A 55,334-nucleotide genomic window follows, 5' to 3' on the forward strand; every position below is an offset into this window, starting at 1 on the left:
AGGCCCAAACTGGCCTTGCATCAGTCCACATCCTACTTCCCCTTTGGATGACCATTCGTCAGCAAGTGAAGGTACCTCTGCCCACTAGCAGGGAATATACCTCACCAGAAGGCCACCACCCCTAGGGAGTCAGCTTCCTTGTGGAGCACCGCATTATCAACTTCCTCCAAGACTTCAGGCTACTGAAGGCTAAGAGGGGATATACTAGATATTTTCAGGGACATTATAAGTCAATAGAGGAAATCTGCAATATCACAGCGGTCAACTGATACCTGAACAATATGAGAAAACAAGGAAAGAAAATGCTGCAAACAAATCTAGATGTTACATCAATGAAACCCAACGACAGCATGGCAGAAGAAGTGACAGAAAGGGAGTTCAGAATGTACATAATTAAAATGATCAGGGAAGCAAATGACAAGATGCAAGAGCAAATGCAGGCACTGAATGATCGCACCAATCGACAGTTAAAAGAGCAAATACAGGAAGCAAAAGATCATTTCAATAAAGAGTTAGAGATATTGAAAAAAAACCAAACAGAAATCCTTGAAATGAAGGAAACAATAAACCAAATTAAGAACTCCATAGAAAGCATAACCAATAGGATAAAACACCTGGAAGACAGAACCTCAGATATGGAAGACAAAATATTTAACCTCAAAAACAAAGTGGACCAAACAGAGAAGATGGTAAGAAATCATGAACAGAATATACAAGAACTATGGGATATCATGAAAAGGCCAAATTTAAGAATTATTGGGATTGAGGAAGGCTTAGAGCAACAGACCAAAGGAATGAACAATCTATTCAATGAAATAATATCAGAAAATTTCCCAAATCTGAAGAATGAAATGGAAGATCAAGTACAAGAGGCTTATAGGACTCCAAATATACAAAATTACAACAGATCGACACCAAGGCACATTAATATGAAAATACCTAACATACAAAATAAAGACAGAATTTTAAAGGCCGCAAGAGAGAGGAATCAAATTACATTCAGGGGGAAACCAATACGAATATCAGCAGATTTTTCGATCCAGACCCTAAAAGCTAGAAGGGCCTGGAACAACATTTTTCAAACCCTGAAAGAAAATGGATGCCAACCAAGAATCTTATACCCAGCAAAACTTACCTTCAAATTTGATGATGAAATAAAATCCTTCCATGATAAACAAAAGCTAAAAGAATTTACAAAAAGACAGCCAGTATTACAGAACATTCTCAGCAAAATATTCCACGAGCAAGAGATGAAAAACAAAGAAGCAAATCAGTAATGGGAGGAACTATCCTAAAGGAATTGTCAAATAAAGGAAGAACCAAGTTGTGTCAAAATAAATAAATAAATAAATAAAATGAACCAAATGACCGGGAATACTAATCATATCTCATTAATAACCCTGAATATTAATGGCCTGAACCCATCAATCAAAAGACATAGACTGGCAGATTGGATCAAAAAGAAAGATCCAAAATATGTTGCCTGCAAGAGACTCACCTCATAGAAAGAGATACCCACAGACTAAAGGTCAAAGGATGGGAAAAAACATACCATGCACATGGACTCAGCAAAAAAGCTGGGGTATCCATCCTCATTTCACATAATGTGGACTGACTTCAAGTCAAAGTTACTCAGAAGGGACAAAGAAGGACATTACATATTGCTTAAGGGAACCATAAATCAGCAAGACATAACAATCATAAACATCTATGCCCCAAATAGTGGCTCATCCATGTATGTCAAACAAATCCTTCTCAATTTCAGAAACCAAATAGACCACAACACAATAATACTAGGTGATTTTAACACACCTCTCTTACCACTGGACAGATCTTCCAAACAAAAATTGAACAAAGAAATCATAGATCTCAATAACACAATCAATAATTTAGACTTAACGGACATTTATAGAATATACCATCCAACCAAGAGCGAATACACTTTCTTCTCAGCAATACATGGATCCTTCTCTAAAATAGACCATATATTATGCCACAAAGGTAATGTAAGCAAATACAAGAAGATAGAGACACTACCTTGTATTCTATCAGATCATAATGGATTGAAATTAGAAATAAATGAAAGAGTAAAAAACAGATGCTACTCCAACACCTGGAGATTAAACAATATGCTATTACATGATGAATGGATAACAGAAGATATTAGGAAGGAAATTAAAAAATTCTTAGAGGTAAATGAGAACAAAGACACATCATATCAAAATCTCTGGGACACTATGAAAGCAGTACTTAGAGGAAAATTTATTTCATGGAGCGCATTCAATAAAAGAAGTAAAACTCAACAAATAAACGACCTAACACTACAGCTCAAAGCCCTAGAAAAAGAAGAACAGACCAGCACCAAAAGTAGTAGAAGACAGGAAATAGTTAAACTCAGAGCTGAAATCAACGAAATTGAAACAAAAGAAACAATACAAAAAATTGAAAAATAAATAGTTGGTTCTTTGAAAAAATAAACAAAATTGATAAACCCTTAACCACTCTAACAAAGAGAAGACGAGAGAAAACCCAAATCACTAAAATTCAGAATGAACAAGGAAATATCACAACAGACACGACTGAAATACAAAACATAATTAGAAGCTATTTTGAAAATCTATATTCCATCAAAATAGAAAATTTCGAAGACATCAACAGGTTTCTAGAGACATATGAATTGCCTAAATTGAACGAGGAGGACATACACAATTTAAATAGAACAATTTCAAGTAATGAAGTAGAAGAAGTCATCAAAAGCCTACCAACAAAGAAAAGTCCAGGACCAGATGGGTTCTCAGCCGAGTTCTACAAAACCTTTAAAGAAGAGCTCATTCCAATACTTCTCAAAGTATTCCATGAAATAGAAGAGGAGGGAACCCTCCCAAACTCATTCTATGAAGCCAATATCACCCTGATACCTAAACCAGACAGAGACACATCGAGGAAAGAAAATTTCAGACCGATATCATTAATGAACATTGACGCAAAAATTCTCAATAAAATTTTAGCAAATCGCATACAAAAATATATTAAAAAGATAGTGCACCACGATCAAGTGGGTTTTATCCCAGGGATGCAAGGTTGGTTCAACATCAGGAAATCAATAAATGTAATTCACCATATCAATAGACTTAAAGTCAAGAATCACATGATTAGTTCAATAGATGCAGAAAAAGCATTTGATAAAATACAGCACCCCTTCATGCTCAAAACACTAGAAAAAATAGGGATAGTGGGAACATTCCTTAACATTATAAAGGCCATCTATGCTAAGCCCATGGCTAATATCATTCTAAATGGTGAAAAACTGAAAGCATTCCCCCTAAAAACTGGAACAAGACAGGGATGCCCTCTTTCACCACTTCTATTCAATATCATTCTTGAGACTCTAGCCAGAGCAATTAGACAGACCAAGGAAATTAAAGGAATACAAATAGGAAAAGAAGAACTCAAACTATCTCTATTTGCGGATGATATGATTATATACTTAAAGGAACCAGGAAATTCCACCAGAAAACTTTTAGAACTCATAAGTGAATTCAGTAAAGTAGCAGGTTACAAGATCAATGCTCATAAATCCAATGCATTTTTATACATAAGTGATGAATCCTCAGAAAGAGAAATTAGGAAAACTACCCCATTCATGATAGCATCGAAAAAAATAAAATTCTTGGGAATCAATCTCACAAAAGAGGTGAAAGACCTCTACAATGAGAACTACAGAACACTAAAGAAAGAAATCAAAGAAAACCTTAGAAGATGGAAAGATCTCCCATGTTCTTGGATAGGTCGAATTAATATTGTCAAAATGGCCATACTACCTAAAGTGCTATACAGATTCAATGCACTTCCAATTAAAATCCCAATGATGTACCTTACAGCAATAGAGCAAGCATTCATGAAATTCATCTGGAAGAATAAGAAACCCAGAATAGCTAAAGCAATCCTTCGCAGGAAAAATGAAGCAGGGGGTATCGCAATACCCGAACTTCAACTTTATTACAAAGCAATATTAACAAAGACGGCATGGTATTGGTACCAAAATAGAAAGGTAGATCAATGGTACAGAATAGAGGACACAGACACAAACCCAAATAAATACAACTTTCTAATACTAGACAAAGGTGCCAAAAATATGCAATGGAGAAAAGATAGCCTCTTCAACAAATGGTGCTGGGAGAATTGGAAATCCATATGCAACAGAATGAAACTAAACCCATATCTCTCACCCTGCACAAAACTCAACTCAAAATGGATTAAGGGCCTTGGAATCAGACCAGAGACCCTGCAGATTATAGAAGAAAAAGTCGGTCCCGATCTTCAACATGTCAGCCTAGGACCAGACTTCCTCAACAGGACTCCCATAGCACAAGAAATAAAAGCAAGAATCAATAACTGGGATAGATTCAAACTAAAAAGCTTTCTCTCAGCAAAGGAAACTATCAGCAATGTGAAGAAAGAGCCTACAGAGTGGGAGAATATCTTTGCCAATCATACTTCAGATAGAGCACTAATCTCCAGAATCTATAAAGAACTCAAAAAACTCTACTCCAAGAATACAAATAATCCAGTCGACAAATGGGCTAAGGAAATGAACAGACACTTCACAGAAGAAGATGTACAAGCAATCAACAAACATATGAAAAAATGTTCAACATCTCTAGTAATAAGAGAAATGCAAATCAAAACCACCCTAAGATTCCATCTCACCCCAATTAGAATGGCGATTATCAAAAGTACAAGCAACAAGTGTTGGCGAGGATGTGGGGAGAAAGGTACACTCATACATTGCTGGTGGGGCTGCAAATTAGTGCAGCCACTCTGGAAAGCAGTGTGGAGATTCCTTAGAAAACTTGGAATGCAACCACCATTTGACCCAGCTATCCCACTCCTTGGCCTATACCCAAAGGACTTAAAATCAGCATACTACAGAGATACAGCCACATCAATGTTCATAGCTGCTCAATTCACAATAGCGAGATTGTGGAACCAATCTAGATGTCCTTCAGTTGATGAGTGGATAAAGAAACTGTGGTATATATATACAATGGAATATTACTCTGCCATAAAGAACGATAAAATTATGGCATTTGCAGGCAAATAGATGAAATTGGAGACCATCATGCTAAGTGAGATAAGCCAATCTCAAAAAACTAAAGGATGAATGATCTCGCTGACAAGTGGATGATGACACATAAGGGGGAGGGTGGGGGGAGTTAGTGATAGGGTTAGGGTTAGGGTTAGAGTTAGGGAGGGGGACAAGAATGGAGGAAGAAAGGACTGTTTAGAGGGAAAAGAAGGGTAGGAGGAGTGGGGGGAGGGAAAAAATAATAGAAGGAATCAAACAACATTATCATATGTAAATTTATGATTATACAAATGGTATGCCTTTAACCCATGTACAAACAGACAAACAACATGTATCCCATTTGTTTACAATAAAAAAAATATTTTTATTTTTAATATAAAAAAATAAAAATTAAATTTAAAAAAAGCATCTATTGGATGCCACAAATAAAAACAGTATAAAAAGAAGGCAACTAAAATATCAGAATAATTCCACTTAACCAGTTGAATAAGATTATATAAAACTGCCCTTTAAAATTTTTTTAGTTTTAATTTTTAATTATCTTTATTAATTTTATATACCAAATATAATTTTTTTATTTTTAAGCATTTTTAATTTGTTCTAATTAGTCATACATGACAGAATGCATTTATAAATTTTGATAAATCATACATAAATGGAGTTCAATCTCTCATTTTTCTGATTGTACATATTTAGGATCACATCAGTCATGCAGTCATATATGGACATGAGGTAATAAATTTTGATAAATGCTTAAAAAAAAAAGAAAATCTTCCGCAATTAGAATGGCAATTATCAAGAATATAAGCAACAATGGGTGTTGACAAGGATGTGGGGGAAAAGGTACACTCATACATTGCTGGTGGGATTACAAATTGGTGCAGCTACTCTGGAAAGCAGCATGGAGATTCCTTAGAAAACTTGAAATGGAACCACCATTTGACCCAGCTATCCTACTCCTTGACCTATACTCAAAGGACTTAAAATCAGCATACTACACTGACACAGCCACATCAACGTTTATAGCAGCTCAATTCACAATAGTTAGATTGTGGAACCAACCTAGATGCCCTTCAATATGAATAAAGAAACTGTGGTATATATACACAATGAAATGTTATTCAGCCATAAAGAAGAATAAAATTATGGCATTTGAAGGTAAATGGATGGAGCTGGAGAATATCATGCTAAGTGAGATAAGCCGATTCCAAAAACCAAAGGCTGAATGACTTCTCTGATAAGTGGATGATGATACATACTGGGATGGGGATGATGTAAGGCAAAAATGGAGGAAGATGGATTGTGCAGAGGAAAATGAGGGGTGGGGAGGGGGCAGAGGGAAGGAAAGAGAATAAGACAAGCATCATTACCCTATGTACATATATGATTACACCAACGGTGTGACTCTACTTGGTGTTCAACCAGAGAAATGAAAAGTGTACCCCATTTGTATACAATGAATCAAAAAATAATTTTTTAAAAAAGTGAAAAAAAATGTTTTCATTGAGCTGGTCATGGTGACATATGCCTTATAATTCCAGTGGCTCGGGAGGATGAGGCAGGAGGATGGTTAAGTTCAAAGCCAGTCTCAAAAATTTAGCAAGGCCCAAAGCAACTTAGAAAGACCCTGTCTCAAAATAAAAATGAAAAGGGCTGGGTATGTAACCCAGTGGTTAAGCACCCCTGGGTTCAAACCTCAGTATCAAAAAAAGAAAAAGTAAAAAGTAAAATCTTTTCATTGAAACATGCTATCAAGTTTTTTAAATGAATGCATCTACACATGTGTGCAGATACTACACTTTACACATACAAGATACTTCATGCTGAGACTTGTTTCCTCTGTCAACAGATGGCTATTTTAGTAGAACTGAAAGAAACAATCATTATCTAGGAATAAATGGCTAATATGCAAAATGTTAACACTAATAAACCATTAAATTAGAATGATAAGATTCACATCATCCTAAATTAAAATTCCCAATGTCACTCACTACAAAATATAGCACATGAATTCATTTTCTTCTATTTGTTTTTTACAACTGCTATAACTACAAAGGCAAAAATCATTGTAAGTCAGACTTTTATATGTAAGGTGTTTGCTAAAGCATTCCGAAACCATAAAAGACAAGATTTTTTCTTTCAGTTCTACTAGAACGGCCATCTGGTGGACAGAGGAAACAAGTCTCGGCATGAAGTATCCATTTGGATTATTGAATAGGATAATCAAAAGAGATTAAAGAATGGTTATGAACTCTAACATTACTGTATAATGCATTTAGACAATTGTCCAACATTAGTAGTATTTCCTTAAATAACAAGGGTCTTATCTGACTCTATTAGATTTTATGTCAAATAAAACATCTTCACTGTACTACGGTGCACTTTCTGCACTATCGTAATTTGCAGATACAGGAAGTTATAATGACCTGTTGCCCTGAGATGTTCAACTCAGCCTTAGAAGTCACTAGGAATGTTCTGAAGACTTTCTCACCACTTAAAGGTATATAAGTAGGATATGTGCATATCAGTTACAGGAAGAAATATTTTAATCCAAAATAAAGAAAAATATTCAAGGAGAAGTTAAAAGTCCATGATTGATTGCTTTAGGGGAAAAATGAGTTCTATTTTCCTGGAGTTGTTCCAACATGGTAGATAAGTAGTTGGTAGGGAAGTTATAAAGATAAATTCACAAGTTCGTTGAATTACTGGACATATAAGATCCTATTCAAAGTTTATGATTCTGTGAGAATAGATGCTTACCATAATCATATTTCCTGTCAGAAGTTCTGGATTATATTTTCTTCCTTTTATCATGAAATTTCATCACTGTGTAAATATTCTTTTCAGTCATTTCTGGAGAGTATAGGAACATAATAAAATATGGGAAAGGGGAACTTCCTCCACAATAATTTAAGAAAAAAAATTGATAATTCATACATCCCACACAACATGTAATTAGTAACAAAAAGCATATTGGAGTAGATTTTCTTTTTCACTTACAAGAATTCCTTTGAGAGGTCTTCCTAAGAAAAGTTGGAGTTTCCACCATCTGTGATCTTTTATAGGCTTGAGAAAATGCTGTTGTGATAGTGATGGATGGACAAATAGTTTGTTTTCATGGGACAAAACTATAAGATGTTTTCATTTCAGAGAAACTATCCTACTATCATCAGAAAAAAATAATCAAAATAACAGTGCAGAGGGCTGGTGGTAGCGGCTCGGGGAGGTGCTCGCTCTGTCGGTCTCGCTCTCGCTCGCTCGCTTCCCCCGGCTCCCTTCCGTGCCCCCCCCCCCCCCCCCGGTCGCCTGCGTGCCGGAGTGTGTGGAGGGAGGGGGCGGGCGTGGGGGGGGGGGGGGAGGCGCTCCGGTGCCCGGGAGCCCGCGGAGGGAGGCGGAGCCGGCGAGGGACTCCGGGACGCCATGGACGTCGAGAGGCTGCAGGAGGCGCTGAAAGGATTCAATGGTCTCAATTTAAAGGCTATTTTATTTACAAACTGGAGAAAGTGATGGATGATTTCAGAACTTCAGCTCCTGAACCAAGAGGTCCTCCCAATCCTAATGTGGAATATATTCCCTTTGATGAAATGAAGGAAAGAATTCTGAAAATTGTCACTGGATTTAATGGTATCCCTTTTACTATTCAGCGACTATGTGAATTGCTAACAGATCCAAGGAGAAACTATACAGGAACAGACAAATTTCTCAGAGGAGTAGGAAAGAACGTAATGGTTGTTAGCTGTGTTTATCCTTCTTCAGAAAAAAACAATTCCAATAGTTTAAATCGAATGAATGGTGTTATGTTCCCTGGAAATTCACCAAGCTACACTGATAGGTCTAATATAAATGGGCCTGGAACACCCAGGCCTCTGAATCGACAAAGGTGTCTTTATCAGCCCCCTTGACAACCAACGGTTTGCCTGAGAGCACTGACAGCAGAGTCAAACTCGCCACATAATGAAGAGAAAAACCACAGTGACTCCCCAGCATCTGAATCAGAGGTTTCTTCAGTGAGTCCTGTAAAAACCAAACATTCAGAGGAAGATGCTGTGGAGGCTGAAGGGCACGAGGCAAAAAGACTCAGGTTTGACAAAGAAGGCGAGGTCAGAGAGACGGCCAGTCAGACCACGTCCAGTGAAACCGCATCCGTCATGGGGGAGGAAGCGGAAGCACCATCGTCATCTCAGGACAAAGACAAGGGAAATAGTTGTGCCCAGCAGCACTGTACAGAAGAGGAGGAGGAAGAGGATGAGGAGGAAGAAGAATCTTGTATGACATCAAGAGAAATGATCCCAGAAAGAAAAAATCAAGAAAAAGAATCTGATGATGCCTTAACTGTGAATGAAGAGACTTCTGAGGAAAGTAATCAGATGGAGGAGTCCGATCTGTCTGGAGCTGAGAAAGAGCTACATTCTGAAGGCAGCGAAAACATGGACCCTGTCAGTAGTGGTTCTGACTGCCAGCAGACGGCAGAATCGGTGGGGTCCCCTTCCAGTAAGACTGCAGAGATTCTCTCGCAATCATCCATGGAAAATGACAACGACGCCACGGAAGGCCCAGATGAACCAATGGAGCAAGACTGGCTTCTTAAAAGCATTTAGACGCAGTATTTTACATGCAGTTCTGGCTTTACACTGTATAAAACTTTTGTGTAATAAAGTGGACCTTTAGTTTTACAAGAGAAAAGAAGCAGGTTGTTAAAGTGAAGTACTTTAAGAAGTGCTTTAAGTGTGAATCCTGAAAGTTCTACGTGTAAGAACTGTGAATAGCAGCTCCTCTGGGTTCTGCTTACTGCTTTTTTTTTTTTTTTTTTTTTTTTTTTTTGGGCGTCTGGTCAAATCAGTGGTTTATGTATAGATTTTTTGTTTTTTTTAATTTAGAATTAAAGTTTTAAACTGGAACATAATAATTATAATTTTGAGAACCTTTCAAGATTATCACCTTTAGTTTACACATCTGCAAGAAAGCTTTACGTCTTGTCTCTTTCTGACAGCTGTAGTGGTTTTCACATTTTGGTCATAGTGTCAACATTTTCACATGTGAATAATAGGGTTTCATGCTGGTTTCCAGGTTTTATCGGTTGACTATGTACAATGGAACTTTAAGTCATATATACATACATATATATAAATATATATATTATTCTAAGGGGGGAAATGTTATATTTTTCTGTTTCTATAAGAGATGAATACAGTGGACAATTTTCTATTGGTGATGATTGAGTTCACCTCTTTCACGAGACATTTTCTTTCTCTTCCGAGTAATTCACATAAAATCTGGCCCTGTGAAACCCTGGAAATCTTAAGTCTGTTGTAATACCAGGTTAAACACATTCCAAGACATCTGTTCAAACTAAAATTCTTTTGTATACTTCAGAGGTGCCTGATAAAAAGACTTCATTATTTATGAGAAAATGTGCTTTATCTTGGAAATTGTGTTCACACATCAGCTTACTGTTTTCTTGAGCGAATGCTTATGAAGCTGACATGAGACCATCTCAGAAGAACCAGGCAGGTTCCTTAACCTCTTGCTTGCTTTTCTGACATTGTGAATATTGCACATTTCTTTCTAAGTTATTCTAGAGTATGCAATTGTCAATGGTATAAAACACCACTGTACTGGAAGAATTAATATATTACTTTAGTAATGTACCTGAGCTAAAATGACTGAAGCTTTAGGGGGTGCATAGAAACCACCATAATTTGTATGACATTTTGAAGTGAATTAAATATTTTTGAACATGCTTCTTCAACAGCCAGTGTTATATTTTTCAGATCAACACAAAGCACAATGATTACTCTCAACTCAATATTTTCAAATTCACATATTTAAAGTCATGCAAGCTGCAACTTCCCTGTCAAAATTACTGGCTGCCAAATTTATACCTGTTTCTTCAGCTGTACCTTTTGATATTTAGAATTTTTAAATTTCTGTAATGTAGATTTTGTAGAGTGTAATGTGTTCACTGCCTTTGTGAAGCGGTATATAATTGTATAATTTCTGTGTGTAAACCGAATGCTTGGGCTTTCAATACAGTATTCATATGAAGCAATAAATATTCATGTTATGAAAAAAAAAAAATTAACAGTGCAGTACTTTCCTGCAGAGCTCTCAGGAAGAGGACAGACCAAAACTACAGCAGCGTTGGTTACCTAAAAGATTCAAGACTGTTAATGCCTTACCACAAATCAGAATGGTTTCCTGTTTTGTTTTGTTTTGGCTTGTCTTGTGTTTGTTTTTAGTCTTAAGCATCTTGTTTTTTTAGCATAGTGCTCTATACTGTGATACCACAATGGAAAAACAAAATTTATAGCTATTGTGATAATAAATCCAGAATTGTTTTGATGTTCCCATTCTACTTTCCCCGTAAATCTGTTTCTCCATATTAGACAATCAACTTGTATTTTTAATTCAGTGTGACTCTTCTCTTCTGCATGATAAGGGACACATTGAAACTGATGACAGCTATAGGTAGGTTGCTAATATGTCCAAATGGAAAAATGCATTCTCTTCTTCCAAACCCAAATGAATGAATGTCTTTTAAAAATCTTCCTTAGTAACATTCTGTACTTCAACAAGGTCAACTCCAACAGAACACCGTTAACTGTAGAATTACTGATGTCTTCACCACATTGCATTTCAATTACTTATAGGTATATCTGCCTTCTTTGAAATCCCTCAGGGAAATGTCTGTGAATTACTTACCTTTATAATATCAGTACCAAGTATAATAACTATTACAAGGACATTGTAATGGTTAAATATACTGTTGAACAAAGGAATAAAGGAGTAAACAATATGTTCTATTAAAGAAGATAATTTTGTACAAAGAAAACTAAATGAAAGAAGCAATTAATTATGTTTCAAGGTATTTATGAAAGAATTATTTTGTTTCCTTGAATGACTTTGTCCTAAACTGAAATACAAAGGGTTTGTGTTTTAAAAGTTTTTAATTTATAAAGAACAAAATCTCATACCATAGATTGTCTATATGCCTCTAGATAATAAAAACATCTCTTTCTAGTTCATTATAAACTAAGAATAAATGCTAACTTAAAAAGATAATACAAAATATTCAATTATCCCTAAATATTATCCCTGTAGAAAGGAGAAGTTAAACATACCTACTTCACCTTTTTAAGTCTGCATAATTTTTTTATTCAATTGCAAAAGAAAGAAATATTGAAGAGTCCTGAATTATTCCATAACTAGACCTTTTTTAAATTTAACTAAGTTCTACTGAAAATATTCTAACCAAAGCGATTTGGTTCTCTCCCCTAAAGTTCTAATGTTCTGAGTTTATTGTCCTTGGAGGTCAAATCAATACGCATCAAATACAATTTAAGAAGGTAACTCACTCTCCAAAATCAATAGCCTAGGACTCCTTTGTCCTTACCTGATAGATGCACAAACAATTCGTTCAGAAATAGTTGAGGCTGGCTTGCTTTCCCTGATCAATGTTGAACAGGAAGCAAGTACATGATACCCAGAACAGCAGCAAATATTCTCAGATATCTCAAGTGTCTCCAGGAGATCTTGACATTTCACAGGTACTCTGAGAGTTGCTAGTCTGGTCAGAATTCTTAAAGTTTACTTATTATTTTAAGGACATTTTCTCTCTCTCTCTCTCTCTCTCTCTCTCTCTCTCTCTCTCTTTTGCCTAGAAAATGGAGCCAAAGAAACAAGTACCTATAAACTACATATATTTGATAAATGGAGGGCAGATACTATAAATGAGTAGATTAAGAAAAGAAGATTCTGTTCTCTAGGTTCTGTGTTAAGCAAATAAAAAGGAGAGAGGCACACACAGAGAACAAGAAAAAAATGAAAAAGAGGTAAGGGGTAAGAAGAAAGAGAGGGAAACAAGAAATAATCTAGTCAAAACTGTAAATGAGTTAGCTAAGAATCTCTGCAATTGCTTTACATGTAGTTTCCATATACAGATCTCATCTTTTCTCAATGTTCGCATAAAGACAGGAAATCCCAGCCAGAACTCAGAGGAGATAAGAATGTCATGGTAGCACCTGCCATGCAGTTACAGACAGAGTTAAAGGAGAAAATGCATAAGGAACATTACAAATCTGCTTTAGGAACATTACAAATCCAAACTATGGGGAGAAAGAAAAATTGTTTCTTCATCAGCCAGAGAAAAGATTATAAATACCAAAAATTAATTTTATGAGTAGCACTGTTCTTAGGTTTTACTTTGCTAAATTATTCAAAAGAACATAGCACAACTTTCTTTACTTTTAGTGAAAGAAAAAAAGGATAATGGTCAAAATATTTAAATTATATTATATAGGATGTGTTACATTATATGTACAACTTGACGGACAAATATGGAAACATAAAGCAATATAATGACATTTGTTGCTATCACTTTATAATGCAATGGTGTTGTATGATATGTTCAGTGTATTCATCCCCATTAGCAATGTGTTATGCACCATAGGAATAGCTACAGTAGTGAGTGAAACATTTCCTTCAATCTCTGCCCATGCTTTTGAGTTGTCTCCGATAATTTTCACAGTATAAACCTGCACATTCCAGAAAAGCAATTAATCCCTAAAAAGTAAAAGAAAACTATTACTTGTATTTTCCAACTTGATAACCACCCTGTATTTAATATAAATTCTGTATATTCTTGGTGTCTCCCTAATTAGAATATTGATTCCTCATTAAGAAGTAATTTGCTCTCCTGGATACTGTCTTTTAATTAATGCTTTTGTCTTTGCCAAGTTCCTTGGTTTTAGGCTGTGACTATGTTATACTCATTTTTAATTTCCAGTGCTCACCATAGCTTCCTATACACAGTAATTGTTGAATACATACTTCTTGACTAAAAATAAACTTTTAAGTATTTCCTTATTATTTATCTCCAAAGTGCATTTTGAATATCTGACACTTTAAATACATACCACCCAGGGCTTTATTTCCTCCAACAGTTTTTCACAATAATTTCCCTGAATTTTCCAATGAAATCTCACAGCATTCCTCTGCTTTTGTTTTTCACCATTGCTCTTCTGGATTGTCTGATAAGTCACCAGTGGGTTTTGTTTTGTATTGCTTTAATTACAAAATACAAATTACTACTAGGTGAGGGAATAAATGTGTTTAAAATTTATAAAAATTATGGAAGTATGTGAAGAAATACTTTTCAGTGTGATTCAAATAACAAACATTTATGAAATGTAAACCAAATTACCATAGTGAAAGAAAAAGAGTTCCATAGAGCAGGAAAATGAGGTGTTTATGAGCAACTATACAAGGATGTGCCATTTAAGCTGAATTTTGAGAAAAATAATTTTAGCTCTAAAAATGGGAAAAGGAAAGCCATGTTTTTAGCTGCTAGGAAGAAACTTTTAGGGGAACACCGATGTTTACAGAGAACCAGGGAGGGAAATGTCCTTCCCCTTTCAAAGACTGAACTCTCCCTCAAGTTGTTCTTTTGTTTCAGATAAAGCCCTCCACAGAATACACAAAGAATTTGCCAAACATCACTGACTTGCTCTGATGAATTCTTTTTTAAAATTTTTTATTTTATTGGTTGTGCTTATACATGACAACAGAATCCATTTTGATAAAATTATACAAGCATAGGATGTATTTTATTCTAATTAGGAACCCCATTCTTGTGAATGGGCACAATGGTGGTGTTCACTTAAGTAATTTCATATGTGTACATAGGAAAATTATGTTAGATTTATTGTACTCTCTTTCCTATTCCTATTCATCCTCCCTTCCTTTCATTCCCCTCTGTCTAATCTACTGAACTTCTCTTCTTACTTATCCCCCCCCCCCCAAACAACACACTTTATTGTGGTTTAGCTTCTGTTTATCAGCAAAAAAAAAAAAAAATCAAACTTTGGATTTTGGGGATTGTCTTATTTCACTGAGCATGATATTCTCCAGATCCATACATTTACTGGCAAATGTCAGCCATTCTTCTTTATGGCTGTGTAATATTCCATTGTGTTTATATACCACAATTTCTTTAATTCTGATGAATTCTTTTTGGTGATCTAATGTAAATTTTTTTTTCAGTTTGATACTAAATTCTCTGCCTAGGAGGTGGTCCTGTCTGTCATTTTTGAATATGTGCTGTATGAAGCAGCATGATCTCTAACTGAACGTGGAATGTACCTGCTTCTACATGTGATAAAGAGTCTTTTCAATACAAACATACATTAGTTTCTGCAATAAAAGTCCCTTGATTTCCTTGTTTGGAGAGAGACACTGCTTTGGGAGTTATCCCCAGTGCTCTCCTTATTTGTATTAATAATAAACCTCTCTTCACTCTCCTATCTCCTGGTTATGCTGAATGACTTTGCACTCACAAAAGGACTGGATGAGTTAGTTTTTCACCACTGTGATAAAAAATACCTGACAAAAACAACTTAGAGATGAAAATATTTATTTTGGGCTCACAATTTCAGAGGTCTCAGTTCATGTTAGGTTGACTCCATTTCTTTAGTCCTAAGGTGAGGCAGAACATCATGGCAGAAGGACAAGGCAAAGCAAAGCTACTCAGTTCATGGCATCAGGGAAGCAGAGAAAGAGGAGGAGGCCAGGGACAAGATGAATCCTTCTAGGTCACAGCCCTAGTGACCTACTTCTTCCAACTAGATTCCACCTGCCAGAAATACATATAGCTATCAAATTCATTTGATGGATTAATCTATTTATTAGATGGATCAATCCACTAATGAGCTCAGAATCCTCATGATCCAATCATTGCCTAAAAGCCCCACCTCTGAACATTGCTGCACTGAGAACAATCCTTTCTACACATGAGCTTTTGAGACATATTCTGGATCCAAATCAAAACATACAATCTGATTAAACCTCAATTTTCTCATGTATAAAATGGGGATAGTGATATCTCCTAGCATTGTTATAATTATATAATGAGGAAATATATCCGTATTTGTATATCCATAAAATTAGCAAGGAAAATAGAAATCTCTCTATTCCCTCTAAGCAGAGGGAATTTAATTCAAGGAATTAATGAAGCAGGTGACAAAGATTCTAAGACTCAAGGAGTCATTAAGAAAACACAGGTTAGGAATGTCAAGAAGACTATCACCCCCTAATTAGACACAAGGAAGGAAGAAGGTGATGTTTCCAGAGCTAGGATAATTTACAGTAGCTAGGACCACAAATTCATCTAACAAGAGGTAAGACCAGAGGCTGTAGCAGGAGATGTCACTGAAAGCAGGGAGGGTTAAAAATGCCCTACTTTTCTCTCTTTTGCCCACCCTCCAGTTTCCTGTTAGAACCTCCTATTGAAGAAACCCACCCTGAATCAGGGAACCTGGTTATACGGAACTTATTTTATGTACGTCCTGAGATTCTCAAGAACACATCTTAGGTACTTTCCCAGATTCTCAGCTTCATCATCCTAGGTCTCTCAGGTGCTTAGCCACTTGCTTGTACAGTTGCCCCTGCAACATTCTCCTAGATGTGAGCCTGAGTGATTCCACTCTGGAGTCCACAATTTCTATCTCCAGCTCTGCCCACCATTTCCAGACTCTGAAAGGAACCACGCCACAGGATATGAAATTTGAATTTGCCATGGCTATACAAGTTAGAAGTGCAGGTTACTTGTTCTCACTTGGGGTAAACTATAACCAATGGGAGTGAAGAGATGGAAAGAAATTGGCAGGTAAATGTCCTCTCCCATTCACCCTCCCTCAAAGGGAAGAGTTACAGTGCTTCTGCACGGGCATGTTCCTATGGTCAAGTGGTCAGCTCTGAAATGCACTGCCTTGTATTTGTTTTCTATCCTTCCTTGATTCACTTCCCTTTCCTTCATTTTCACTGTCCTGTGACTGCAAACTCCCTGTAAAGCATCCACAGCACTTGAGTTTTGCCTCAAACACAGTAGGAACTGAACAAGGAAAGAGCAAGGATGAGATATGAGCACAAATAGGCCCAGAGTCACATAGTCCACCCCAACACTCATTCCATTTCCTCATATCCAAATTTAAATCTTATGTAATAGCTTCATGCTTCTACCTAAATAAGGCCTATCTGCCACACCAAGAAAGAGGCTTTTCCCTCTCCTCAGTAATGAAAGACACAAAGACCTGTTAATCATTGTATCTACCTCAAATATAGGGCCTCCCAGTGCTTGGCAGTCCTCCCCATCCAATCTAGTTTGTTAATCTGCATCACAATGATAGACTCCACCAGTGCTTCCTATAGAAAATTACAGTAGAAAGGGAAGGGGGAGAAGACATCACTGATAATCATATAGACTCTACAAAAATATTCTTAAATACCAATATCCTTACTTCTTCAGTAAGTCATAAAGTTGTAGCACATGTTTATAAATTCTCATTCCCACCACCCATTCATTTTTGTCAGCTAATGCTTTAATAAGTGTTCTTGACCTTGTACAATAACCCCTCCAAAATATATTTTTCTACTTTTTTATACAAATTTTAAAAATTGGACTATCTCCATTACGTCCTCCTTACCTTTAGGATCTTTGGACTATTGCAATATGATTACCCTCTAATTGCTCCTGCCATAGCAGGCATACTGGGAACCCAGGACTCAACTACACTGAGGGAAATCTCCCAATACAGATGTTCAGCCTCAGCGTAAGTCCTCCATCTTCTGCTTTCTGCATCATTCACACCAGTTTAAGAGGTAACTTGTGACTCAGACAGTGGACACTGACTTGGTTTGCCCTTTATTTCTTTTCCTTACATGAAAATATTGTAGTTGGGGATACAGCTCTGTGGTAAAGCACATGCTCAACATGCACCAAACCCTGGGTTAGATTCTCGGCACCACAAAAGAAAAGAAAGAGAAAGAGAGAGAGAGAGAGAGAGAGAGAGAGAGAGAGAGAGAGAGAAGGAGGAGAAGCAGGAAGAGGAGGAGGAAGGGGGGGAAAGGGAGGAAAAGGAATAGAAGAGAAGGAGAAAATATTGAAGTTCATATCTTCTATACTTGCTCTTAACCAAAAGGTCAAGAAATAGTATATTATATCTTCTAGACACTTGATAGCTATTCACAACAACAGCTTTCCATGTGTATCTGATGGTCACATACTATTAGCATTTCTACATTCAAAAGCCTTTTCAGTAATAATTTTCAATCACTCATGATTAAATATAAATCCCCTGAATGACTTGACAACGTAATAGTAGTGATACAAATAACTATATATTTTGTAGGGAAGAGATTTGAGTTCTCACTTCCAAAGTAGGCTTAAGATAGCATGTGGTCAATTATTCCTGTATTTTCCTCTCCAGATGTTGGTTGGATCCTGATGAAAGAACTGAAAGTAACAGAGAATTCTTTCACCTGTTATATTGTAAATATAGTTTTTCTCACTGGCTACTGGTGTCTATACTTATATTGAGAGGAACTATAAGATGCAGACCAATCTTCATCGCAATTTCCCCTGGAAGACTGCTTTCAATAGGGAGCACCATCTTAGCCCACATTTCCTTGGATAACAATGTCCAAAGCAAATATTATGTGAAACACTTAATGAGAGAGGAGTGAAATCTAAAGGAAACAAGAATGGGAGAAAAAGAAAGGGAAAAAGTTCAGGAAAGGAAGAAAAGGGAGAATGAGTGGACATTTTCAGGCTGCCCACAGCTTCAAAAGAAATTTTTTACTCATTCACATGGAACATCTCACAAACACTGCATCTTCAAATAGCTCATTATGTAGCAGCAAGGGTCTAGCAGTGCACTGGCAGCTGCTTCCCTGTCTCCTATTTTTCACAGGTGAAAGTCTGCCATATGGTGAATTACTGCATACTTTTCTGCATTTCTGGATTGTGTTACCTGAATTTAGGTAGCCTCTGGAAAGTCACAACTCAGGGATCCAGTCAAACTGAGCACTGGATCTGCAATGGTTCCTGCCAAGGGGAACATTCTGGAGGCCATGCTAAAGCCTGGCCTTCATAGAGGTTGTAAAAACCTAATTTTAAAACCCTGGGCACAGAACAGGCATAGCTAAGGCTACCCTGACTGGGAAGCTGGGCAAGCATCCAAATAAGTGGGGAGGACAGGGCTGAGCAGATCAGAGAAATCACTTATATTAGGTCTGATATACTCTCCAGTGATAAAGGACACCTGCCTTCTAGTTATTGTTATCCTGAGTCATTGTTGTTGACTGCATTTTCTTGCCCTTCATTCATACTTCCCTTCCCAAAACATTGGCTATACACTAGAAAATCACTCACTTAGTAGAAGTAATTTAATAAATAATATAGGATCCTATGAGCCTCAAAGCCTCAGAGAGTCATGAAAGAAACTTACATGCCTATTGCTAAATGAAAGGAATTAATCTGAAAAGGCTACATGCTGTATTATTCTAACTATGCGACATTCTGGAAGAGGCAGACTGGGGAGAATAAAATATCAGTGTTTGTCAGAACCTCAAGGAGGAGGAAGAGATGACAGACGGAACACAGGATTTTTAGGGCAGTGGAACTGTTGTTAGATATGGTAATGGTAGATATGTATCACTATACATTTATCAAAATCCATAGATTATAAAACACAGAGTGAAACCAATGTGAACTATGAACCATAGTTAATGATAATGTGTGAATATTACCTTATCAATTATAACAGATGTATCACAATAATGTTAGATATGAATAATAGGGGACATTTGGAGGAGGGGTAAAGACATATATGGAGATTCTCCATGCACTCTGTACTAAATTTTCTGTACAACTGAAGTGCTCAAAAAATAGTTCATTAATTTTCTAAAAAAATTTAAAGGAAATCGCTACATCCCTATCAGAAGCGATAACATAAAATAAAATTAGCAACCCAAAATAATCACCAGGATTCAGAGAAAATAGATCATTCACATGCTAAAATATTACATTCACGTGTAAAATATTACGCCTCTCTGGAAAATAGTTTGGTGCTTTCCTATAAATAAAAAACATGTATCAACCATAGAGCCCAGCAATTGAACTTTTGGACATTTATTTCAAGGAAATGAAATGTAATATATGCACACAAAATATACGCTATACCTGTTTAAAGCAGCTTTATTTGTAATAGTAAAGAGAAAAAAAACCCTATTGGAATAACCAAAATGTCTCTCAATAGGTGAATGGTTAATCAAACTGTGTGGTGCATCCATTCCATGGAACACCACTCAGCAGTAAAAAGGAACAAAATGTTGACACTCCAGGGAATTATGGTAAGGTCACATATTGTATGATTTCCTTTGCATAACAGTCTTGATGGAATTATAGAAAGAGTCTGAGTGAGAAATCATTGGACTTAGGGCCTGTCATAATTCAACATGATCTCAAAATCACTACCTTAATTACATAAGCAAATGTTCTTTTTCCAAGTAAGGTCACATCTGCAGGTACTAGAGGTAAGGAATTGGGCATATTTGGGGGGAATGTGATTCAACCCACTGAACTACTGAATTATAAAGTCTGGAATGAGATCATCAAGCTGTGTTTAACAAGTCCTCCAGGTGATTCTAATGTTCACTACTATCTGAGATCCGCTGACATTTATCATTATGCATTCTTGGGCTATTCTCTAGATTCCCTTGTTGCATGACCAAAACCAGCTTCAGCAACCAAGTCAGTATTCCAGTTTTTTTCTTTCACATTTTTAAATCAGTTATGTTGTTTCAACCTTTCCTGCTTCATGTTGAGAGAGATTATCATCACATCCTATCTCCTCTATCCAAATAAGAATATCAAACACTGAGTTACAAATTTGTAAATATTCTCTATTAATTACAGATAATAAGAAACTAATCCCTATTATTATAGATTGAGTGCTAATATTGCCCCCAAATTTGTTATGAAATCTAATCCCTAAAGTGATGCTATTGGAGACAGAGACTTTGGAAGGTAATCAGCTCATAAGGCAGAGACCTCATGAGTGGAATTTGTATCCTTATAAAAGAGACCCTAAAGATTTCCCTCACTCCATCCTCCATGAGAGAACACATCAAGAACACTCATCTGTGAATCAGGCCCTCACCAAACACTGAATTTGTTTGTCCTTTGATCTTGGACTATTCTCCAGACTGTGAAAACAAATTCCTGCATTTTAAAAATGACCAGTTTATGGTATTTTGTTATAATAGCCCAAACAGTTAAAAACAACTGCATACCAAGAAGTTATTTCAATGCCCAGGACCATACCATGAATATAATTCACTTGTTCATTCATCAAATACTTACTTGGTATCTACTAAGAGAAAGACCTTTTGTGGCACTGTGGATATAACTAAGGAAAACAAAGATAAATTTTAAGTTGAAGAGAATATATAGACTAGTGTATAAGACAGAATAAAACTTTAAAATACATGAAGCCAAAATAAACACAAGTAGAGAAATCACAATCACATTTGAATATTTCAAAATAATTTTTTTCAAAAATTGATAATTAGACCAAAAAATCATTGGGGCAAGAGGAGATCTACAACAAGCTACCAATCATCAAAACAAACTGACATTTGTAGAAAACTTCATTCCAAAATAACAAAATGTATACTGCTTCACGTGCATATGGAATATTCATCATGATAGACCATGTACTAGGACATATAACATATATTGACAAATTTTAAAGTATTGAAGTCATAGCGTATATTCTGATCACACAAAAAATTAGAAACCAGTGCCATAAATATATCTGGAAAATACCCAAATATATTTTTAAGATATGGATCAAATAAAAATATGTAAAACAAAGTTTGCAGAATGCAGGATAATAGTTCTTGGGGAAAATGTGTAGTTTTAAATAGTTTTATATGAAGAGAGATAAAACGTAAGAGTTCTCTTAAGAAGCTAGAAAAATGAAATCAGTTAAGCTTAAAGTAATAAAAGGAATAAAATGAAGTAATAAAACCAAAGATAAAATAATATAGAAAATGAACAAATAATAAAAAATAATGAATCAAAAAGCTGTTCTCCAAAAAATCAATAAAATTTATATAAACAGCTAGACTGATGAAGGAACAAAACACAACTACATCAATATGAGAAAAGAAAAAACTGTTATAGACAGTATACTGTCTCATAGACAGTGAATGCATACATACTGTTATTATGTTATTAATATTATTATTATTATTATTATTATTTTTATGTTATATTACTGTTATGAGTTGAAATATAAAAAGAGATATTTGAGTCCAAACATCCATACCTATGAATGTGACTTTATTAGAAAATAGAGCCTTTGCTGATGTAATCAAGTAAAGATGAAGTCATTAGGGTAGGCCCTGATCCAGTGTGAGGGCCTTTATAAGAAGAGGAAACCAACGTGAACACAGAGAAAGACAGGAGAACGCCACATGGTGACAGAGGAAGAACTGATACAGCTGCAAGACACCACCAGTGATTGATGGTCAACACCAAGATCTAGAAAGTGGCAAGGAGATTCCCCCAAGTCCCAGAGGATTGTCCCCAATTGAAAATGTAATTGTGAACATTGGGCCTGCAGAACAGTGACAGAATAAATATTATTTTAAGCTACCAAGTTTGTGGTCTTTGTTAGACTAACCCAGAAAACTAATACAATTATGAAAAACAATATGACAATAAATTTGACAATTTAGACAATTTCCAAATTAGGAAAATTACCAAAATTCACAGAAATAGAATGTCTAAATAGTCCTTAGTCTATGAAATAAATGGTATTCCTAATTAAATATCTCCTCTCAAGGGAAACAAATGTCAGACCCAGATTATTTCATTGGTAAATTAGATCAAACAATTAAGAAAACACAAATTTTGCCCAACTGTTTTTTCAAAAGAACAAGATATTCAAAAATATTCCAAATGAATATATAAGGCTAGTGTTTCCCCTACATCATAAATAGAAAAAGACTTTTAAAAAAATTCTCTTAAGAGTATACACAAAAAAATCCTTTAAAAAATATTACCCAAGCCAGGTACATGCCTATGATTGCAGCAACTCAAAAGGCTAAGGCAGGATGATTGCATGCTGGAGGCCAGCTTTAGCAAGTAAGTGAGGACCTCAGCAACATATATATGATATATATTATAGATAATATATATATAATGTATGCTATATGTTATATATTATATTATAGCTATATGTTATATGTTATATATATATATATATATATATATATATATATATATATATGGGTTGTTATAAAGAGAGCAAGACTGTCTGTCTTACCATGCGATCTCTCCCTTTTGCACTTATTTCCACCATGATGTCACCTACCATGTTAGATAGCCAAGGAGCCTATAACATATAACAAGGGGCCTTATAACATATATATAATCCAACATATATATATATTTTTTTTTTTACAAGCAAGTCTAGCAATATGAAAAAAAGGTTAGAGTTCATCAGAACCAAGTGGGATTTATCCAAGTACAAGTTTTATTTAACATTCAAAAATTTTAAATTTATCAGTGCAAATCACCAAATTGTGACTGTATTTGTCAATTTTTAGTTGCTATAACAAAATGCCTAAGGCTGGATAATTTATAAAAGATTATTTAGTTCTCAGATTTGGAGGTTGGAAGTCCAAGATTGGGCTGCCTTGTCTGTTCAGCCTCTAGTGAAGGCCCCTTGGCTATCTAACATGGTAGATGACATCATGGTGGAAGTATGTGCAAAAGGGAGAGATCGCATGGTGAGACAGATAGTCTTGCTCTCTTTATAACAACCCATTCTCTGGAGAACTAATTCACTCTTCAGGACCAGTATTAATCCCTTCCAAGGGCAGCATCCCCAATGATCCATGGCCCAATGACCTAGCACTAGTCTCTTCCTCTTAAAGCTTTTATCACCTAAACACTGCCACCCTTAGGACTAAGTGTTCAACACATGAACTTTTGGAGGACAAACTACATTCAAACCATAGCAGTGACTAAAACAGAAAACCTTAATCATTCCAGTAAATGCAGAAAAAGAAGGTATTAAAAATTCAACCCCCAAGTTATAGTTTATCAACAACTGAATAAGTTTTTAAATGAAACAGAATTTACAATGTGAATTTTTAGATTTTTATTTTATTTCACTGTGGGGGAGGCATACTGGAGAGTGAACCAAGGGGTACTTAACCACTTAGCCACATCCCCAGGCTGTTTTGGGTTTTTTTGTTTTGTTCTGTTTTGCTTTGTGACAGATCCTTAGGGCCTCGCTAAGTTGCTGAGGCTCGTTTTGAACTTTTCAGTTCTCTTGCCTCAGTCTCCCATCGATTTATTTTCAACACCTTAATTTTATTGTAATCGACATTAAATAAATTATGCATTTTTAAACTCTAAAAAAATTCAACTCCCATTCATAAAAAACTATAAAATTAGAAGGCAATTTCCTCAACCTGATCAAGGAGGAGCTATGAAAAAACTACAGCTGACCTCACACATAATAGTCCAAAGACTAAATATTTTTCTTTGTAATACTGGGGAAAAGGCAAGGAAGTCCACTATCATTAGTTCCCTAATATTATGCTGGATTGTCCTTGCTAGTAAGATAAAGCTAGAGAAAGAAAAGAACGAAAGGAAAAAGTAAAATGTTCTATCTATGTTCTCAGGTGACAAGATTGTGAACCTTGAAAAGAAAAAGTCTGAAGGAATACGTACACATGCACACAAACCTAAACTTCTGGCATAAGTAAATTTAGCAAGATGATAGGATATAAGGTAAATTTGTAAGAAAAATATTTCTATAAACTAATAACAATAATTTGAACAAAAATAAAAACCATTCAAAATAGCATAAAAACACAAATTTAACAAAATAAATATAAGATCTATATTTCAAAATGTAGTATATTGCTGACAGAGACCAAGTAAATCTAACTAAATGAACAGATAAATCATGGTCATGAGGTAGGGAAAGAGGAAAGTTTGTTCCAGAAGGAACTGTCCAAAGGATCATAAGAATTTCTATACATGAGAAAGGGAAGACTCACCACTTGTTTAAAATATCATTTTAATTTCTTCCAGGTCTAAGTAAAAAACAAGGTGCATATAAATGGAGTACAAGTCTTAGAGAACATTAGAAATGAAATTTTCAGTTCCTTCTTTGTACAAATTAGCTATTTAAGTTAGCATAAAATCATTTTCATCTTCCTAAGCTGCTTTTTTTTTTTTTTTTTTTTTTTTGTGATGCTGGGAATTGAACCCAGGGCCTTGTGAATGCAAGGCAAGCACTCTACCACTGAGCTATATCCCCAGCCTGAAACCTGCTTTTCTTTAAAAAAATAATGGTCATGAATTTTAACATTTAATATTGTTAAGATATCAAATCTAATCAATCTATAGATTCAATGCAATTGCAATCAAAATCCTATCAGACATCTTTGATAAAATTCAAAAACCTGAAATAAGTGATACACTTTTGCAAAGGAACAAATTTGAAGGTTTAGTGCATTTGATTCCAAGGGTGTAGTAACTGAGGCATTATTTTATTATTAATATAAAGGTGTAGTAACTGAGGCATTATTATACTATTGCAGGAGTAAGCATATGGATTTCTGAAATGGAATATAGAATCCAGAAACTGACCCACATGGATGGGTGAATTAATTTTCTACAAAGACATTAAAGTATCTCCATGTAGGAAAGGAGTCTTTTCAACAGTGCAACAACAACTAGATATTCATACGTATGAAATAAGTGAATTTCAACTCTTTTCTCACATACAAATATTAATTTGAAATGGGGACAGGTTAAGACTATAAGTTAATATTTAAAAAGAATATGTTAAACCTATACAACTTCTAGAAACAATTATAGGATGAAATTTCTGTGGTCTTTATGTAGTAGGAAAAGATTTTAGAATATAAAAAGCATGAAAAATGATAAATTAGGCTGCAGTAAAAATTTTAAACTTCTGCTTCTTGAAAGACACCATTAGGAAAATGAAGAAGCAAGACACAGAAAATATTCATAATCCATATATTTTAGTTTTCTTACTCCTGCAACTGAAAGACCTAACCAGCACAATTGTAGAGGAGGAAAGTTTATTTGAGGGCTCATGGTTTCAGAGGTCTCCGTCCATAGAAGTCCAGCACCATTCCTCAGGTATCCAGTGAGGCTCAACATCACAGGAAAGAGTATGGTGGAAAGCAGCAGCTCACAGGATGATTAGGAAGCAGAGAGAGAGAGATCTCCATTTGCCAGATACAAAAATATACTCCAAAGCCATGCCCCCAATTTCCAGCCATACCCTACCAGTCTTCAGTTACCACTCAGTTAATCCCTATCAGGGGATTAATTCACTGATTGGGTTAAGATTCTCACAACCCAATCATTTTTCCTCTGAACTTTCTTGCATTGTCTCACATGTGAGCTTTTGGGAACACCTCACACCCAAACCATAACGACATACATCTAAGAAAGAACTTTTTTGGATAATTTGAATAAATTATATAAAGAACTTTAAAACACTATAATTCATAGACCCAATTTTTTAAAAAGTAAATAAAACACGAAGAGATACTTTACAAAAGAAAATACACAAATGTCTAACAAACACATGAAAAGATGCTCAATATCATTAGTCATTAGAGAAATACAAATTAAAACATCACAATGAAACATCACTACACACATCCCATAATAGCTAAAATTAAGAAGACTGACAATATCGTGTTCAATGATGAAGAGCAAATGGAACACCCATTTGTTGCTACTGGGAAAATAAAATGATATAACCATGGAAAATAACCTAGCAGCTCCTTATAAAATCAAACATGCCCAATAATCAGACAGACTTCTAGGCATTTCTTGAAACAAAAACACATGTCCACACAGAGATTTACACACAAATGTACAAAGCAATTTTATTCATAGTAGCCAAAAAGTGGAAATACATCAAATTTTTACCAGTGAATGAATAAAAAAATGTGGTTTATCAGTATCATAGAATACTACTTTGTAACTAAAAGAATAAACTACTAATACATGAAAAAGTATGGATTAATTAAAAAAACATGCTGAGCAAAAGGAAGTCAATTACAAAGAATACATGAGGCATGAAATTCTAGAATAGCAAAACTAATTTACAGTGGAAGAAAGCATATCACTATTTGCATGCTGCCAGGTGGGTGGTGACAGACAGAAAGAAACTTTTACAGGTGATGGATAGTATATAAGAGGTGCATATACTTGTTAAAACCCATATTTTTTTGACTTTAAGTGGGGGCATTTTATGATATGCACAGTATAACTAAAAATGTTGATTTTTAAAATGTCAAGGTCAAGAAAAAGAAAGACTAAAGAACTGTTTTAGACTGAAAGACACTAAATGACATCACAGCTAAACACACTGCATGATCCTAAATATGGAGGGAAAAATACCTATAAATGACATTACTGGGACAACTGATAAAATATGAAATGGATTATAAGTTATATCATAGTACTGTATCAATACTAAATTTCCTGATTTTGATCATTGTAGTATGATTATATAAGACAAGTTCTGTGCTTAAAAAATATTTAAACAAAAGAACAAGATGGCATCAATTTATTATCAAATGCATCAGCAAGGAGAGAGAGAAAGAAGAGAGGAAAGGAGAAGAGGGGACAGGAAAAGAGGAAAGAAGAGGAAGGGAGATGAGGGGAGGGGAGAAGAGAAGAGGGAGAATATGAAAGATAAAGTAGGTACAGCAAAATATAAACAACCACAACTGGTAATTTGGGTGAATGTTATATATGAGAATTCCTTGAACTATCCTTGCAACTATTCAGCATGTTTAAAATTATATTTTATCATAAAATAAAAAAATTAAAGATGAGATAAGCTTCTAGATGTGAATAAAACACAATTACATTATAGTTCTTAAATGTGTCATAAAAGCAAGAAGACACTGAAATGATTTATCCTATTTATCAGGGTTCTTTAATTGGTTCTAAGGATGTCTCAGGAAAGAGAAAGAGAGAATAATTCCTCAGAGCCATTAAAGAAAAGGGCAACTGCCCTCCAAAGACAAGCTCTTCTTCATCTCTTCCTACAAAGAAACATGGCATCTGATTTCCTTGTCATGTAATGAACATTTTCTTCCTCTTTCAGTTCATCTCTCTCTGCTTCCATACAGTCAAAAACATTTATTTGTAAGTAATCACAAATTATGACAGTAAACAAAAATGACAACATTTCATATTTACCTTTTCTTCTCATCACATTTTAAAGCAGAGAAATACTATCAAATCTCTTTTCACAGATACAACTGTAGGCATTAGAGCACTCAGTATCAACTTCTCTTGTTGCAGTTAAAAATACACAATGTCCTCTTGCAGGCAACTTCATTATGGGAAGACAACTACAAAACAGAAAACGGGGCAACTTTCTAATTCTGAAGTTTATAATGATGTAAATAATGATCTAAAAACTATATTACCTAAATATTCAGAATATGGAAATATTAGTCATAACTGCATCATTAAGAGATTTTCTTTTGCTCTTAGCCCATTAAATAGAATCGTGTCTCTCGATTACACTCATAATCCCCCATGTTATTCACACTGATAATTTTTTGGTTATCAGACAAAAATTTAATTTACAATATTGCATGGGATTACAATATACCAATCATGCTTCCTTATGTCAATCTTTTCAATAAAAGTGAAAGATTAAAAAGAATTTCTGTAACAGATAACCAGGTCTTATGTGTTTACATTTTAAGAAGAAAAAGGAAAATTAGGATATAGTTAGAGATAAGGTTTCTTTATTCATATTTTTGTTTTGTTTCTTTTTCTCCTCCACTCCATATCTAGCAGTTTTTACTAAAACATGACAATTCATTAACTGTCTTGTCTAAAGCAGAACATTAATTTCAGCAAAATGGTGTACTAAGTACCAGAACTCCCTTCCTGTTGAAAATAATCTAAAATGCTGCATAAAAAAATTTAAAACTTTTTGTGTAAATTAATGAACTGGCAAAAAGAAAATTTCTATCCAGGCTGAGCCTTAAGTAAAGATGGAACTGAAAAGGATAACTGAAGCACTGAAGCAAGATTTTCCCTTAATGGATACAGTAGGCTGAATCATAAATTTTAAATGATGGGGATTCTAAATAATGAATTCTGCACAAGCTACCTAGTGCTGAGAACTCAAAGGGATATATCCTCAGTAAAAGTCCCTGGAACTATTTTGGACCTTAGATTTAAGCAGAAGAAAAAAAAGAACAACCTCACCTAAGAAGTCAAAATCACAAAGCATCCTTCATGTAATGCATATTTGATAAGATGTGAGGAATGAATAGGTAAATTAGTAATGTATGAGACATGTTAGGTATAGATACAGTAAGTAAATCATATGTGATGAACATGGACAAAAAAGGAAGAAAAGACCAAGTAGACACTAACTATACACAAAATATACATGAAGCACATCCTCAACATTCACAAGGTCATTCCATCTCCCACTGGTGATACCCATTCTGGCCCCTGCCCAATTAACACAAATTAAACTCATAACTGCTCATAAGGTTAATTGGGGAGGGAAGTTGTAGCCAATTATATGCCTCTGTGACTCCCCAGTAGAGAAAATATGTGTGTTGGCCTCAGTAATTTTCTCTTTTCAGTCCTCATAACTCAAACCTCAAGTCTGGTCCTATAAACCACACCATCATCAGGGAAGGATTCTGCCACAGAGAGGCATCAGGGCAAATGAAGATTGTTTAACCCAGGATTCAGATGGCCCTCTCCCCATCTTGTGCCTTACTCTATCTGTGACAGTCTACCTATAACTTTCCCTTTGCATTATGCTACGGGTTCTAGGTGAATTTGATTTACTGTCTGATCTGAGCATCTTAATTTGGCCTTTGAGTCTTTCTCTTCTATGACTCTGGAGTAGCTTGACTAAGAATGTACTTGGAAGATACAATTATGTCAAGGTGATTTCCTTCAGGACATCTTTTGCAGGTTTGTAGCCCAGAGCTCCAATACTTGCCCAGCCCAAATGAATAGTGGCCCAGATTCAGTGGTGCAAAGCATCCAACTAAAGCAATTTTTTTCCTGAGGAAGCCACCACCTTCATCTTGGGTCTCAAATAGTTTCCATTGCAGCTTAACAAGGGAAAAAAAATCACTAAACACCACAAAGAAAACTGTATCATGGCTGGACAAGGTGGCCCATACTTATAATCCCAGTGACTCGGGAGGCTAAGGAGGAGGATCACAAGTTCAAGGCCAACTTCAGAACTTAGCAAGGCCCAAAGCAACTTCCTTGTCTCAAAATAAAAAATAAAAGGGCTGGGGTTATGGCTCAGTAGTAGATGCCTGTGGGTTCAAACCCTAGTACCAAAAAAAAGACAGCAGAAATAACAGAAAAATACAAGACTTATGAGATTCCAAATATGAAATAAGTATGTTTTGCTCTTTTAAGAAACAAAAGACAGCTTGAAAATGAGTGTCTAGAAAGGTTATTTGAAACACAAAAGAGAATTCCTAGAAATAAAAATATAATAGTTAATATTTCTAAATAATGAACAGTTTTATGGCAGGTCAGAACTAAATGTAAATCTAATTGTTTACATAATGCTGCAATTCAAATGGAAGGTATGTATATGCATATGAATGTATGCGTGTATATATATATGCACATTCTTATATTTATATCAATAAACATAAACTAACATATGTATAAACTAATTATATAAAGAAGTTTTGAATGAATGTTTGGGGTTTTTAGGATATTCATTATAGCTAAGTCAGAATGGTCCAATCACTTCATACCACCTTAAAATTTATGATTTATGATTTGAGCCAGGTGTAGTGACTCAAGCACACTGTAATCCTAGCTACTGACCAAAGGATCACAAGTTCAAGGTCAACCTGGGCAATTTAGTAAGATTCTGTCTCCAACTTTTTTAATAGAGGTCAGGGGGTGGGTATGTAGTTTTTGGTACAGTTCTGGCATTTAAAAAGTTATAATTGTTTCATTTTGTGCACCTCATAACACATGCTTCTGAGCATCGTACTACTATTACTAATAACTCTGTATGACACCCCTCTTCCTTTACTAACTATACTTTCTCAAACACTTTATAACTCTTCTTTCCTGTTTTCACCAATGACTTCCATTTGAAAACGGATTAAGCTGTGTGAAATGAGAGAATATTCATTCTAGACATAATCCTTTCAACTCCCACACTAATGGTAGAGTTTGAATGCGTTCCAGAAACTCACATTCCACTAGATGTATCACTGTCAATCCATTTCCATTTCCTTTCCTGTTTATCATATGATAATCCAATCCAGTAAATATTTTTACCGGCCTGTTGTTTAAGGAAGACCTGTAAAGGAAATGAAATACATCATATGACAAGATTCTCATCTATTAGATGAACAAAGAGAATGACAGGTCAAGAGTCCGGTGGCCAGTACTCTGCTATTCTTCTCAATCTCTCTCTCTTCAATTCTTGCATTTTCATTTTCCAAAGTAACTTTCCACTTGCAGATTATTTATTTTAAAAATATAGATAATTTTAAAATGTAAAATCTAAGTATTTAGCTAGGAGATTTGTTAAATCATTTTTAATACTTTATAAAACTATTCAAATTCCTACTCCAAAAGAATAATTCAGAATGTAGAAAAATGATCTCCACACAATCTTAAATAAAAGGAATCTTCCTCAAAACAAATTTGCTAAATAAAAAATATATGTTAAAAGGGTGCACAGTAAAGCTTCAGTCTCCTGAGAGAAAGCCTTTTTGTAGTTCAGTACATGGAAGTAGTGAAATCAGAAAATATTTGGAAGAATCTACTATCTAAAATGTAATATATCAGAGTGACATAGCACTTAATGTCCGATTAAATGACTAAGTAGATTTTAAATTATAAGTTTAAATTTAACTATATTTTACCATATCACACAAAATTAAATTATTTCATGACTTGCTATGAGGAATTCTTTTATGCTGAGATTTAAAATGACATGCAACTTTATATATTCTTATATAGAAATATTAATCAAGCCAATATTACCTACATATACAATGAAAATCATCATGAGACTAACTGGTAAAACTGTTATCACTTTTATGGTCCTCAAAAATCATCACCATTTTGTAGGTAAGCCCAGAGAGGTTAAGTAATTTACCTAAGGTCACTCAGCTAAGTAAGTGGTAGAGATAAAATTTGATCCCAGGCACTCTGGCATCTGCGTTTCTAATAGTAACTACCAAACTATGCTGCCTTCTGGTTCTAAGTTGCCATTTTATAGGGATAAATAACTGTTGGTTCAGGTAGCAATTTATTAAAGGGTTGAATATCATTCAGGAAAGAGAATATTTTTCTGTGATTTCTGCAGACTCCTTTGAAAGAGAAATGACTGCAAAGAACCATCCTTAATAATGTTTATCATAATAGATTATACAAATAAAATGAATACTTAGTAAGTAGCAGGGTCATATGCTTCTTAGCAGGTCAGAATCTCCCAGGAGACCTCAATTATAAGATTTTTGCCCACATAACAGACACAACACAAAGAATAGGTGAAGGTTCCTCCTTCTGAACTCCTGCCTATCCTCAGTATCTTAGGCCCAAGGGTGAGTGACAGAGTCCAAGAGAATAAACGTGGATTTGAGCCCATGGTACCCGTTCATCTTCATCATTTATCTTCAAAAGGGATAATCCATTGTCTTGGCAAGTTTTCTTACATTCCTCCCAATTTTTTTTGCTCTTGGTAAAATGATAACATTTTACTCCACAACAGGACCAATGGCCTTCACAGAGCATGCCTACAACATGTAAGATGAACCATTAAACTTATTATCTGTTAGTCTGTTAAAGAAATACATTTATCAGCCCTCCATAACTAAATAAAATTTCACTGCTCTCAGTAATGACAATATGAGTATCATCAAAATTCTGAAATGCCAAGAGGTTTCCACACTCATGTTCAATGCAGCACTATTCACAATAGTCAGGATGAAAACAACCTAAGAAAATGTGGTTACATATGAAGAGATACTTTTCAATCTCTAAAAAGAAATAAATTCTACCTATGAGACAGATGATCCTTAAGGATGTTATGCTGAGTGTAATCAGCCAATCACAGAAGAAAAAATATATTTCATGATTCTACTTATATGAGGTATCTAACAGATAAGAATGATGGTTTTTCTGGTGCTGGATTCTGGAATGACTTTAAATATGAGAAACATTTTTTTGGAACTTTTCCTTTTTCTCTTACGTCATAATGTACAGAGTTTGTAAATAGTATTCATCCTTTAATAATGGAGACTGTAAATCTCACAATACCAAAGTGAGATCACACAGGCAAAAGGTCTTTATAAACTCTAAATCGTAAACAAATACTTAGTACTTGTTGACTAACCAAGTCAATTTTAGATAACTAGGTCATTAGGCAAGGTAACAGTTTACTGTATGAAATTTAACATTTTTATCTCTTGGGTGTTTTGAGGATATTATCACAGAATTGCAGAAACATCATCATATGGAAAATCTTGCAGATGTACTTTAGGTAGTATAGTATTTACAATGGGCACAAATAAACCAAATATCTGAAGCCATAGCAAAATGAAAATACATACATATACAAAAATTCATTTTATAATAGCATTCAAATTAAAGCCCTTGAGCCAATTTTTGCTAAATATATTTTTATTGACAGCCTTCATATCCAATGTTAGCAACAAAGTAGAAGTCTTTTTTTTTCCTGTAGGAACGAAGTGATTTGAATTTTCAGGGTAACTGATATACTTCCACCTTCTGAAAGCAGTAGAAAGTAAGAATAGCAAATGAGTTGGAGAAGCTGTATAGGATCCTACAAATCCAAATATGGCTTCTAGGGTCCCAAATCTATACTTGAAATAAGCAATCCCAAATAACCACATCATATCTAAGAGGTACAAATCAAAATTGTCCAGTAGATCCAGAGATCACTAGTATCATAAGCCTGTTTATTAGATTTCAAAGCTTCTGAAGAAAAAATAATGCTATCTGATAGTTAAGATTTCCTTCATACCTTCACTTTGCCATAATTTTGAAAAGATCTCAATTTTCTTATGACATTTGTTCTCATGATTTGATTCCAGCTGAAGGATTTTATTTTTGAGACTCTCACATTTTAAAGAGGTGTTTGTCAAAAGTTGTTCCTTTAAGTAGTTGTCCTTTTGCATAATGTGGTAATTTTTGCTGAAGTTTCCTAGAATTTCCTGCTGATGATGTTTTTCTTGAATATTCTGAAAAACTAAAATTAACGGCATAGACATAATACAAAAAAGTATTCATAATGAATAAATATTGAAATTTAAGCCAAAAGAAAAAGCTTCACTTTGAAAACCAACTCATATTAGTAATTTGACATTTAGAAAGTAACACCTCAGTGAACTGATCATAGAAATGGAATCATCAAATTTCTCACTATTAGCAACATAAGTGTAAAATAAAAAAATAAGCTAGCTGAATAAAATTTTGATGGTAACACCTTACCTTTCAATTTAGTTCATTTTTAACAAATAAGTACTGAAGTAAAAATCAGTCAACATTTAATACATCCTCTGAGTATAAAAATCTGAACTAAGAAACATGAGGAGATGTCATAACTATTACTGAAGCAGATGCAATGTCCATAGGAGAAAAGAAAATAATATTGGGATATGTCATTTTATCTAAGTGTATCAATGATTTTCTCTAAAGATAAGAAAATTTCAAAAATGATAAAGCTTAAATTCAAGATCATTTAACATCTCTGTACAGATTTTTTTCACTAAACCATTTCCTAATTATATTATTAGAAACAAATCAAGAAAAAGCTATAATTTCTTTTGAACAGTTATTTCTCAAAAATGTTTATCTCAGATTCATAATAACCTGAACACAGATGGCAGAATATCACTCAATCCCCTACTAGAAGGAATATGACTACGTATCAGAATAAGTGATATAGCTCACCACAGCCTCAGAGTCCATGGAATAGGTAAGTAAAATGAAAATGGCTTTGCAATATGTCCAGGAAAAAAGCCTCACTCAAAGACCTGAGCTACTAGGTCATTCCCTGACTACAGAAAGGAACTAACGGATGAAGCATGTTAATGTCTGCACAATTAGTGTCTAATACTCAGTACTCAGACAAGAAAGCTGTATTTCAGTTACTCACTCTTGATCACCAACACTATGACTGTTGTCAACAAAAGTAAACAGAAGATTCCAAGAGTCACTGCAATGAATTTCCAGGACACTGAAAACTCTTTAAATTAAAAAAAGAAAGAAAATAAGCATCACAGAAAGAGCCCAGGCCCACTACTAACTGTAATCTTGGGACACCATATGAAAAAAGGAACTAGAAATTTTTCAAAAATATATTATACAAGTTGATTCAAATTCATAATCTAGGAATCACAGTTTTAAAGTTTTAGGTTTCTAGTTGACATATGCCAAATGTAGAAATCCTACATATAGGAATAGTTCTATAGGATTTCAAAAGCACATTTCTTACAAAAAACACTAAAGGCAATAGACAAAATTCATACAAGAGACCCCAAATTGATGTGTACTCCTGGTCTATGTGATCATAAACAATCATGTAGAGGAGAGAAAGATCAGTCAGTAGTTTTGATAAATTAGAAGCTAATAGTGAATGCTCGTAAGCTCAAATGTGATAGAGGGCCATACTTCAAAGAGTTTCTAGAAATCAACTTTCTCTTTTCTTTCATTAATTTTAGTTTTTTCTAGACAATACTATATTTATTCTTGTGCTTTTGAAGTCCTTGATATCTGAAGGCTGAATTTCTAATGATCACTAAATCAAGTAAGTTTTCAATTTAGAGTTTAATTTTGACAGTATTTGAAGGGAGAATAGAAATATAGAACAGAAAAATTAGAACTCCCCCTTGATTTGAACATTTTTTACCATTAAATTTTGGTAAGTATTTAAGAAACCTAAAATACTTTTTGTCTGAACAAAACATTTATTTTTAACATATGCATTTCATTTTTCTAAGACTTTTATTTCTCTAGCAAATTCAGTGTTTCTTCAGACTTCAGTTTGTCCTTTACTTTTAAAGGTCTCACAAATTCTTTTTGGTCAGATTTGAATGAAAACATCCTATTAGTTTATCAAATTCAAAAATATTTACTCATTTCTCCATTGTCACAAATTTTTTTAAAAAACTTCCATTCTACAATTCTACTCCATTTATGGTTCATATTACCAGCTGATAACCAGAAGTGCAAACGGGATCTTTATTCAAATTTCAAAATTTTGGCAATTCAAAAGAAACAGATTAATTTAGATGCTTAAAATATATACCTTTATCAGCGGCTTTTCTAGGACTCCGAGTAACATCACACCTTAATCTATTCTGTGACTCTGAAGGAGACTGAAGAAATCTAAGGGTAGAATAAGTCACCTCCTGATCACTCATCTTTGGAGTAAGAAGAGAAATATGTTTTACATTAAAACCTTGCCATGTGATCACTTCTTTATAAAGAAAAATGAAAATGGCAGCCTATATAAACATATCAGGATTTGATGTTGAGAGGTATGTGTACATGTATCTGTGGGTGGGTGTTTATTAACTCCTTTAAGTACATAAAATTTATAGACTCAACCTGATTTATGAAAGAAATGAAAAACCTTTCAACATTTCTGTTTAAGTAATTTATACTCCTAGTGAATCACTGTCATGATTACTAGAAAATATGGAGAGAAAAAAAAAATTGATGAAAAGAAAAAAAAAATAGAATTTCCCAAAAAAAAAAAAAAAAAAAGAAAATATGGAGAGAAAAATCTACCACTAGATTATGTTGCTATTGGCCCAGCCAATTTTGCTCAAAATGTTCAACATACATATACAAATGTTAGGCCAAATTGTTTCCAACTCAAACCACTAAAACAGTTTTAAACTGTCAATTCAAATAAAAAATTCAAAGTATTCTGAAAATTTAAAATATCTTTGCTTTTTAAAAATGTATACATGTTCTGGTATACATATTAAAAAATCCTTGCATTCTTTGTAATTACACATAACTATACCAGTGTTTCCCCAAGTATATCACAGACACCTTTTGCAAAAGAATTGAGGGTTAATATTGCAAATCACTTAACAGTTTCAGAGTCCAGTGTCTGTACAAAACGTGATATATAAAAATCTCTTCAGGCCAGGTGAGGTGGTACACACCTGTAATCCCAGCAGCTCGAGAGGCTGAGGTAGGAGAATCAGAAGTTCAAAGTCAGTCTCAGCAAAAGCGAGGCACTAAGCAACTCAGTGAGGACCCGGTCTCTAAAAAACATACACACACACACACACAAATATATATGTATGTATATATGGGATGTGGTTCAGTGGTCAAGTGCTCCTGAGTTCAATCCCTGGTACCCTCCTCCCGCCAAAAATAAAAAATAAAAAAAATTCTTCAATTGGAGCCTGAACACATGCATTTTCAATCTGAAATGATTTAATGTACATGAAGATTTTATAGATAATTTTCTAGTGTTGATGCTGACAGAAAAGCCTATGTGAAAACAAAATTTGTCAATAGGCATTCATTAGTTAACATAAATAAAAGATTCAATCTAGTACTGGGCATCAATACAGAAAGAAATTATTAAGTAGTAAATAAAATTTACCTTTCTTCTTAATCAGTTTGATAAGACTATATACAAGAAATAGAAAAAAACAGAAAAAATTATACAGGTACACATGTAATTATTTTCTGTTTTTTAATACATAAAATTTTCTAAACTGAATTATTCATGGTTCCTCTAGTTTTCTAAGAAAAAGATTTTTTCTATTTTAAATTCTTCAAGATACACAATATGTAAATCATTAGACCCAAGTAAAAAATAATTAACTTCTCAAATCCCTCTTCCTTTATTTTGATAGTAGGAAGGAAAACTCATAGCATATTGAGAAAGAGAAAATGGTGAACTACAATTTTCACATCTTTCAGAGTTAAAGCAATTCTAATGCAACCAATAAACAATGCTTTCCTCAAGAATAAGTGTGATAAAGTTGTACAAAGCTCTGAGGAAATAAAAGCAGATGTTACCTGTATCTGTGCCATGCAGTGATGCAGATGGAAGAAACTGAACCAAAAATGAATTGACCTTTCCTGTCCTGGATTCCTTAGAGACTGTAAGATGAAAGGCAGAAATAAATTACCTCTGAATGATACTCCGGCTCAAAAATTTCTACCCCTCCTCTTGAACAAAGTGATAGAGGAAATCATATGTTGAAAGCTGATGTTAACGGAAAAGAAAGGCAGTCATGAGATAGATAATCCTCCACTTGAGCTAACCAACCACTTGGTACTCTGCAAAATATTCAAAACATTAAAAATCAATATTTGGGGACCAAAAAGACAAAGGAATACATCTTTGGAAAAAACAAGAAAATATCTTTAACGAAAATCTAACACACTTAAACTACTAGTTAAAAGAGATGACTAAAAGATCTACGTATGCATATATACGTATATGTGAGAAATATGTCTAAATTCTTTAGCTCTTGATTTAAATAATAGTCTTTCTGTTAAAAACTTTCTCATTATTATTTCTCTTACTAGCTGGGAAAAATGTTTTTTCTTTTTTGATTTTATATTTATTGCAGATAAACATATTTTAGAAATTACTTAAAAAAATCCACATTCCCATCATAAAAAGTTTGGTATTCTTGAAACTTTTATCCATGTTATATTCACTATCAAATTTGATATCTTTCCATACACCACATTTTTTTATTATTTACTAATAGACAATAAGCATTTCTTCATTTAAAAATGTTTATCTAAAACATGATTTTTAAAACCATATATAAATATTATTCACATGAATATAAAAATTATTTCAGTAATACATTACTATTGGACATTTAGGTTATCTCAAGTTTTCATTTGTTCATTTTTGGTTTTGTTTTGTTTTTGCTGGTATTAAAAACTATTTAGCTAGTGCTTTTGAAGTCAAAGGGTATATACATTTAAAGAACTCCAATTATGTATATATATATTATATATATATATCACAATGCCTTCTAGCCCATTTATACTCAACCAATTACGTGTGAATGTACACATACTTGATTTTTTTTAAGATAAAAAGAATTATTTCCCTACTTGAGTTTTTTGCCCATGAACTTCACTTGAAAAAATTTACCTCTACAAATTTTCAGCAAGGCCTCCCATTTTCACATTCGCAGACTTAAAAACAGTTTGTTAAGGCTGGCAATGTAGCTGTCATAGAGCACTTTCCTAACTATAGAGCCCTGAGTTCAATCCCCAGCACCTTGAGAAGACAACCAAAACAGGAGAGAGGAAAGAAATTCATTTCTATAACTGTTATTATGAGACAGATCTCTTACTGAAGTTTACTTTCATTTGATTTGGGCTTTTAAAATCTTCTGGCTTCAGTTCTATGAAACCAATTTAAATTATTTTTCAAATCAAATGATCATTGCTAATGGAGTGTGAGGACAGGGAGTGAGGGGGAGAATGGAAGGCAAAATGGATTATGCAGAGACAAACCCCATTCATACTCTGTCTAGTTCTAACCAAATCCTCGGCTTATTCTTTCTTTCACCAATCTCTAGCCTGCACTGAACCATTATTCCTCAGAGGGTCTCCATATTTTTCACTTTGGTCATGGCTTCCACCTTTCCTCCAAACTACTTCACAGATAGTCTACACCATGTTCTAACCCACCCCTTGGACCTAGTTAATTGTGCTACCTATCTTTTGTTTGTTTGTTTCCACCTGCCCTACTTGTGTCCTGAGACAATCCTTGGTCTCTGAATCCACTGAAATCTGCCACTTATCATCATGCCCCAGAAGTCAGATACAATACCTGTCAGACTCGTTTAACTCAATAATGTAATCAAAGTTTCAAGGGTAAAGGATGGATGCCACCAGAATATTGCTGCTTGACATTTTCTTCTTTCTCACTAATCCTGGATTGGTTTTTCTCATCCAGAGAAAGAATGTCCCTAGCCTTCTATCGAAAAAAGTAAAGAAAGAAAACTCTGTTGAGAGAAGATAGGGAGTGAGGGTGGAGGAAGTTATATGGTAACTGAGAAAGTGGCAGAGACACTGCACATAGCCGTATTGAAACCTCCCAACACTGGCAGCTGTATATTATTATCACCATTTACAAATGAAGAAACTATTATTAAAAGGTTACTTGACTTGCCTAAGAACACCTTATTGCTAATTCTTGAACTATGTTTAAATTAAGTCTTGACAATATAAAGCATGGATAGACTATGGATTCAGAATAGACTGCCCACAAAGCATGAATTCAGGAACCTGAAAAAAAGTGGTTTGAATACCAGTTCTAGCTCTCTTGTATGACTTCATTCAAGTCTCTTAGTTCTCTAGGCCTCAAATTCAACACAGTAAAATGGTAGCAATATGTGCCTTCCATGTTTGCTATCAGAATTAAGAAAAGCATGTAAGTAAAGTGTTTGACCATAACCTAGTATATATAGAAGAGGCTCTCATCGAATGCTAAATATCATTATTTGAATTCCAAGATTCGAATTCTTCCTAGCCATAAAAATTTGAACAAATCACTGAATCTGCAAAACTCAGTTTCTTCACGTTTCATATGAGTATTGCCATTTCATGGGTTTGGGAGAATAAAATGAAATTAGTACTGCAGGTAGGATTTCTTAGACTTCAAAAAAAATTGGGGTTGTTTGATTTTCCTCTCTTAATTTCTATAAAGTGGAAGTACCAGAACTGCAACTGCAACCCAGAAATGCTAACATACCACTATGGCTTGATCGTAGTTTGTCCCCATGAAAACTCACGTTGAAACTTGAACTAGAGTGTTGGGATGTGGGAACCAGTGGGAGATGTTTGGGTTATGGGGTAGGGCTCTCATGAATGATTCAGGCCTCTCTCATATGCAAGGTGTTGCTCTCTCAAGATTAGTTACTGTTATAGCAGGTTGTTTTAAAACAAGTTTACTCCTTGTGTTCTGTTTTTCATGCACTCCAATTGTCCTTTCACTTTCTGCCATGAGTTGAAACATCATGAGGCCCTTACCAGATGAGACCACCTGATCTTAATTTCCCAGCCTCCAGGACTGTGAACCAAAATAAAATTATTTTCTTTCCACATAGCCAGTGAGGGGGTGGATAAATTATCCACTCCCAGGTGTTTTGCTATAGCAACAGAAAATCAACGAAGACACACTGAACTCCACTCTTTATCCCACCATCTCAAACTTGGAAGGCAGGTATTTGGAAGAAAAAGGTAAGGATGGCACATGGACATAATTTAGGAGCTATAAAACATAAGGCAGCATATCACTACTGCTTCAGAAAAACCATTCTGTGGCCTCGGATCAGGGCATTTATATTGTATTGTCCCATGAAGATATTGGTGACATTGAGGGTTTTTTTTTTTTTTCCTGTTTTAATTTACATCCACATAGCCAGTGAGGGGGTGGATAGTCCTAAGGATGGAGGCTAAAGAAGTCAAAGCACTTTTTCTTAAACTTCTTACATATTGCCTTTTCTAACATAATGTAAAGTCCATAAAGGTAGGTAACTTTGTCTTACTCAATATTATTGTAACAGCACATATAAGAGGCATGATGCCTACCAGTGTGCTTGATGATCAAAAAGATGTTGAGTAAATGACCATAAAAATCTAGATTTTTTCAGTTTTAGAACAGAATGATACAAATGATTGAAAAGCCACATTGTGTAACAGATCCTCTAAAATCTTTTTCTTACTAAGCTCTGAATTTCTGAAAAAGGCAAACTTGTTTAAATAAGACAACTAGTTTTAGAAGTAACTTCAGATAGAATTAATTCAAACTCCTAATGTGGCTCTTTGATCAAAGCAGCACAAAACTGGAAGTACTAAACTTTATTATAACATAATTAATAAAACAGAAAAAGAAATTGGAAGAATGTTCTGAATGCTCTAGAACTTTCTTTCAAATTCACTTCTGTACAAAACACACATAAATATAAACATGAATATATAAAGTATTCATTTATTTTCTGACCGCTTTGCTGCAAATCTTTTTTTTTTTTTTTAATTTGGTAAACCACGTATTTTACATTCCTTTCTGGTGATAGTTAGCTAGAAGCTCTGCACACAGCTTCTAATCACACCTTCAGACCTTCCGGTCACACCCTCAAACCTCAATGTTTTTATCATTTCACAGCTCTACGCTATTCTTCCTTTCTCAAGCTGAAGTGACAGATGTCTGGAATAACCACCAGCTCACAGGGAATGATGGTCTGAATCACCTCATGGAGAGGAGTAACCACTCCTGACCAAGGTTCCATTTTGTATACTCATCCTCATGACTAACCTTCATACCACCAAAAAATACTAAGTTCCTGGACTCTTAGAGTAAAAAACAAAGACCTCTATTTTGAGATTTCCTGTTCCTCTAACCACCTGTTTTTCCTTCTTCTGTTTATAAAAAAAGATATTTCAATGCTCTAGATTTAAAATACTCTATATTATCCTAATGGGGTCTCAATCAGTAAAAGTAACCAAATAAGGACACCTCAGAAACTAAGAAAAAATAATAGAAGAATGGCAATAAGGATTTCAGGTGTCCACTTGTACTCTGTGCCACTAAGGAATAGTTGATGCACAGGTTGACAGAGGAAATAGTTAAGTACTGATCCATAATTAAGATTTTGGATTCTTAAATCAGTGTTCAGTGCACTCTTTATCATACAGTTCAGAGAAATGGGACAAGGCAGATAGTAGAGACACTGAGCAGTTCTTCAACTTTACTGTTCATCACTTGAGGAATTTGCCAAGGCAAAATTCGAGCTCACTTCAAATCCCTTTACTTGTGGCATTTTACTATTTTGGGGGGTTCTTTTATTCTAGCTCATTATACATTAAAGCTAGGAATCCAATAATTAAAATAATCGTTGGGGATCAGTGGTTGAATTCACAACACACAAGCCATATTAAAAAGTCTCACCTATTTTAAGCCAAGATAAAGTAATCTAACAATAGGATATCTAAAATGATCTCAGCTAACATTTATATTCATATTAAAATGTCCACCTGAATAAACTCATCTCCATCTATTAGCCAGTTTTTCATAAAAGTGACCAAAATACCTGACAAGAACAACTTAAGAGGACTCAAGATAATTTTGGCTCACCATTTCAGAGGTCTCAGTCCATAGTTAGTCAACTCTATTGCTCTGGGCCCTAGGTGAGGCAGATCATGGTGGAAAAGAAAAGTTGCTTAGCTGTGACAGTCAGGAAGCAGAGAAATCAAGAGGAAGAGTCCAGCTAGAGAGAAGATAAACCCTTTCAAGGCATGTCCCCAGTGACCTATTTCCTCCAAATAGGTCTTACCACCCAGTAGTTCATGAATTAATCCACTGATGAGGTCACAGCCCTCATGATCCAATCACTTTCTTAAAAGCATACCTCTGAACTTTGCTGCACTGAGGACTAAGCAGATTGTGACATGAGACTTTGGGGGACATTCCAGAATCAAACTCTAACATTATTTATAAAATGCTTGCCTGTATTCTTATTGTTAGAAGCCGAGGCATAGAATATGGAAAGGCAAAATAAAAATCTATATATATAAAAGAGTATAATAAAACCTGGCAGATCATAAATATTCTCATATCCTCATTGTGCTGTATATGCTGCTTTGTTTGAGCAAAGTTAAAGAGCTCTACTCAAGACCATGAGAAATTAGAATCACAGTTATACCACATCCAAAAGACACATCTTATCTATGTGTTCAAATTTGTAACTCTGTGGTGTTGAGTATGTACATATGCAAAGATTTGTGGTAATCAAAAGGTTTCCACAGCAACAAAAATGAATATCATCTGTCTCAGAGGTAATTACAAAGGCAAATATTCTAAAGGCAGTAAGACTACCAGACGCTGGATACACTAAGGTCTTGGATGCAAAACCAGCAATTGAAAAAGTTTAATAATTGTGAAAAGTATCTTCATTAACGGAGGAGGTAAGGGGAAATATGTGTTGGCTGACCTAAGTGCAGAATGTGAATCTAATTTCAAATAAAACTAGTGATGTACAAAATTTAACTTTTAATTTTTTTTAGTTTTGATGGATATTTTATTTATATGTTGTACTGAAAACTGAAATCAGTGCCTCACACATGCTAAGCAAGCGCTCTACTACTGAGCTACAACTCCAGCCCCAAAACTTAACTTTTAAATGAGCATTGTCTATCAGCAGTTTACAAACAAGTAAAAGCCAGTTTGAACACATGAGGCATAAGAAAATCATAGATAAAAATACGAACTATTAATCCTAGTGACCTATTCTCTGATCTTGATCTGAGTATGAGAAGTCTTCAGAGATAGTGGGGATAGAGCAAAAAAATACTAGTTAGAAAATGGTTAGAGTTCGTTTGTTAAAGACTTTTTAATCTAAAGAATATTTCTCCCTGACCATGCTCAACCTTGAGTAGATCAATTTATTCAACAAGAGGTTTAGACTGCTATTTTGAGAAACAACGAATAACTGTGGGCACACTAGAAGTTCGGAGCATTTGTTCCTCTTTCTCCTTGGATTACCATGTAAGTGAAAGAGAATTATGACATATTTTACACTGTACATTCATCAAGGTCTACAATTTGAATAGGAACATTTATTTCATAGAGGAAAACTGAAGATGAGTCTTACCTTGCACAAGTGTCTCAAAACTGACTTTCCCTAAGAAATCTGAAAAAAGCCATGCATTTTTAAAATTTTAATGGTTCTTTTTAGTTATACATGACAGTATTTTGACATACTATACATACCTGGAGTATAACTTCCCATTTTTGTGGTTGTACATGATGTGAAGTTACATTGGTTGTATATTCATATATGGACATGGGAAAGTTATGTCCAATTCATTCAAGCCCTGCATATTTGAGCAGTGAAACCAGCTGGTGTTCCACTGCCAAAAGTGTAGCCAATAAACATTTGTCTATTTACTATTTCTCAAAATTAAACAGCATGCACATACACACAGCACATACCCACACACACAAACCCTGTCTTTTGACACTAAGTGAAAAAAAATGAGGATTGTAAGATTTACTACAATCGATTGATTGGTCAGTGTTCACTTTAAAGTACATTTGCATGTTTGAAATTTATCATAATAAAATGTAAAAACAAATTAATTACACTATAAATTTAGTTACACCAAGCACATCTCAAAAATTGGTAACTACACATAGCCAGTGGCTACCTTATTGTATTGCACAGATACAGAAAATTCCCATTACCGCAGTTTCTTAGAATTGTTCTGCTCCTAGCAGGTTAGGAGCCCTGGCAAGCCTTCAGAAGCTCTGCCACCATAAAGTCCACATTACTGGTTCCTGGAGCAAGTGAATAATAACTACCTTGACAGAACAAATTTTAGATTGGAGTTCAGAGGGAGGAGGGACAGAACACCAGCAACCTGGTTACTAACAGAAATAAGGAAAGATGAAGTCTAACACAAAGAGGTTGAAGGAAACTGGGAAACATGATTGGAACTTCTGTTCATTAGGAGCTAAAAGATATATATGAATACACACAGATTAAATTACACAATTTGTAAAGCTAAAAACTCAGAGTTCTTACATACGTATGAATAAGAAAAAAGGGCATAATCATATGCGAATAATAGCACACAGTAGGGAAGAGAGGGAAGAACAGAAGTTCACTGGATTATACAAAAGTGAATGAACTGAAGGAGGGCAATGGGAATAGGAAAGAGTAGAATGAATCAGACATAATTTTCCTATGTTCATATACGAACATAATGAACACTGTAATGACACGTGATGGTCAACCATCAGAATGGGATCCTAATTAAAATAAGCTATGCTCCATGTATGTATATGTCAAAATACATTCTAGTGTCATGTGTATCTAAAAAGAACAAATTTAAAAAATGAGCAAAAAAATAAGGGCATAATCAAAGATGTGCCTGGCTACACTTTTTTTTAATACTTTAGAAAATCATTGCTTACACCAAAAAGGTTTAAATGTGAATTATCTTGAGGGGTTTGTGATGGATGTAAAAAAATTTAGAACTTTTTCTAAAAAGTTCTATAAGCACCAAAAAATTAAATCCATCAGGTATGGAAGAGACATGAGAAGATCTGTAATTGCCTTTGGTAGATGGAAATTTAGCTACATATTTCTACCCCTAAGAACTTCTGCCATAAGACATAACAACTAGAACAATTTCTTATTATCTTTAAAGTGAATCAGAGATATAGCCTCCTGAAAATAAAAGCCAAAACAAACAAAAATAAAACCACTACCCAGGTTTGATGTTTTATTAGAACAAAATTTCAACAAAAAGTGGCTTTCACTTACAGAATTTAATGTCTGTGGGGACATCTAACCCACTTGGTCCCAAGTGAGAAAAACCATTACGCCTATTCATTTATTTTCAATATTCAGTTTACATACAAAAAAAAAAAAACAAACTTTGTTTCACATTCATAAAAATCCCAATATTAGAAATGGCAAATAAACCCTCCCTTACCTATCCCTTAATTAAATATACAAACATTTTCAAAAGCACAATTTAAATTGGTTTAATCTTGAAGTGTAATCCAATGAGACTGAAAACTAAACATTTCAAGTCCTGTACCAAATAGTAAAATACTCGAAGGCCTTCAGGATCCCTAAAATATAAAAAGGTAAAAGTTACTTTTTAGTCCTAATGAAACATAATTTTATAAATTCCTTAAACAAAATAAAAAATCTGTAACAATTCATTTAATGAAATGGAGAAAGGAAGAATTCTGCTGACAACTAAAATGAGAAACTGAATGAGAATTAAAAGGAACAAACATGTCTATCTTTTCTGTAAGAAAAAAATGTAAAGTTTTTTCATTAGTATAATTTTTACCTTTAAAGTATTTATCTCCTTATGGAAAGTAATAGCTATGCATCACAAAAACATGTAAAGCAGAAAAAATAATACTTATAACACTATAATGCTACTACCCTCATGCAATAATGATAAATACTTTGATATTTCTATGTATTTTTTCCATAACTAAAGTCATTCTCTGTGCCCTTTTTTGCATTGTTTCCACAGCATTAAAAAGATATACATTTCATTTATAATTTTCATTAATTTAACCATTCTCTCTTTGATAAACATTTGGATTATTTACAATTATAAACAATGTTTTGATGAGTATCTTCATGGAAAAGCTTTGAGAATAGGTCCCAAAATAGACACTCAGAAATGAAATTACTAGAGCAAAGATGAATGAAAAATATTAAGAGTTTCTGAGGCATATTACCAAAATGCCAATGCCATATCCTTACCAACTGCAAGAAAATATATTTTAAAAGAATGTGGTTGTTTTTTGGGAGCACAGCCTTTTGTGTCCAATGGTTATTATACATTCATTCCTTTTTCCTTTCCTCAAATAAATTTTTACATAAAGCACATATTATGTGTCAGGCACTGTAACAACTGAAGATACAAGGATCTCTTGGAGCTTACACTCAAATCAGTAAAGCAGACATATAAGTTATTAGGATGACAGGAAAAAAGTAAAAGCACTTTGAGGACAGTCTGAGGGAAACAGGCAGGAAGAAATGGCTTGGATCAGCTGATGCTACAAAAGTCCACAGGAGACACGGAACTTAGGAAGGATAGGTAGCTAAAAGCATTCTTAAGCTATACTGGAAAATATATTTTCAAGTATTAAACCCATGAAACAGAGTAATAGTATAGGGTTAATGATGCTGATATAATGCAATAAGAATTTGTGACATTATATGCAGATTTTTATATAAATAGCTAATAAAATCTTGCCTTTACTGTGTAATGTTGGATCAAGATAATATTTTAACAGTGAAATATCCTAACTTCTTTGATAAACAAGATAACAAGTCTTCAATAACATAAAAATCAGAAGTACATCTGCATAATAAACTGATAGGCTTCTACTAAAATAATCTTGGCTCACAAACTGACTATAGTTGTAAAATAAGCCTCTAATAATTTATTAGATAAATCTAATAATTTGTTAATTTAGCCATAATGTTTTAACATACTCACTTTGACTGATTTACATCAATAAGAGAACCTATTTTTGATGTGGTAAAAGAAATGTGTTCATCTCCAATTACAATTTCAAGTTCCTGGAAAAAAAAAAAGAGCAGAGAACTATAATTAATATAAAAATCTATCCTAGAGATATCTGAATTCTTGCTACAAAGAGATCCCATTTTTAGCTGCAAGTTTTCTAGCATTCAACAGAACAAGAAGGAAAAAAGGAAAATGTTAGGTATCACTGTCCTTAAAAATAAAAGCCTCACTGACAAGTCACTCACTGACTAATCACAAGCACTATCTCCAATTTTAGAACCAAGATTGCTTATAGAAGATACTATAAAATGAACTGACAGAATGTTTATAATGCTACTAAAACTAGAGATATAATTGAGCACATTTAGTAAAAAAAATTAGTCATAAACCCATTTTTATATTTCTCACTTTTTTCTCATTTTTTTATTAGTGCATTAGAGTTGGACATAATGGTGGGATCTACTATTACATATTCATAGGTGCACACAACATAACAATATAATTTTGGCCAACTGTCATTCCCCAGGAGGAGCCCTTTCCCTTCCTTCTTCAGTCCCCCTGGTCCCTTTTTTCTACTGGTCTCTTTTCTATTTTCAGGAAACACCCCCCACCTCCCAGACACAAACACACCTTTCTTGTCTTTTTTCCTCTCTAGTTTCCCCAAATGAAAGAGAACATGCAAACTGTGACCTTCTGAGTTTGTCTTATTTTGCTTAATATAATGGTCTCAAGTCCTATCCGTTTTCCTGCAAATATCATATTTTCATTTTTCTTTAACACTGAATAAAACTTCATTATGTATACATATCACATTTTCTTTATCCATTCATCCACTGATGAACATCTAGGCTGGTTCCATAGTTTGGCTATTGTGCTATAAACATATGCATAAACATACACATCCCTGTAGTATGATGACTAATTCTTAAGGAAACTGAGGAGTAATACAGCTGGGTCATATGGTGCTTTCATTCCTAGTCTTTTGAGGAACCTCCATACTGATTTCCATAGCAGTTGTACTAATTAAGAGTCCCATCAACAGGGTAAAAGAATTCCTTTTTGTCTACATCCTCTCTAGAATTTATTATTGCACAAATCTATTTTTAACATAATAAATACAAATGTATTTTCCCCTTCTATGAGGTTCTACAAATAAAATGCATGACATTAATAATAGGTACCACTTTAGGGTTGGGGCTGCAGCTCAGTGGCAGAGCACTTGCCTAGCACGTGTAAGGCACTGGATTCGATCCTTAGCACCACATAAAAATAAAATAAAGGCAGTCTGTCCATCTACAACTACAAAAAAATTAAAAAAAAAAATAATAATAGCTACCACTTTAGTACCTATTATGTTTCAGCCCCTGCTGCTTGGACTTTACATTTTCTGTAATCCCTAAAATAATTTTATAAGCAGGTTTTATTAGTCTTATTTTACAAATATGTAATTCAAAATTTATAAAACATAGGAAAGATTTATAGCCACTAATAAGTGATACAACTGACTATAAAACTTAAAGACTAATACCCTTTTGAATTCATCAATTAAAATTTAGAACTTGTAAACCAAATACAATATAGTTGTTCCTAGTAGCCATATAATGTATAAGTTTTTCTCTAGATTGTTTATCAGCAAATCTCACACTCAAAATTAAGGGGCTTTTCTGTAATTAGTTTTTAAGTTAACAAACAGATGCCACTAAAGATATTCCAGTTATATATGTAATCAGAAAATCTAATTATGCAGAATTTATAGCACATACCAAATGGAGAATTAAAAAAAAAAAAAAAAAAATCACAAAATTTTTGACCTAAGGATCCAACAGGTAGCTTCTGCAGCACGTCTGCTCCTCCCCACTAACCAAAACCATGAACACATGGTCAAATGGGTAGATGAAACACTAGGCTCTTTCCCTGAATTTAAAAGATAAAAAATGTTACTGGCTGCTGTTACTGTTTTGTAGTACACATGTATAAATGCAAAAAACAAACTGAAGTCTAAATTTACTTTTTAAAAGTGATAAAATGGATAAAATAAACTATTGACTATTACCTTTGCTTTCCTAAACATTTCTTTAAATAGAAGAGTTAAGTTACTGAGTATCATCATGTTAAGATTTCTCCACATTGCTCCTCTAGTCAAAGGTGGTGATATAAATTACAATTTTTAGGAATACACAAAAGTGAATCAGAATGTTTCTTCCTTTCAGGGGTAGTATCTTATTACTCCAAAAGTTGCAAAGATTCAATTGAGAAATCAAACTGTCGTTTTACAGAGTGAAAGTAGCCCTTTAAGAGTTCTTCAGACACCCTTGAGAAACATCAATTATTCTGAAGGGAATACGAGAGGCAAATACAATGATTTGTTTGAACAAAAAAACCAATCAAATCATTTTCTGGAGGACAAAGGTGCAAGGAAGAATTCTTAAAGTTATAAATCCGAAGAAAGTGAATTATACATAGTCATGAGAACCCCAAGTCTCAAATTTCACAAATAAACTTGTACTTGCTCCTAATAAGTAACATATAATAGAAATCATCATAAAAGTATGAAAGCAGCATAACTGTGGTTTGAGTGGCTATGGAAAATACTATTCAGAACGATATCTAAATTTAGAGCTATGTGCTGACTCCTTTACCACTAGGAAATAACAGAGAAAATGAAGCTAAGTGAAATAAAAGTAGAGTATTTACCACATGCCTACTTAAGTAGAAAACAAAAGAATCAACAAGTAACTATTATAAATAAATAAGAAACAATCATTAACAAAATTTAACATTTATGTATGTGAAGAATCACTAAATACAAACCTGTCGCCCAACCCTGTCAGGGGGAGGCCACAGGGCATCATCTTCTTTTGTAATTTCACTGTCATCAATAATTCTCTTCAGTTCTTCCATTACACTCTTATGTACATATGCCTGAAAATAAATTATAATAAAATTTCATAATGTCCAACTATATCCTTCCACAACTCAGCAGGAAATGAAAAAGTTACACATTCTGAATATTCAAATGGAACCCCATGGAAGGATTCAATTGTGATTCCAAAAGAAAAGGATGACCATCATCTACTCTTCTCAAGAATATTATTTTTCTTTACTCTCTTGTCTTTTCCTTTAATATTTTTTTCCTTCTTGCTATCATAAGCCCCTTTAAAATTCTATATTCTTCCTTTGTAACACGAGGACTCAAGTATTTCTGAGTGGTTAAGGGTGACAACACAATATCTATGAGGTAAAGACACAAATCCAAGTAAACATCACTGTTAGTACTCTGAATTCTTTTTATCCTAATTTGAGACTTTCATTTAAAAATTATACTATGTTTATATCATGATTGTTAGTTTTAGTGAACAGTATAAAAAGACAGTTAACTATAAAATGAATTAAATGATAAATTCGAATATCTCATTCAGATTACTTCGTGATTGATGTTACAATCTTATCTAATTGAAATGGAAACATTTCAAACTATAAATTGGCTTCTTCTTTAAAACATGGCCTTAGACGAACTTCTGTGAATTCGACAGAGGAAAATGAATCAAAAGTTAAAAAATTAAGACATCTGAAAATCTTACCTCTTTCCTGATCATAACATCATTTTTGTAATTGCTGTTGTTGGCATATCTAAGCTTTCCTGTGGGGAGTGGGAAAAAATTCAATGTATAATATCAAACACTTCTAAAAAATAAAAAATAAAAAATAAATGACACTGTAAGCAATTTTGAAAGTAGAGACCATTTTACACTACCAATTTTATTAATATCGCCTTCCACATGGGGTAAGATCAATGCTAGTCATAGTAATACTCAGTGGTAGTTGAGCTTCCCAAATTTTAAAATATTTTATGCCTTCAATATATAATGGGTCACTTTTAAGGCTTATTTAAAGTCATGTCATGTTCTATTTTAATTATTTTCCTTCAAATTAAAGTGTACATATTTATATTACTTCTTTTAGAATTGTGAGTACAGGCTGGCGTCATGGCTCACACCTATAATACCAGCAGCTCTGGAGGCTGAGACAGGAAAATCGCAAGTTCAAAGTCAACCTCAGCAACTTAAATGAGTCCCTAAACAACTTAGAGAGACCTTGTCTTAAAATAAAAAATAATAAGTGCTGTGGCTCAATGGTTAAGCACCCCCAGGGTTCAATTCCCATAACAAAAATAAAAACAGAACTCAGTAGGAAGAACACAAACTATGTGCTGTTCCTCAAAACTGATCACTTTATCAGCAGGCTTATATTTAACTCCAATCCATCACAACTTTCTTACTCCTTGGTAAACACATTCCCAAATGGCAACTCAGTTGCCCAGACACAGCTATGGTGTGATCCCCATCCTCTACAATGATAGATTAACCTAATGAGGTACACCACTTAGAAACTGCAATTTTCATGACTCATTATCACTAATGTTAAGTAAGTGAAATGTTGGGGTGGAAGATTAAATGAATGAGAACCACTGTTCTAGCATGAAATTACTTGATAATATTGGGTGATTAACTTATGTGCTTAGCTAAAAGTGATGTGAACAAGCTGTACGGTGTCCACAGGCAAAGGCCTGAAAACAGTATCATGAAAGAGGGGGTGGGTGGTGAATTCAAGTAACTTTCACTCCTGAACTGAATTTAGAAGAGACATGGGAAAAACAAAGGCGAGTAAGGGAATTAAGATTCCTAAAAAATTGCAGGACTGTAGTTACTTTGAGTTTTGCCTGAAATGCTTGACATTCTCCCATTTCCTGATATATGATCCTCTCCTAATTTTTCTTTCATGCTCTCATAGAATCTTGTCCAAAATATACATACATCACTTAATATCCATACTGCTTTATGGATATTTTTTTAGTTACATGGCTATGTCTCCCACCAAGACTTAATTCCTTGAGGAAAATTAAAGTCTTAGTCATTACTATATCTTCAATTTCTGTACTTACATGTTGCAATGCACAAAACGTACATTCAAATAATAAAAGTCCATGCAGCTATACTGTACTATTGCAGGTAGACAGTTCAATATATAGTAACAAAAGAGTAGGCACTGTCAAAGACAGTACTCCTTAAACTATATAGGCAATGGTTTTAATTAATCTTCTGCTCATGCTATTCTCCAAGATTTTTTTTTCCCTCTCTCAGAAACCAAGGAAAACTGTTTCATTTCAAAACTCATCTCAAGTGTCTATCATCTAGGAAGCTAGTTCTAAGTTCCTGTAGAACTAACCTCTCCCCATCCCACCCCACCCCATCCCCTTTTTTGGTACTCTTAATGCATGTACATGGTGAAAAACTGTATTTAAGTACCTAAAACAAACTATACGCATTTGTTCATATGTCTGGCTCCTCTACAAAAGTCTTAACACACACAGCTTGAATGAATAAAATGAATGAATGAGTAGTCCGAAAGTTACTGACTAAAGATTTTATGCATCCTTGGAACAACACTTGATGCCGTGCTAATAATGTTCAAACATTAAGCTGATAACGACGTAGCTTTTAAAGTTCCTTCTAGTGCGCTGACTTGACTCTAGGATTCTGACTACTGTAGGTTCAACTTTTCAATGCGTGGCGGGGTCAGCTTTTCCGATTAACTTACTGCAATTAATTTTCTTTTATTCACGAAACAACTTCGGCCCCCTTATACACTTAAGCTTTTTTTTTTTTTTTTTTTTTCCCTCGCCAGGAGAGGTGGCCACTGTGTCCCATTCAAGCCGCGGCTCGCTCATCCTGCCCCGCCTCGCCTCCTCCGCGGCCTCTCCTCCTGATGCCCCTTTCCCACCACTGTCCAAAGTTTCGGCGACAGCGACCCCCTCCACTGCTCACCGTCTGGCCGAAACTCGAACTCTAGAAACTCGTGTCCAAACTTCCCCTTGTGCCCTACGTAGTAGCGCAGGTAGAAATCACTAGCCATAGCCATTTTTGTCTCCCGGGCGCCCGCCGAAAGCTTGGCCAACGTGCCGCCTGGCGCCAGTCAGTGACGTCAGTCGCTCAGATAAGTGCGTCACTGCAGCCGCGTCTCTTCCGCCTCCAAAGCTCCAGGAAAAAAGCTTGAAAGAAACCCTAGTGTGCCAGGCTCAGGAGCGCGGGAGGGAGCTTAGCGGCGACTTCGGTTCCCTGAGATCGGAAATGCATTATTTTCAAAATGAAGTAGAATTCATTATTTTAACAAAGAAATGTTAAAATGTAATACCATTTTTTAAGGACTTAGAAGCAAGGTTTGTAGAATCTATTTTACTTTTTGGCCCTCTTAATTCTCAAGGCTTCCTGTGTTATGGGTATGGCTTTTAGGATTTTAAAATCAGCGTTCCCAAGGGCGTTTTACTTTTTCAGTCTCTCATATCTTGTGGCATCCTGTGAAGTGGGTGTGACTTTATTTTCCTATGATTGGTGAGATGAGTGGAAATACATTCCACAAAGTGACAGAACCAGAATGCGATCCGTTTCTTTTGCCCGATTGATTCCTAAAAAGGGACTTTGGAAAACGATAACTAGTTATCTGGAAGCCAAAGGTATATAACAATAAGAAACAGAAAGAATCCTTCAGATGACAGGTTTGAAATTTAGAAATGCACGTGAAATTGAAAAGCCCTGACATTTGATGTAAATGAGCCTTTTGGGGTTGGGGGTGCACTGGGAATGGAACTCGGAAGCGCTTAACCACTGAGCCACATCCCCAGCCTTTTAAAATTTATTTAATTTATTTTGAGACAGGATCTAACTAAGTTGCTTAGGTTCTCGCTTACTTGCTAAGACTGGTGTCTAACTGATCATCCTGCCTCAACCTCACAAGTCGCTGGAATTACAGGTAATCGCTCCTGGCTGTAAATGAGCCTTTAACAGAACTGAGATACTTAATTCTTTTTTTTTTTTTTTTTTTTTTTTGGTACGATGACTTAGCGTTATTGAAATCTGTTACAGAAGACAATTCAAATAAAAATCACAGTCTTGATTTTAAGGCCTGTAGAATCTGAGCTCTTTCGCCACACAACAATGCAAAATATATTAGTTCAAACTACAGTGTAAAAACATTCTAAAAATGAATAATGTGCCCTGATTAAATGTTTGCAAATGGATTCTGCCTAAGCACTTAACAACTGTTATAGCTCTTTTAAAAAACTCAAACGGTTTGGAATTTAAGAAGAAAATTCACGTTTATTGTAACATGAAAGCTGTTCATGTTCAGCCCCAACTTTCACAAACTACTGGAAGATACTTTGGAAAGTAATTCACATTTTTT

At 34.5% G+C, this 55,334-nt stretch overlaps 2 protein-coding genes and 1 pseudogene across 6 annotated transcripts; 1 reads left to right on the plus strand and 2 right to left on the minus strand.

Moving 5' to 3' along the window:
- The first annotated feature begins 8,458 nt into the window (after positions 1-8,458).
- Positions 8,459-11,165, plus strand: LOC306662843 (serine/threonine-protein phosphatase 4 regulatory subunit 2-like; annotated as a pseudogene). Its single transcript has one exon. The product of its transcript is annotated as a serine/threonine-protein phosphatase 4 regulatory subunit 2-like (transcript).
- A 15,719-nt stretch (positions 11,166-26,884) lies between these two features.
- Positions 26,885-43,179, minus strand: LOC306662845 (killer cell lectin-like receptor 2). 4 transcript variants are annotated; one of them, XM_079143015.1, is made up of 8 exons: positions 43,162-43,179; positions 38,067-38,150; positions 36,325-36,439; positions 35,173-35,262; positions 34,039-34,263; positions 32,646-32,788; positions 31,235-31,341; positions 26,934-28,366 (listed from the first exon to the last, which is right to left on the minus strand). In XM_079143015.1, the coding sequence occupies exons 1-8, from the start codon at positions 43,162-43,164 to the stop codon at positions 28,231-28,233; spliced, it is 903 nt and encodes a 300-aa protein (XP_078999141.1). In that variant the 5' UTR covers positions 43,165-43,179; the 3' UTR covers positions 26,934-28,230. The 4 variants fall into 4 exon arrangements, with proteins under 4 accessions (XP_078999144.1, XP_078999142.1, XP_078999143.1 ...); XM_079143018.1 differs by lacking the exons at positions 38,067-38,150; positions 43,162-43,179 and adding an exon at positions 38,180-38,987 and having other exon boundaries at positions 26,885-28,366; XM_079143016.1 differs by lacking the exon at positions 43,162-43,179 and having other exon boundaries at positions 26,885-28,366; positions 38,067-38,987.
- Positions 43,180-46,306: 3,127 nt separating this feature from the next.
- LOC306662850 (protein mago nashi homolog 2) lies at positions 46,307-54,070 on the minus strand. The gene is made up of 5 exons (XM_079143032.1): positions 53,921-54,070; positions 51,677-51,735; positions 50,907-51,017; positions 48,066-48,148; positions 46,307-46,668 (listed from the first exon to the last, which is right to left on the minus strand). Exons 1-5 carry the CDS (start codon positions 54,012-54,014, stop codon positions 46,569-46,571), a joined length of 447 nt encoding a protein of 148 aa, XP_078999158.1. The 5' UTR covers positions 54,015-54,070; the 3' UTR covers positions 46,307-46,568.
- Positions 54,071-55,334: the final 1,264 nt, after the last annotated feature.

The sequence above is a fragment of the Sciurus vulgaris genome, assembly GCF_902686455.1.
Source record: "Sciurus vulgaris genome assembly, chromosome: 5".
NCBI classification, from domain to species: Eukaryota; Metazoa; Chordata; class Mammalia; order Rodentia; family Sciuridae; genus Sciurus; species Sciurus vulgaris.

Excerpts from the sequence above, each read along its gene's own strand:
- LOC306662845 (XM_079143015.1), bottom strand. Across the intron at positions 36,440-38,066 it reads ACTGCATGGCACAGATACAG|ATGAGTGATCAGGAGGTGAC; the intron begins GTAACATCTGCT and ends CTTACTCCAAAG. Across the intron at positions 31,342-32,645 it reads TAAATGATGAAGATGAACGG|GTCTTCCTTAAACAACAGGC; the intron begins GTACCATGGGCT and ends TTTCCTTTACAG.
- LOC306662850 (XM_079143032.1), bottom strand. The coding sequence starts at position 54,014 with ATGGCTATGGCTAGTGATTTCTACCTGCGCTACTACGTAGGGCACAAG. Across the intron at positions 51,018-51,676 it reads ATGTTATGATCAGGAAAGAG|GCATATGTACATAAGAGTGT; the intron begins GTAAGATTTTCA and ends ATTTATTTTCAG. Across the intron at positions 46,669-48,065 it reads ATTGATGTAAATCAGTCAAA|GGATCCTGAAGGCCTTCGAG; the intron begins GTGAGTATGTTA and ends TTTATATTTTAG.